Source organism: Hibiscus syriacus, unplaced genomic scaffold (assembly GCF_006381635.1).
Source record: "Hibiscus syriacus cultivar Baekdansim isolate YM2019G1 unplaced genomic scaffold, ASM638163v2 tig00110602_pilon, whole genome shotgun sequence".
NCBI lineage: Eukaryota > Viridiplantae > Streptophyta > Magnoliopsida > Malvales > Malvaceae > Hibiscus > Hibiscus syriacus.
In genome coordinates this window covers 1,225,821-1,297,909 of record NW_024062798.1, presented here as the reverse complement: position 1 = coordinate 1,297,909, position 72,089 = coordinate 1,225,821, and the positions used below count along the sequence as shown (strand labels likewise).

The window sequence follows — 72,089 nt, the reverse complement described above, 5'->3', positions numbered from 1 at the left end:
CATTACCAACACTTGTTTCCAATACTATTTGATTATTCAGAAAACAATTAACAATCATGCACCTTAAAACAACTGAATCAGCAACCAATTGCATTAGTATTATACGATTAAATATGTCATAATTAAAAGTCAATCTACAATCAATCGCGATTATTGCAATTTTAAGCAAAACATTCAAAAAAATTGCATCACTCGCGAGAATAAAAAAAATTGTTATCGTTCAATTACAATCAATTGAAAATAAATTAGAATTGCATGAAAACTAAACGAACCACAAATACTTTTCATACAAATACTAAAGTCATTAACTATAATTCACAAATAATATCACTATTTAAGGCTCAATCTCACATAGTATTGGGAACAAGTGTTGGTAATGCTCAATCCCACATAGTATTAGAAATACTATTGGGAATGGTATTTAAGGCTTGGCTTTCTCACTTCCTTGTTGAGTGATAGAGAACAAGGGGGACTCTCGCGCGCCGCCGCCGCCGCCGTCTCATCTCGTCTCGGGGTCATGGTCGTGGTCGTGGTCGTGGTAATACGTGTCTTCGACACGTCTGAAGCGAATACTATCTTTTTAGAGAAAATTCTTAAGAAACAAATGCAATACCACCAGTCGTTGCGATTTTGGACTACCGCAACGAATAAATCGTAACGCGAACTTCGACTATCGCAACAAACTTGGAATAAATCGCAACGAGAACTTCGACTATCGCAACGAACTTGGAATAAATCGCAACGCGAACTTCGACTATCGCAACGAACTTGAAATAAATCGCAACGCGAACTTCGACTATCGCAACGCAAATTTGGAATAAATCGCAACGCAAACTTCGACTATCGCAACGAACTTGGAATAAATCGCAACGCGAATTTGGAAAATCACATTGCGATAGTCGAAGTTCGCGTTGCGAATCTAGAAATTGATTTGCGATACCGGAGATCGCGTTGCGAATTATCGATCGCATTGCGATTTAGTTGGTCATTTTGGAAAATCCAAAAAAAATTGGTTAAAATCGTATATTATAAGGCATTTTTTGTCACTGAGGTCTTAATTTTACAGCTAAGAATTTTATTTATTTTTCAAAAACAATTTAAAATGTCTTTTTAGTAAAAATAATATTATAAAAATTTAGTTTTTTTATTAGTATGAAATGAATACAAAATATACATGTTTAAAAAAAATTAATTATTTGACAATGAACATTCATACGCCTTGCACACGTTATGTTCAAACTCGAGAAATTAAGGAATAACATCAATCCCATAACCACTAAAATTATTGCCATAAAAATTTACATTAAAATATGTTTAAATTTATGAATTTACATTATTGAAATTAAGTTTGAGATTTTGTTATATAAAAATGAGTATGATAATAATTTTATAACTTTTTTAATTAAGCATACAACACATATACTTTTAAATAATTATATTTAAATTTAATTATTTGATGATTTTTCTATTCCAAAAAAAGGTAAAAAGAATAATAAATATCAATTGTAAAGCAAAATACCAAATGAAATTATCTGTAATTTAATAAATTTTCACATAAAGCATTGGATAAGGTAATGGAAAAAAGTAAAATGGATATGATCAATTACAAACTCATAATGCAAGAAGTTTAGACTGAATTAGGTCTACTTAAAAAATATAATTTAAATTCAAACGAACCCGTTTCAAATTATTATTTATTTATTTAAAATTTTATTAAATAGTAAATTTGAATTCTATCACACTTATGGTGCGAGTAAAAATAATCATATATTTAAAAGAAATTATTTTTATTTTTAATTAATATTTTAAAAACTTTTTTTAATTAAAAAGATGCTAAAGATTATTTTAGTGAGCTTTAGATTAGTGCAATAATTAATGTTGACATGAAAAGGACTTTAAATTCTCCAATCATCCGTGGAATTCCGTAACACTAGTTTTGATAATATATTTTAATTATACCCTAAATAAAGATAAAAATAATTAAAAAGTTAGCTACACGAACAGCATTTTTTGTCATTCTATTATCAACAAATTAATACATGGAATCAAGATGTATAAAAATTTTATTCTTTAGATAATTTAAGAAATACACACAACTTATTATTTTTTTTGGGGTTATTCATAGAAAAAAGAAATCAGAGAAGATTATTGATGATATATTTGTAAAAAAAAATTATTCATTTTTTTTAAAATCTATTGAAGAATCTTTTAACTATTTGAACAAAATCTTCGATAATTAAATAATAGGGTAAATTACACGCTTATTTACTGAACTTTACTATTTCTCCTATTTCACTCACCGTACTTTCAAATTTTTTTAAAAATTTTCTCACTAAACTTTAGGCATTAAACTTTTTGGTCACTCAACCGTTAAATTTCTAACGGCGTTATGACGTTGTTAAATTAAAATTGAAAAAGTGACAAGTGCAGTGAGTGAAATAGTAGAGAGGGTAAAGTTCAGTGACTAAACGTGTGACATGTTTTATTATTAAAATGAGTCTCGTAAGCACCCCGTTACTGAGTAAACGGTCGAGTGACCAAAAAAGTTTAATGTCTAAAGTTAAGTGAGCAAATTGAAAGTACGGTGAGTAAAATATGAGAGAGAGTAAAGTTCAATGAGTAAACATGTAATTTACCCTAAATAGTATTGTATTTATAGGATGTTTTATGTTGTCGTTTTAGTCTTATGCATAGACTAAGTCGTTTCTTGGTTGAAAGGAATTACGATCCCCAAATTTTTGATAGAATAACACTCTAGGTTTTTGTTAGTTTAAATATTAGTCAAATAAGATATTTATTATTAATTTTTTAGATTTAAATATTTATTTAATCATCATCCATCATAATATTTTACCCTAATTATGTATGTTTGTGATCTTATAAATTTTATCTTTCAACTCTTGAGAGAGTATCAGTGGCACTCATGTTAAAGAGAGCGCGATTTTATAAATTGTGCAGTACTTATTTTTATAACTTGAGCTATTACGTTATACTTAATTGAAAGATTTAAAAATTTGAAGGGTCAATTGACATTTAATATTGCGATTGGTGACGGATGGCATTAAGGGAAATCCAACCTGCCCAAGCAAACTACATCGTTAATTGCGGTATTAAATGTCAATTTTATAATTTAAGATAATTTATAATATCATATAATTTATTATGGTTATTAGATTTTTCATAAACCATAAAGAAATTTGGAACTTTAAATAAATATTTTAGAATTTTGAAGTACCAAATTGTCACATTTCAAATTCGACAATAGCTTATTAGGCATTTACTATTTACACCTTAAAAAAGCATAAATCAATGACGAAATATTAAAATCTGTCCTGACTAGGGGTGCTTAATGAGTTGAGCGGCTCGAACTCGGTTAAAACTCGATAAAAATTCGACTCGGGTTGACTCGAGCTGAACTAGATAAATATTTAATATGTTTATTTCATAACTTGATGGGTGAAACTATTAAGCTTGTTGAAACTTTAAAAAGCACTTCCATCAAATACAAGGATTACATTTTGAGATATATCGTTCTATTTTCTAAAGTAGTAATATTCATAGAGAATTATTCTTAAAGTAAAATGTATTCAAAATTATTAAATTGTATAAAATAAACTTGAACAACAATCTTTCAAGTAAATATTGAACTTTTTTATAAAATAATCTCTTGAATACTAAAATAATAATATTTATTTTAAAACATTTTAAGGATCGTTGATAAAAAAAGAGTCAATTTTATATAACGATCTTCAATATGATATACTTTAATTCTTAAGTTTACGAAAGATAATTCATAGATTATTGAAAGAAAATATCTCGATTCTCGACCCTTCCCAGAAGAAAGGGTTTTAGAAGAGCACCTACTGTTTGCTGAGGAAGACGGCCATAATGATTTGGAGAAAGAAGACAATTCAAACAGCTTAGTTTTGATGCTGACGTTAACGGCTCATCGTACTGAAAAGTAGGCCATGCCCACCAACTTGTTATCTGTTTTCTTTTAGCGTACGAGATACCAGGTCCATTACGAGACTGCGTTTAAGGTTTTTCACGTCATCTTTTCATACCGCTGAATAATTTAAAGAGAAATGACATGAAAAGACAACACTTTCGTTGATATTTTTTAGGATTATAAAACTATCTTCATGCTTATATGTAAAAATAAACATATGTATCTTGGGAATCAATGTCACGTTTAAAGGTTTGAATTTAATGGCTGATAAAAACAAACATATGCATACAGGACATCAAAAAGAACAAGACGTGCTTGTTGCTTTGTTATTTTCGAGTAAAGCAAAACCATGATGGTCTCAAAGAGCGCAATGTTCATCAATTACAAGATAGATGGGGTTGTAGATGTTTGAACTCCAATACTGTACGATGAATTTGCTTCATGACAAGTAATGCTTTACCCTTTCAGTACCATAAAATCAACTATCCTGTATTTTCTGCCACGCAGAAACCCTAAAGAAATTCCATGGTTTTCAATACACTATAATATTCATGTACCATAAAATCAACTATCCTGTATTTTCAGTACCAAAACTAGTTTTTTTTTTCTATAATATTCATGTAATGGTTTGGATTTTATTAGACCAGCTCAAGAAAAAGGGCTTCTTGTTTGTTTGTTAAACTGCTCTCTCCGTCACCGAAAGCACGCCTCGGGTATGGCCTCACCTGTAGCAAACGATAAAATATAAACCATGCATCTATCTAGATTTGACATGAAGCCAACATCACTATGTAACTTGGCAAAAAGCTTGGGATGAAAATTTTACCAATCGGTAAGTGCCCTGCTTGACTCCTCTTCCGATATCTATGTAGCCAAATAGAGACTGCGAGGCATAACAAAATCAGGTCAAGTATTAAGCCTACTGCACAAGGAAAAGCGATTGAAGTGAACGTTTATTGACAAAATTTACATGCAGCCTGTCAGACTTGAGAAATAAACGGCCCCTACGACTGCCATCTGGCATTCGCACTGGAAGGTTTACTGCATTTTTCTCATTGGCTGATGGCTCCTGAGGTAGAGAAGCTTCTTTAACAGCTAACTGTCTCTCACATTCCTGCAAGACCAAGTAGAATGCAATTTGTATCATATTCAGTAAGAAATCCACGGGATGACTTGAAATAATGTTGACAACAATTTGTTCAAGATTTACAAGTTTGTCTTTGCTCCGTCAGTGCATGTGTCAAAGTTTGTTTTACATACAGTACATGTTCACTGGTAAAATCTTAATTTTCCCATGATATCATAGACTAAACAAGTAAAGAATAAACTTAATGTTAGAATCTCATCCAGGTCACGGATGATCGGAGCATAATTAATTACCTGTTTCCTTTGTTGTTCTTCATGAGCAGCTTTTCTAGCTGCTTCCTCCTCTAAATGGAAAACTTCAGCTTGTTGAATTGCCTTCAACTCTTTTTCTCTATCTGCTTGCAATGCTTCATTATACTCATCATCCTGAAAGTATCATGTACGCAAGAAACTATTAGACCATTATTTCTGGCCCAAAATTAGAAACATATAACTTTCTGCCAGGGAACAAATAAAAAGGAGAAAACTAAAAACTAACTTGCTGTTCCCGTATCAGGCGTTGAGCAGCCAAAGAGGGTGATGGAGGACGAGGGGGCACGCCAGGGATTTGAGCCCTCAGGTTGAATGAACTGATGAGGTGCATAGGCAAAACGATATCCACTTTCAGGGATTCCACCAAACATTGCAGCCTCAAGCATGACTGTCCATCATGTTCCGCTGAACAGATACCACCCCACTATGATATGGTACAGAGCACAAACCAAAATTTACTTTAGTAAAGCACACAGGTGAAAGGAATTAATTAGAAGAAAAAGTCTTGAGCAAATAAATAGAATAGAACGTAAGTTTGAATCTTTATTTGGCATTGCAAAAATTATGAAAGGTTTTGATAGGGAAGCGGTGACGGGTTAATGAACGTTGCTCTTGTTGAAGAATCAAACCTAGAAAAGATCTAGACTCGATGAAGAACAATAAGGGATGAATCGGGAAGGTGGCGGCAATAGATAGGGTTTTTTTTGGTGCTGGAAACAAGATAAAAATAAGATTAAAACAAGATAAAGAAAAGATAAATGAATTGCAAATAAAATAAGATAACCAAGAAATCAAAAGATCTCTCTTATGAAGGTGAACGATAAAGATGATTGATGACGTGGATGGATATGTAGAAAATCGATGGATAATGTCCTATCGAGCCCTCCTAGTCGCAATAAAAAGGCAAACACGATAATATGGCTCTAACCAACCCTCCTAGTCGCGATGAAAAGGCAAATTGGAGTGTGAAGATTAATCTCCCTCACAAGAACTTGAAAGAACTCAAGGAGAAGAAGCTTTGAAGGCACAAGGCAATCAGCAGTTGCAAAAACGAACTCTCGTTGTATTATTAATCAAAGAAATATGATTTACAAAGTTGAATGAAGCCTCCTTTATATAGGGGCTGAATTCTAAAGGTCCTAAATAACTAAAGAATAAAATATTAATAAACTAAACATGTTTTAACTCTAATTCCTAATAAAATAATAATAACTAAAAATATTGTTTTAACTTAACCTTAATTCTTAATAAAATAATAATTCTGATCCTAAAAGATAATTAATCATCCTATATTAAATTATATTACAAATAATCAATATCAATATTGAAAATTCGTAATATTTACAAAATAACGTATTAATCCCGTATAGGATTTCCTGCATGCACCGTCTTCAGTAAAATGGTCATATCTTGAGTTCCCGATATCGGATTGATGCTATTCAAGAACCGTTGGAAAGATAAGAGATAGACGGTTGTATCTCCAGAAGACATGTCGACCGTATAACAACTAGATCCCCTTCAAAAAGTTGTTGCAAATCTGCTGCTATTAGACCCTTACGGATGAATGCTTGAACTGCGATTTGAAGCTTGTCTTTAAGAAGTTTTATATGGCCTCGTGTGATAGGGCCAAGTGGTATAGTAAATTCATCATCCTTAGCTTTAGGGCATGTGGTGCATGTATCATCTCCCCCTTCCTTAAAAGGATTCGTCCACGAATCTAAAATATCAAAAGGAGATAAGTCAGAAACATTAAAGGATGCACTCACGTTATACTCACCGGGAAGATAAATGCGGTAGGTGTTGTCATTGATTCGTTCAAGGACTTGGAATGGGCCATCGCCTCATGGGTCTAGCTTGGATTTCCTTTGTGTCGGGAATCTTTCTTTTCTCATGTGAACCCATACCCAATCTCCTGGTTCAAAGGTGACATGTCGTCGGCCCTTGTTAACTCGGTTTGCGATTGCCTCGTAGGTTTTCTCCATCTTGAGTTTGGATTTGGCGTGAATGTCTTTGACAATGGCAACCTTCTTTTCACCATCTAAACTGACAACCTGATCTAAAGGTAAGGGAATAAGATCCAAAGTAGTTAATGGGTTAAAACCATAAACTATTTCGAATGGAGAATAACCTGTTGTGGAGTGAATGGATTGATTATAAGCAAACTCAACAAAAGGTAAACATTCTTCCCAATTAAGGGTATTCTTACCTACCACAGTTCTTAGCAAAGATCCTAGAATCCGATTTATTACTTCAGTTTGTCCATCGGTTTGAGGATGACAATAAGTGGAATAGAGAAGTTTTGTGTCAATCTTACCCCACAATACCTTCCAAAAGTGGCTTATAAACTTAGTGTCCCGATCGACACAATGGTGCGAGGAATGCCATGAAGGTGGACTATTTCTCGAAAGAATAAATCAGCAATATGTGTGGCATCGTCCGTTTTATGGCAAGGAATGAAGTGTGCCATCTTTGAGAATCTGTCCACAACCATAAAAATACTATCTCGTCCTTTCTTAGTGCGAGGTAAGCCAAGTATAAAATCCATCGATAAATCGATCCAAGGAGAAGAAGAAATTGGTAAAGGCGTGTACAAACCATTAGGATTTACCTTTGACTTTGCTTGTTTGCACGTGATGCATGATGCACAAATCTTTTCCACTGTTTTACGCATATGCGGCCAAAAGAAGTGTTCCATGACCATATCAAGTGTTTTGTGAATACCGAAGTGTCCCATAAGTCCTCCGGCATGTGACTCGTGAACCAAGAACTCTCGCAAAGAGCCTTGTGGTATACACAACCTATTCATGCGAAAAAGAAAGCCATCTACAAGATAAAACTTGTTAAAAGCACCTTTTACACATTGTTTATAAATCTCAGAAAAATCTGGATCGTTAGGATAAAGTTCTTTGATATGTGCAAAACCCAGAACAGTAGCATGCATTCGAGTGATACGTGTGTATCGTCGAGATAATGCATCAGCTACAATGTTATCTTTCCCTTGTTTGTATTTGATGATGTAAGGAAAAGATTCAATGAACTCAACCCATCGAGCATGTCGTTTGTTTAACTTACCTTGTCCATTTAACCATTTGAGTGATTCATGGTCCGTGTGAATGACAAACTCTTTAGGGAGAAGATAATGTTGCCACACTTCGAGTGCTCGGACGAGTGCAAGAAGTTCCTTGTCGTAGGTAGAGTAGTTCAATTGTGCACCTTTTAACTTTTCACTAAAGTAAGCGATAGGTTGTCTTTCTTGCATTAGGACGGCACCAATGCCTATGCCTGAAGCATCACATTCTAGCTCAAAGGTGTTATAAAAATTGGGAAGACGAAGAATAGGGGCAGAACATAAATTATCTTTAAGAAGTTCAAAAGCTTTTTGTTGTAGTGGTCCCCATTTGAATTCAACTGACTTTTTGATGATCTCGGTTAATGGTGCAGCAATGGTTGAGAAATCTTTGACAAAGTGATGGTAGAAACTTGCTAAACCATGAAAATATCTTACCTCGGTGATGGAAGTAGGAGTGGGCCATTCTTGAATTGCCTTGACCTTCTCTTTATCTACATGAATACCCTATACACTAACTATAAAGCCTAAAAACATAAGCTTATCACTGTAAAACACACACTTATCCATGTTAGCATATAAATGTTCTCGTCGAACAACTTCGAGAACCATTCGAACATGAATGACATGAGAATTAAGAGAAGATGAGTATATAAGAATGTCATCAAAGTAAACGACAACAAATTTACCTATAAACTCCTTAAGAATGTGATTCATTAATCTCATGAAGGTGCTTGGAGCGTTTGTGAGTCCAAAGGGCATAACAAGTCATTCATACAAGCCGAACTTTGTCTTGAATGTTGTTTTCCATTCGTCTCCTTCTTTCATTCGAATTTGATGGTAACCACTCTTCAAGTCTATTTTGGGGAAGATACTTGCACCATGTAGTTCATCCAACATATCATCTAGGCGTGGAATAGGATGTCTATACTTGATTGTTATCCGATTGATAGGTCGATAATCTACACAGATTCGGAATGTGCCATCTTTTTTTAGAACTAGAATGACGGGAACTGCACAAGGACTAAGACTCACGGATGTGTCCTTTTTGTAATAATGAATCTATTTGTCGTTCCAATTCCTTCGTTTCCTCAAGATTGCATCGGTAAGCGGGGCGGTTTGGTATGGTTGATCCAGGGATAAAGTTGATTTGATGTTCGATTCCTTTTGTAGATGGTAAACCATCCGGTGGGTTGCTTAAGACATCTTGAAACTCCTGTAATAGAGAAGAAAACACACTAGGCAATTCTGTGATGTTAGTGATAGTTGATAAAATGGAGTCCTTGAAACGGACTAGAATGCACGACCTATTTTGAAAAAGGGTCTCTCTCATATCTTTTGCATTCGTATAAATGTTTTGAGACACTCTTTTATTTTCACATTGAGGTTCACTCACCACCCGTGGGTCATTTGTTTGACTTTTATCAGTTGTGACCTCTTTTGCCTTTTGTTTCAAATTCCCTGTTTTCTTGAGAATTCGTTGTTGATCTATGAGAATCTCTTTGGGGGGTAGGGGGTTAAGTCGGAACGGTTTACCTTTTCTTGGAATTGTGTAAGTGTTCTTTCGACCATAATATGTGACGTCGTTGTCGTATTGCCAAGGCCGTCCTAGGAGAATGTGGGATGCTTGCATCGGAATTACATCACACCATACGTCGTCACAATACTTTCCCATCTTGATATTAATGAGGCATTATTTAACCACCTTCATCTCGGCACTCTCATTAAGCCATTGTAAGCAATAAGGTTTTGGATGTCGTTGGCAAGGAAGTTTGAGTGATTCAACAACGTTGGAGCTAATGACGTTGACACAACTACCATTGTCAATGATGATGGAGAATGGTTGTTCCTTGATTAGGCAGCGTGTGTGGAAGATGTTGGAACGTTGTATGTCAGACTCGTCGGATGCTTGGATGTTCAATGTATGACGGATCACCAAGATTGTGCCATTGTACTCATCGCTTCCATAGTCATCACTATCTTCTTTGGCTTCGACATGTACTGGTATGTCGGCGATGTCGTCATCGGAGTCAGAATTGTAAGATCCATCACCTAGTATGGTTAAGGTCCTCGTGTTTGGACAATTGCGGCTAATATGGCCTCTTTCTAAGCATTTAAAACACTTGATGTCTCTTGCTCGGGTGTCGTCTTTAGGGGCTGGAAGTGTCTCATTCTTTGCTGGTCGTTGTTTCTCTTTGTCGAGTTTGTCATCTCTCGATTTTTTTTGAGAAGATGGAGTAGAAGATGAGGAAGGATTTGAAGGATTACCTTGGTAAGAGAATGAAGTACCTTGGTAATGTTCTCTGAATCGGAATCTCCTTTGTATTTGTGCTTCGATTGTCATTGCTTTCTTCAGTGTATCTTCGAGGTTTTCATACCCATGGAGGTCAAGAAGATCAGTGATGTTTGAGTTCAAGCCGACGACGAATCTTGACATGGTGTCCTCTTCTTCTTCAGTTACGTTAGCCCTATTGAGTAAGGACTGCATCTCCTTGTAGTAATCTTCAACTGAACTTCTACCTTGTCGAAGTCGGTGTAGTCGTTGTTTAACTTCTCGTGTATAATGTGTCGGTAGAAATCGGTTCCTCATGGCATGTTTGAGTTCGGTCCAAGAAGTGATTGGTTGAATTTGGTAGCTGTCGATCTTTTTCCTTGTTTGCATCCACCAAGTGTGAGCATATCCTTCGAATTCCAAGGTGATGAGGGGAACTTGTTCAGCTTGGGGGCAGTCATGGTATGCGAACAAGAGATCAACTTTTCCTTCCCAATCGATGTACTTGTTTGGATCATAGTCTCCTTTAAAAGACGGGATCGTGAACTTTGGTTTTGCAAAGAGTTCGGGTGTTTGAAAACGTGGTTGTGCTCGCCTGGGGGCCAAAAGTTCAGCATTGTTTGGCCTTGGATTCTGGTTTGGTAGATCCAGTTGTAGTTCTTGTCGTTCTCTCAAGGCATTGTTATGTTGATCAAATTGAGTTGTGAGTCTTTCAAGTGCGGCTAAGATGGTCGTAAGTGTCTCATTGTTATTGTCGCCCATCCTGCAATTATAACACTCAAAAGAAGATTTTAAAGTAGAATAAAAATAAAAGAAAATAAATTTAACAAAGCAAGAAACCTCACAAGTCACTCAAAGAAAGTAACACAACGAGAGGCAAGTAAGACGATCTTTTACTCTTTAAAACTCACTTTACCAAGTAGTCTTTCACAGTTCGTATCGGAGTTTGATTACTAGCAAAGGCGATAAGAAAAACCTAAAAGCTCTAAGAGGCCAAACAAAAGTTAGACTCCAAGAGAACAAGAATGCAAAGAAGGAAGAAGTATGCAAACTCTTTAGTCCTACTAACAAAAGGAAGATAATGTGTTAGATAATGCAAAAGAACAATAACAGGGAAAAACAAAAGAACCTAAAACACTAAGAGTTAAAGAAAAAAAAGGACCAAACCAGAAAACCTAGAAAACGCTGGATCAACTTGAGAAAAGTTTTTGAGGGGGTTACTGGTATCCAAAAATTCTGTAAAAATTCTTGAATGTCTTTCGATGCATCAAGAAACCACCTGTAAAATTTCAGAATCAAATACCTTCAGTAGTATCCAGTAGACTCAGTTGAACGGTGAGTCCTCAAACAATCTATTTTTCTTGATCGCTTTGTTCGAAGTTGTTCTTGATCTCCAAAAATTCTTATTTTTTGTGTGAATGATCTAAAATATATGGAGTTTCAATCTGGAAATTTTCACCACAAAATTCCTTCTGTAGAATTTTCAAGAAATTCGACAATATTCTAGACCGAATCTGCCGATAAAACTTGAATGATGTATTTGAAAGATCTAATGAACTCTGACCGAAGTGAATTTTGGACTGGAGATTAAACTTAAGACGAATATGATATCTGGAGAAAATCAGCCCTAAATACCTTCGTTTGCAATTTTTTTTGAAATTTTGGCTTCTTTTTTTTGTTTTTGTTTTTTTTTGAAAAAAAAAATAACAAACTAACAAGAAGGATTTGAATCAAAATTAAAATTAAATAAAAATAACCTGAAACGATGAATCTTCTCTGAACTAGCTCTGTTGGGGTACCTTGACAGTGTTGTGTGCAAGAACAAACAAGATTGCTTGTTTCTTTCCAAGAATCGGCCCAACTCTGATACCAATTGATAGGGAAGCGGTGGCGGGTTAATGAACGTTGCTCTTGTTGAAGAATCAAACCTATAAAAGATCTAGACTCGATGAAGAACAATAAGGGATGAATCGGGAAGGTGGCGGCAATAGATAGGGTTTCTTTTTGGTGCTGGAAACAAGATAAAAATAAGATTAAAACAAGATAAAGAAAAGATAAATGAATTGCAAATAAAATAAGATAACCAAGAAATCAAAAGATCTTCCTTATGAAGGTGAACGATAAAGATGATTGATGACGTTGATGGATATGTAGAAAATCGATGGATAATGTCCTATCGAGCCCTCCTAGTCGCAATGAAAAGGCAAACACGATAATATGGCTCTAACCAACCCTCCTAGTCGCGATGAAAAGGCAAATTGGAGTGTGAAGATTAATCTCCCTCACAAGAACTTGAAAGAACTCATGGAGAAGAAGCTTCGAAGGCACAAGGCAATCAGCACTTGCAAAAACGAACTCTCGTTGTATTATTAATCAAAGAAATCTGATTTACAAAGTTGAATGAAGCCTCCTTTATATAGGGGCTGAATTCTAAAGGTCCTAAATAACTAAAGAATAAAATATTAATAAACTAAACATGTTTTAACTCTAATTCCTAATAAAATAATAATAACTAAAAATATTGTTTTAACCCAACCTTAATTCCTAATAAAATAATAATTCTGATCCTAAAAGATAATTAATCATCCTATATTAAATTATATTACAAATAATCAATATAAATATTGAAAATTCGTAATATTTACAAAATAACGTATTAATCCCGTATAGGATTTCCTGCATGCACTGTCTTCAGTAAAATGGTATATCTTGAGTTCCCGATATCGGATTGATTCTATTCAAGAACCGTTGGAAAGATAAGAGATAGACGGTTGTATCTCCAGAAGACATGTCGACCGTATAACAATTGGATCCCCTTCAAAAAGTTGTTGCAAATCTGCTACTATTAGACCCTTACGGATGAATGCTTGAACTGCGATTTGAAGCTTATCTTTAAGAAGTTTTGTCCGACCTCGTGTGATAGGGCCAAGTGGTATAGTAAATTCATCATCCTTAACTTTAGGGCATGTGGTTCATGTATCAGGTTTAAACCTCGTCAGAAGGGAATGCATTTCCATTGTTCAATGGGAGATTCCCTATGCCTTGCTGTCCGGGACTTGATGGTGAACTGGGCTCCACAACTCCAACTTCATTCGCAGATTCCCTAGACCCTGGCCTAACTAGACGCTGCTCATTCCCATCTTCAGCTTCACCTTGAATGGAAGAGCTTCCTTCCATTAACCTACATCAACTCAATTCAGCCAGCTATAAAATTAAGAGAAGGTATATAATAAACACTTAAGTTTGTACAATAACATAATGCCTATCGCTTGACAAGTGACAATGAGTGTACCTCCCACTTGAGGCTTGCATGTTTACAAGATGCTCCTCATCTGGTTTAGAAGCCTCCACTTCTGATGTTCCAGCACAGGAGCCCTGCTCACACAATGCCTTCTCTTGCTCCGCTGCCTGAATATTTTCATGTTAGTCAAAACGAATAGATTATTGGAGAATATGTGACCTGAACAAAGCACAGTACAACAAACCATCAAAGACATTGAAACTGCTTCTTCAACTGCAGCATTCTCTGAATGAGAAATATTATGCCAAGGCCCAGGATCACTCAACTCCTGCAAAATCTTGAAAACGCAATCCGTAAAACAAGCATTTACAGCGACTACAAGCATGAAGGGCACCACAGTAGCATCAAACTGGAAGCATCCCTTTTTTTTTCTACAAAAAATACTTGCCTCAACATCCCGTTTGGAGGCCTCAATGGCAGCTCGAATCATCTGTTCTTCAATGTCTTTCCCATAATCTGGCAAATCATCAAAAGCAGGAGCACTGGGTGTAACATGTCGGAAATTAGAGTTGTCATTCTGCCACATTGGCTGCACTGCTGAATCCTCATGCACTTCATCAATTATAACAGTCTCGTGGGAATTATGGCCACGAGCATTTTCAGTTTCAGAGACATCCTCATCAGCAGGAGCATTACCAGAATGACAGGATAACTCATTGCTATTCTTAACCTCTATCGGTGCCTCTCTCACATCCCTTGCATGTGTAATCAATGTCCCGTTTGGTACAACTTCAATTGCATCATCTGTATCCATTGCATCATCTACATGAACTGTGGTTGATGTTGGCCTTTTGCAGGAAACATGAATATATAAATAAATAAATAACGCTACAAACCAATAATTACTCATCCCCAAAAAAAGATTAGCGCAATTCACAAACATATACCTATCTCCTTCGCTGAAATGTGCATTTACAGCAGTATTGAGATCACCAGCATACTCCTGATCCCAATCGAAATAATTAACAGATAACCAAGAGATGTTATAGCTGACTCGACTTTATGATAAGATGCAAAGAACCCTAACTAACTGTAAGACTTTGCAACCCAACAAGACGTTAATTTGATAATAAGCAGCAATTTCCAACCACCATAAGCCATTGTCTTCAGAAACAAACAACGCTTCACAAACAGCAAAATGAAAACCTATGAATCTACTACTTAGAATTAAACCACAATTCAACCATCCTAGCCACATTCATTCAACAATGCCTATAGCTGCCAGTGTTTATAAGAGCATGACAAAATAATGGAGGTTAAAAAATCTTGACCATTTTCACCAATCAACATTGCATACATTTTTTTTTGTTGAATCCTTGAAGAAGAATACAACTCCAAATTAAAAACATTTACAACTTCAGCGCCTTTCCCCTTTCCTAGTGTCCAGTCAACCATCCATTTCCGTTGTTCCTTCTTTCCCTCTCAAATAAGCCAGTTCATTTGACTAGTATAAGTTACACCCAAGCAGAACAACTAATTGAAAGAAAAAAATAATGAACTTTTCAACTAATTCATTCGAACCTTAAAGTAACCCTTTGATAATCGCCAGTGGATAAAACCCTAATCCAATTACAAGCGATAAGAATCCAATTATCCTCAACAAACGAATGAAGCGATGATCAGATAAACAAATCAACAAATTAAAGCAATAAAAACTTTCTAAAAAAGGAAAGAATTCAGCTGATCATTTGTTAACTATAATCAGAAGCCCATTCGATAATCAAGGAAAAAAATGTAAACGAAGTGAAATTTCGATCTTTTAATTAAAAAGTTTCCAAAATTGAAATGGCAACAGCTTCGGGTGCCCCAGTGATGCTGATGAAAGTCTCGATTGCGGCTTGATTAGGTCTCGCCATTGCGAAATTAGGGTTCTTTTTCTTTTAATTTAGTTTGTTTTGCAGCTTATAATTTCAGTTTAAAATGGAGAGAGAAAAATGATAACTTAGTTTGGAGCAGTCATGAAGCAACAGGCCCTTTTATAGAACGGTTTGTTTGGAGAAGAAGACATTAATTTTGTTTTTATTTATTTATCTATTTTTATTTTAAGTGTTTTATCCATTTTTTATTAAATAGTTTCTTTAAAGATCTAACAGAAAAATCCGAATATGAGACTAAATAAAATTTTAAATATTTATTTTTGATAAAAAGTAATTTAAACATTTATGAAAAAATAACATAATTTAATTTAAATATTTACTTTTCAATTAAACTTACTTTTTTATGTTTTTTTTGAACTATAAGATATGAATTGTTTTTAAAAGAAGTTTTAGTTAAAGCTGATTACGGCATTTCTGTTTTGTTTGGTATAAACACGAAATTATAAATTTTAGGGTAAACTATGTATTCAGTCATTCGATTATATTTTTTTATTCTGTTTTGATCGTTGAATCATTTTTTTTTTACAAAATCATGTCTACCGTTGTATTGTAGTTCCTTTCTTATACTTGTTGCTAAAAATTAAATAGAACCGTTGAACGATAATACTGTCATTAAGGTGGTGTTTGTTTTTGTAGAGGTAAAAGGTCTGCAGTCTGCGGACCACATCTGCAAGCATCTGCAGTAAAAAAGGTGGGCCAAAAGTCTGCAGTCTGCAAGAAGAAGACTGTTTGTTTTTTAACGTCTGCAGACTGCTAAAATGAATTGAAATATAAATAAACTGATTTTTTAAACTTAAAAGAGTTTTGCAATATTGAAATTTAAATAATTTTAATTTTACAATACTGAAATTTAAATAATCCATACAACTACAATAATAAATTATTTAAAATAAATCAATCCATATTTTAAAATAAATTAATTCATATTAATAAATTATTTAAAATAAATCAATCCATACAACTACAATAATAAATCAATCCATATTTTAAAATAAATCAATCCATACAAATAAATTATTTAAAATAAATCAGTCCATACTAATAAATTATTTAAAATAAATCAATCCATATTTTAAAATAAATCAATTCATACTAATAAATTATTTAAAATAAATCAATTCATACAACTACAATAATAAATCAATCCATATTTTAAAATAAATCAACCCATACTAATAAATTATTTAAAATAAATCAATCCATACTAATAAATTATTTTAAATAAATTATTTTAAAATAAATCAATTCATATTTTATAATAAATTATTTTAAAATAAATTATTTTATAATAAATTATTTTAAAAAATTATTTTAAAATAAATAACCTTATTAAATTATTTAAAATTATTTTAATAAATAACTATATTTTATAATTGTTCTTGAAGAGGTTTGAAGACCTTTGAAGACATAAAACCAAGTCTGCACCAAGAAGAGCTCGCGCAGACGTTTGAAGAGCTTCTGTCTTCTAAAAAATAAACAGTATGCGAAGCCTAATGTCTGTGCGACACAGACATAAGTGGTTTGAAGAGATTACACAGTGAAAACAAACTCCACCTAAGTCTCTTGTGGAAGAAGGGGCCAATTTTGGTTTTTGCATCAGTATGCACATGCAACAACCACAACTATTTTCACCGTAAATTGGATGATCATGACAAAAGAAGGAAGAAAAACAATTATAAATATACGCAGAGCCATTTAAAAACCATGCAAGTAAACCTTGATGTTTTTCGAGTCAACAAACTCGAACACATCGATCTTTAGAGACCCTGTAGACGGAACTTCAGACCTGCACTTCCCTGACTACATTACAATGCAACATCAAAGACCATATCTCTGACAACAAGTCCTATGATCTTTCATATAAAAAATGGTTGCACCAAGTTTAGTCCCATTGATGTGGTCATTCATAAGTCCATTGTACGGTAAAATCCCAGCTTCAAGTAGTTCATTCTTAACCGCATATGATTCTCCATAGATAAGTAAGATGATGAAGAGAATGATGATGTAAATGAGAATGGAGATGAAGGGTTTAATCGAAAGGAAGAAGATGGTGAGATTTTATTGAAGGGAGATGATACGAGATCCAGTAGTGGGATACAAGTGTTGATAAATAAAAGGGGCGGATGAATAATAAGAAAAAGAAAGGGAGTAAAAGAATTGAGAGAACTTGGAAGTACGTATTACGAAACTTACGGTAACATCTATCGGTGAATGTCTAATTTATTATAAGTCTAACGTTAGTGATCAAATCGTTAGATTTTAAACATCGTTAGGAAAGAGAAAATTTTACCCAAACATGAGTGACTTTTTATGTAATTTACTCTAAAATTTGTTTAATAGTTTGTCGGAATTGTAAGATTAAGTGAGCATTTGAGTGTTTGACTGGGAAAGTTCGATTTGGAAAAATCAACATATACACCCTTTATTTATTCCATTGTTTTGGTATATAGTCGGAAAACTCATTATTTCGCAATTACTGGTAATATTATAATATTATTAATATGCACAAAATTTATGGGAGTCGTCTTCTCTGTGAGCTTCCCCTTCTTCTCGCTCTCTGTTTCAATCTCTCTGCAAATGCATCTGATGAATCCTTCCAAAACCATTATTTCTTTTACTTATTTTAACTTGTTTTGAGCTGTAGAAGACAAGAAACTATGGGCAAAGCTTCCAGATGGTTGCGCAGTATTTTCGGCCTCAAAAGAATGGACGCCCATCGACAACCTTCGTCCCCCAAACCACATCATAAAGACAAACGCCCTTGGAGCTTCGTCAAATCATACCGTGCAAAGAGCCCCTCCTTCTCCTCCTCCGCCCCTGCCGCCGTAGACACAAACAGCAGCAGCGGTAGCAGTTATGTGAAGTTGGCTTCGTCGTCGATAGACGTTGATCATCAACAAGACAACAACAGAAGGAATATGTTGAGGTAGTGGATCCAAACAAGCACGCCATCGCCGCGGCTGCCGTAGCAGGCACAACAGTGACGGGACTAACCAGTGGCAGTGACTTGTGCGTTCAAAAATCGGCGGATAACGTCAGCAGCAGCGAATCGCGCCGGGAAATTGCTGCGGTTATGATACAATCCGCATTTCGTGGATATCTGGTAAAAAAACATATTACGACCCCTTCTTCTTCCTTTTTTCTGTTTGTTTCTCGTCATTAATTTTGATGAGAATTTTCCGGGATTTACGAACCGAAATTCCGTGGCGTCGAACCTTCATCCTGTTTTCGTAAAAACGAAAGCGGAAACATTTACCCTTATTTTTTTCGATCCTATAAATTGGGGGAACTGTATTTGTAATGAATAGGAAGCAACGCTAAGAAACTGATTTGTTCCATTGCTGAATTTGGCTATCTAAAACCACGTCGTTTTCTTGTCTTGTCCTCTTCACCGGCAATGAAACCTACCGATCAAGCTTCTGTTTTTATTACATCTGAGTTGTCTCCCGTGAGCAGGGACAGGGCGAGCAAGTGTCCACGTTGAAATCAGATTTTTTTTATATTAATTATTTATTTTATTAAAAGTATCTATTCTGAAATTTTATTTATGTCAATTCAGTAGTAAAATTTTTTGTTATTAATATATTTGTGTCTACCTTAAAAACTTTTTCTAGATCCGCAACTACTCATGAGCCATGAGCAGTGCTGATCATTGGTAGAGTCAAGTCGGATTCTTGATATATTGGAATTCAACTCGGAAATTAAATTTTTTTTCACTCATTATATTCGAGTTTAAGATAATTCTATCCTACATGAAATTCGATTCAATTTTTCACTCCACCTTTTAGAAAAACTTGATTAATTAAGGTGAAATATTCGTATCTACTCATAGGTGCATGGCATTACGTAAAGATGTCGTTAGCATGCACTGCACTGGGTTGCACAATGAGCTCCCCTCCCAAAAAAAATGGCATGCCCCCCTTGTTATATCCGGCAAAGTCATCTTCAACCTTCTCCTACTTTAGAAAATTCGCATCCCATTTCTATGGTCATGACGTTTTCAAGCATTTGGTGTTGGTGGTGCACTGAATTTACTTCGTGGGGTTTTGGGTGGTTGAGCAATTTGATTATCTTTCTGGGTTTCTTCGAGTAGACCATTCATTGATTGTATGGTAGAGCATTATACAACCACAATTAGTTGGGTAAATCATCTAATTTGGGGTGTTAATCAAATCTTGGATTCGTTAATCCATTGATGAATGTTTGTACGTTGTTGCCGTCTTTATTGTTGAAAGCTCGAAAAGAATGCTCCAACAACCCCCTCTTTAGTAGCTTACCATATTTGAAGAATGAACCCAATTGTCTGCATTTTCTCAAAGACTTTGAATGTGATGGAGCTTTTTGTTGAAAATTCTGCACCGAAAGTGCATGAAATTTGTCAAAAAGGATGCACCAAATGAAGTAAAAAATGGGCACCGAAAAGGGTTGTAAATTGTTGAATTTTTGGCATGATAAAATCATAAATTTAGTCTTTATACTTTAAGATATTTACAAGATTAGTCTTTAAGCTTCATCCCAAATCATTATAGTTTTTCTCAATAGAGAGTTTTCTTGAGAGTTGTTTTCTCCTTTTTATCAAGAGAGAATTGTTATTGTTTTCTCCTTGTTAAATCGAGAGAAGTTGTAATTCCAATTTTCTCATAGTGAAATTCGTCTACTTTTGTCCATGTTTTTTACCATATATTATTTAGGGATTTTCGACGTAAAATTTATGTCTTCTTTATCTTCATTTTTATTTTTTCAAATTATCAGTTACCGTATTCCGTAACACTTTTTTAAGAAAATGGAGAACTGGGTTGAATCTTCAGGTTAATGGGTAGTTGGGTTTTCTGCTTGAAGGTGTGGGTCCAAAACTTTGGAAATATTATGGTGGTTGCAATATTAATGTGTGTTCCTTAGGGTTTTTTTTTTTACTTTTTTTTTTTGGAGGTGGTTTAAAAGATTGATGATAGTTGGATTTGTTGCTTTGAATTGTTATGTTGGTCCGACTCTTTCTCGGATATCAACATGTTCATTAATGGTTATATTGCTTTGAAAGCTTAGGTACTAAAACGTATCAAAACTGATGGTTTATGTATTAAATGCGTTAAGTTTTTAACATGAGGTTATTAAAATGAAACAAAAACTAAACATTACGTATGATTTTGAAAAAAAATTAAAAGTTTAAGTACTAAAATAGACAAAACTGATAGTTTAATTACTAAATGAATAATTTTTCCTAAAAAAGTGTTATACTTTGAGGAATTTTAAAAACTAAATAGACATACTACTAAGAAAATGTTTTTAGCATTCAATAAAATAATCATTTTGATTTTGATTTTTGTAATTACTTTCACTTTTAACGTTTTAGATAAAATGACCGTTGAATGAAATTCGTTAATTGACTATCTGTTAATATTTGTCGTTGATGTGTCATATAACATTCGTCTAAAGTAATGATATGAACATGTGCACATGTGATAGTGTGACACGTGGTACGAGTACATAAGTGGTGATTTAATATATGCCATATATTCAAAGTGGTGAGGTGATACATAAGTGATGATATAACATATGTCATGGTATCAAAATGATAATATGACACATTCTATACGTAAATAAGTTATGATATGACATATATTATTTATGCAAAGTGTTGACACGGCATATTCTTTTTTATTTATTAATTTATGATGTTTATAAGTGATGATGTGATGCATGATATCTATACATATATATATGAATTCATGAAATTTTAAGAGGATAAAAATATATATTAAATCAAAAATATAAAAAATAAATAAAATTTTAAAATTTTCAAGTACTGTCCTTCCGTAACCCCATTATTGTTTAATGTTTTCAAAGACTCGTGATGATTCTTTCAAAACGCTATGAAAAGCCTTTCGTAAATCAATTTTTGAAGTGGTTCCAACAGAGTATAATCCACAATGTGTCTTCCTCGGATAAAATCACTTTGATTAAAAGCTATCATTTGAGGGAAATACCCTGACAACCTCTAACTAATATTTCTGTAATACTCTTATGAAAGATAAGCATAAATTCCTTCACCATATCCATTAGGGTTTTCAACATTAAAATCCAACACAATAGATGTAGCATTGAAAGCAGACAAAAGATTCGGACTGGGGGAAGAAGAGCTTCAACCAAATCATCACCAATGAAAAATTCAATACTATCCAGTTCAATTGTCCTTAGTGGTCCAACTATGTCTCCTTCAATCCTTGGCATTGGTCTATACGTGTTAAAAAGAACATTTAATCCCATCGTCAACCTTATTATATAACACCGTTACATGCATGTGGATAACACACCTATCGTTATCATGCAACAGTCGGACTCGAACAATTGTTATTGGGTAATCGTACCCTATAAACAAATAAAAAATATATAACCTATATTGAACAAAAAATACTTATTTTTTTTATTAAGCATTTTTCAAACAAATGGAACTGAGAAAAAGCTACCCAAAATCCAACCTCTGCCAACCTAATGTTAATAAAGACTTTAAATACACAATTGTACAAATTAAGGTTTCGGTCTTAAATGGATCAAACCGAGAATTTGACTTTTACTTCATCCGGTTCCTTCGTTTTTGTTATCAGAAAATGGTTCTCGGGTCAACCCGATTTGATACTCGGTGTTCTCTCCCTTGTATGCCTAGACCCGGATCCAAATCCGAAGAATCTCACATTGCAGAACGCCACCGCCACGTTCCGGGTTCCGATCACGTGATTCCTCGAAAAACGCTCCTGTCGAGACCGTGCTCCTTTCACCCATTGACATGCAAGTATAAACGACAGATCTGTGAATTACTTCCCGAGCTCCAGCCACGTGGAATCCTGATCATCCGTCTTCCCATCCAATGGTTCATCTTTAACCTCAGAACCAGGCTCAACAACCAGCTGCTGTACTTGATTATTGTCCTGCTCCTCACCCTCTCGTCTCATTCGCTTTACCCCAATGGAAACTCCGAACAACTTCGGCGTCACATCCTCCCCAGCCTCCCCTTGCTCCCCATCCTCCGTCTCCATCGCCGCCTTCGAACCACCATCCTCCATCTCTCTTGCCGGATCCCCCGCCGGCAAAAGATCCAACGCCTTCCCTTCCCCCACGCTCTGGTGATTCTCCGACTGACCCGAAGCATAGTTCGACACCAAAGCGAATATGCTGTTACACAGTCCCTTCAACCGAGTCAACTCCTGGTTCAGCTGTATGTTTTCTTTCCTAAGCCTGTCGTTATCCTCTAAAAGCTCCGGCATCGTTGTGCAACTCGTGCTCCGCTGTAGAGCGGTGGCGACTGGAGGCGTGCTCGACAAAACAACCTGCTCCTCCCCCGAATTAGACGGTGATGCTGATACTTCGGTACAAGGAACCGCCGCAACGGTCACCGTCCCGGAAGCAGCAGCAACGGTAACAGTTATTTTCCGGCGCTGTATGTCTCGCAGAAGCCCTTTCTCGCCTCTTCGAAAACAATCGTTAGCGAACTCCCATCGATCCGGCACTACCTTCCTGAAACCCTAAAATAACAAGAAGAATATATATTCATTATACTTAGAAAAAAGAAAAAAGAACTTGATTAAGCTGATTATTATTAGCCTTAGCACTTACATATGTGTTTAGTTGGCGGACGAAGCTAGAGAAGTTATTATGTTTGAAGTATTTAGGGAGCAAATCACCAGCGAACTCAGCAGGGCGCCAAACGATGAAACTCGACCCGTCGTCATTCCATGATATCAACTCATCAATGGAAGGATCATCAACAAGTTGATAGGTTTTGGTAAGGAACGGAGTAGGTAAAGATCGTTGGGACTCGATAACAGTACCGCCAACGGCGGGGGACTCGCCGGGTTGGTCGGCCGGTAATGATGTCATGTGGCTCGGCTATAAGAACCGAACCCTATAAAACAGGATTTCTCCGGCTATATAGATTCGTTCGGCGTGCCTTAACTGGTCGGTAAATAAACTCAAATTAGATTAATGAATAAAAAATAAACAATGGAACCGTTTGGTATCCGAGAAAGTGCGAGAAAAAGAATTAATACTCCTCTACCTTCGATATTTCTAGCTAAAAATATCTAGCCTAGCATAACTTATTTCAGTTTCGTAAAAACATTAACACAATTTCCAGATACCATGATCAGTTTCTTGATCATGTAATCTTTTTGACCTAAGTAATAATTATAAACAAACATTTTAACATCAATTCATTTGTTTCTTAAATCATAAAGCATACATTAAAAATCAGAGTCTTCAAATCTAACTGAAAATAATTAATAAGATATTATAGGAGTATTGAAAGCTAATTATTCTTACCTGAAAGGAAGCGAGAATTTCAAAGCAACCAAACAAGAAGTAAGAAACGTAGCTCATTCGACCAGACAAAGTTGAACCGAAAGATTCCAACGCCGTGAGCGGAGTAGAAGACGGCGCGTCGACTGCGAGGGATCGGCCGTTAGGTTTTGTGGTTAGTTCTAGAATGTTCAGGGTGGAGTAAATGATAAGGGAGAAGGCAAAGAAAATAAGAGAAATAGTGGGTTCGAGAAGGAAACGGAAATAAAAAGATTTAATAAAAAAAACAATAATTTCTTTTTAGAAAAAGTGAAAAAGATAGACAAGAGGTGCGAAGTACGTGGGACCCACGCGCACACTGCGAAACAAAATGAAGGCGCCAGAAGCAGAAGAGTGCCCCTTCTTTTTTTTTAATGTTTTACTTATCGTCTTCGAGAAACTTCCCTCCCTTCTTTGATCCCGTAGTAGTCCGGTAAAACAGTAAACAGTAAAATTTTGTATTATTGCATCCTGACCATGTTGTCTGTCTCCGTGTCGGAATGGGAACGGTTGTCGGATTTTATATCAAAGATATATCACGTTAGACCTGTGCTATGGCACAAAAAAAAAAGATTGAAATTCGGTTTAATCTAATTTTCTTTTGAAATGTAAAATTTCATGATATATAGTCTAATGAGTAAAAAATATTAATAAGTGAGACAACAACGTCCAGATATGAATTATTTCGATGTTTTAAAACATCATACTAAAAGAAAAAAACTTGAATAATATCAAAATAAATAAATGAAAATTAAATTCTCCCTTAATTACATTCTTGTCTAACATATATATATTTGAGAATTAACAGAATATATATACAAACGAACAAATGAACCGCACATTGAAAAAGAAAACAATCATAAAACTTCGAAGAATCATGGACCAAGAAGAAAATTAAAAGAAGAAACTTGCACCGAAAATTTAGAAATACAGATAGTCATGGTACCCTTTACTTGAAGAATGACTAAAAAATATTATTTTAAATACGTTAAAATATAATTAAAAAGTAATAAAATATAATAACAAACAATTTAAGAAAATAAAAATGATAAGGAAGTGGTCAGAGGGGCCACCACCGGTGCCCTTGATGAAAAGCTTGTGGTAACTGTGAGGTAATTTTGTATATTCATAAATTATATAAAATCGATTAATATTTACAAATTATTTCTAATAATATTATAAATATTAGGATAAATTACACCGTATACCTCTAAACTTTAAGTGCTAACTCTTGTATGTCATCAAATTTTTAATTTTTTTAAATGTTAACACTGTCTCGTTAATGGCTTGATGGGATGATCATATAATAGCTCTGCGTCGTGACGTTGCTGACGTGATTATCTCACTAAAATGACGTCATTTTATTTGAATTTTTTTTAAAAAAAATTATACTTAGGGGGTTTGAACTCTACACTCATTGAATTATAAATTAAAGCTTAATCATTATTCCAACCTAAATTTTTGTTAAATTTTTATAAAATTTCTAAATTTCTGAAATTTCAGTTAAAATTAATTCTAAAATTTTAAACAACATAGAGACTAAATTCAAAATTTTCAATTATATTTTTATTTGTTCTTCTTCTTCATCATCATCTTCATCCACATACCATTTTTTTTATTCATTCACAAACCGATAGTACACATTTCAATTCTTCTTTACCATATGTCGTAACATTCCTTTGGGTGGGTCCGAAATTGGGCTTCGACTTAAATAAATATGTTAGAGTCGTCACCGATCATTTAAAATTAGGTTGATCGGATACCTTAATTTACTGTCTTGCCTAATCCACGTTTTACTAGAAATATTCCTGGTAGCTTTTGGAGAAGGCTTTGATTTTTTTGCTATATTCGAATGGTTTCTTTGTCTGGTTTGCTTGGTATTTTTTTGTTTGGTTTGCTCGATCTTCTCTCTGTGATTTGTTGTGTGGTTGCTGTGATTTTTCTTGTGTCTTGTTTTGATGATTCTCAGGGTTTATATAACCCCGCCGGTAGTGGTTGTTGCCGGGTTTTTCGGGATGGTGCAGTCCCGTTCGACATGATTCTTGTTTGTTTCATAATGTGCTCCGATTTTCCGCAATTTTCAGTTTCAGGTGCTGGAAATCTCGGTCGATGGGTGACTTGACTGGCGCGTGGCCTTTAAGCGCTGTTGAAATGGTGACTTAATGTATTTTTGGTTGTTGGATCGAAAAACATGATCCAGCGACCTTGGTTGATTGCGGTGTTGGACTTTGGTGGAAGTTAGGGTTTCTCAAATTTGTTTCGGGTTTTTTGCACTTTTGGGCTATTGCTTCTTGGGCCTCAAACGGGCTCACATACTGGGTCAGACTTGTGAGCCTGGTTGGGTCTGGCTGCCAATAGGGATGGCAACGGGGCAGTTTCGGGCCGAGGATTGGTCCCCCAGTCCCCGTCCCCATTTAAAAAACTCGTACCCGTACCCGCTTAAAAAACTGTGAAGATTTAAACGAGGATCCCCATCGGGTAATCGGGGAAAACCGCGAGGAAACGTGTATCTCCGTTTACCTTATATGGTTATTTTTCACCGCGGGGATCCCCGTTACCGTTTAAATTTCACACGATGACACGAGTTATTTAAAAAATAATGTCATTATCGGATCTTAAACGTACTTGAAACATCAAACACCACCAAATGCATCCAAAATATAAAAACAAAACAATTCAAATAGACAAATATAATGACAACGACTAATAATATAATGTTTCAACTTTCATAAACGAGTAGCAGCAATGAAAGTGACGAGTAGGTCAAGATGTGTTCTCCTAAATCCTAATCTCCTTTATATATTTTTTTAATTTAAATTAAATTTATTAATATTATATATATATATAATTATTTTTAATATTTATCGGGGCAGGTATTGGGGCGGGAATTACCAAACCCGTCCCCGTTTATCATCCCCGAACCCGACCCATTTAATTCGGTTTTCAATTTTTCCCGACGAGTTCGATTTTTTTACCATCCCTAGTTGCCAACCAGATTGTTGCCTTGGACTTGGACCACCCGAATTTGACCTTGGACTTGGACCTAGACCTAATTGGATCGAAAAATAAAAGAATAAATAAAAATAAAAACGGAAAATAAAGCATGTGGAACTCTAATAATAATAATATGTACATACTTCGAACGCTTTCAAAAACTATATTATATACATTTTCAAAAATATTTTAAAAACGGTATATTATATGTTTTCAAAATCGATTTTTAAAAAACTATATATTATATGCTTTCAAAAAATCATTTTCTAAAAACTATATATTATATGTTTTTCAAAAATATTTTCAAAAACTATATTATATTATTATATATATAAGCCTGAACGAAAATGATTGACTACACCATATAAAGAAAGTTTCTTATAAGGAAAAAATGCGTTTTCTTCTGATCTTACTCAGTGCTAGTAACAACTTCAACACTAACTTTTCGCCTAAAGTTCATTAGAAAAAAGAATTCTACCATTGAAACCCAAGAGCCTTCTTGGCCTAAAGTAACTTTCATGGGTCATGTTTCGGCCTAAAGCCATGGAACAAATGAAGAAATAGAGCAAGAAAATAGAGTATCTAAAGAAAATGAAGAGAGATGTGATTTAGAGAGAGAGTCCATTTGTAAAAACAGATTCCAAATGGTTTTGAAAATCAATGAAAATCCAATTTCGCAGTGCTTTTACCATAGCCTGTCGTCGTCGAAATTCTCCTTCTTACTTCCTATTTTTACCGTTGAAGAGAAGAGAACGAAACAGATAAATTTGTGATTTAGGAGTGTAAATGAAGTAAATAAAAAGGGTTAAAATTTCAACAAGTATCCTACATGGATTAAATGATTTTAATTAAACCGTCCACATTATTTCTGACACAGCGCAAAGCTATCATGTCATCATCCCATTAAGGCATTAACGATGGGTTGGCATAATTACAGCTAAAAATAAACGTTAGTGTTAAAATTGACAAAATTAAAAGTTCAGTAACATAAACGAGTCAATGCTTAAAGTTTGATTATATCTAATGTAGTTTACCCTAAATATTAACATTATTAAATACATATTTATATTATTATTTTATAATATTTTTTAAAAGTAAATATTTTTTTTACTTTTTCTGAATATAAATTAAAAAAACTATTTACGTATATTACTCTTTAAATTTTACAAATAATCTAAACTCGACTAGATATGGACTCGAACGTAACATATGATTGATGAGGCTCGTCAGGTTTAATGCAACGAGTCAATTATGTGTGGATATTAGTGAGCCCAAGAGCTTCAACACTATGGACTCGAACGTAACATATGGACTCGAGCGTATTATCAAATGGTTAAAAATATTTAAAACAAATACTAAACCCTAAACCCATTGTTTAATAGCTTCAACACTATCCAGTTTTTTATCCAATAATTAACCCTACGTTTGGATAAATATTAGTAAAAGTTGAAAAAGTTAAAGAAGAAATGGATACATTTATTTTCTGTTTGAATATTTAAAAATTACAAAAATTGGAAATTTTTAATATATCATGTTTGGATAAACTGTGGAAATATAATGAAATGATTTGGTTTTTACGAAAATTATAATATATTTTTTAAATGATTTTTATTAGATTAGGGTGATTATAATAAAGCAGTATAATTGATAATTTAAACTCACACATTTTGTAAATTCTTTTTTTAATAGTATATTGTGATAATTCATAGAGTAATAATATTATAATAAAGTAAATAAAGTGTAAAAATCATATTCATTTTTAGGTATTTGAAGAATTGAAAACTGTATAAAGATGACAAAGTGTAAATTAGGTAAGTTTTATTACATAATTAAATCAATATTAATTAATTAATTAATAATTAAAATGTATGTTCTTCAAATAAATTGATAGTAAAATTTATTTATATACATTGCTTGATGATTAAAAAATTTCAGGAGTTATCTGTTGCTTAAGAAGATTAAATCTATATTTCAGAATATTGAGTTTTGAAACTTATACTTTAATAAATTTAAGAGTTTCGAAATTTCACTTTTAATTTCAAAATTGAGAAGTAAAAATTTGAAATTTACACTTCAATAGGTTTAAAGTTTTTGATATAAGATTCGATATAAAATTATCCCCAACATTTATATAACTGGTCATTTTGCTCTCTATCCTTCTTTTCAGAACATTTTAATCCTCAACGTTTTATTTTTTAGCAAAATCACCATTGGTTGGATGAAAATTGTTAATTGACTAAATGTTAATGTTTCATACGAACGTGACAAGTGCATGTATAATGTCGCTTAAGTAAAAAAAATATTTTTTGAGTGAACTATAATTATAACTAATTACATATGCATTTATAAAAAAATTAATTTTTTTTGATGATATGACATCACAGTTAAATCTGCTACATCAATGGGAAACGTTGTTCGTTAGCTAATTAATGATTTTCATCCGCACATATGACATTTTGATTTAAAATAAAATATTAAAGACTAAAATGCTTTGAAAAAAATAGAGAGTAATCATTTGTGCAAACATTAGAAGTACTTTTATTATTATGTCTATTCTATATTTTGATAAAAAAAACTTATTTAAAATTTAAAATTATATACTAATTTGAATAATTTTTTTTCAATTAAGAATAAAAGAAATTATAACGCATCCTAGAATCTAGGTGTCACAGTGATACATGGAGTTCAACACGTGCGTGTTGTTCCAACTTCCAAACGCACCATTACTCTGCCTTTTTACATCTGTTGATCACCAGTCAGGTCTAGAGGCTAGAGTCTATGGCTTTTTGAAAACCACTGCGCTTCGGGAAAGCCTCAGAAAGAAAAACAAACCGTACTGGGCAGCTTGTTTAAACCAAATACCTGGGACCAACGCCCCCTGTTTCCCCTTAATCTCTCCTATATATAACCAACGCACTCCAACGTTCTCCACACGTTAAAACTCGCCGCATTTCACCGTAGTTTCTTTGTCCCCCTCAACCAACACATTTTCCGGGAATTAAACATCATTTAAAAATGGACGTGTTTATTCCCGAAGAGTATGTTATCCAACGGAGAATCGAGAAAAAATTAGCAGCCAAACGGAAAATGGAGAAGGAGATGACGGAGATGAAGAAGAAGAACACCCTGCAGCTGCCACCGCCATTGCGTCTAGACGGCTGCGAGTTCTTGGTCTCCGGTGGGATTAGTGAAACCGTAGTTTTCAGCTGCTTATCTGCCTAACTTGACGGCCGAAATATATACGCACACACGTGTATTATAGTTGTTTGTAATGAGTTTAATGGTGATTTACTTCCTTTTTAGACTTATAGGTTGAAGTTAGATGGTAAGGTACTGAATTTTATTGAGTTTAGGTATAGACAGAGATTGGAAATATCAGACTTTAAATTTATTAAATATTTGTAACTTATGTTTGAAAAGGTAAATTAAGTTTGGGTTATTGCAGTTGTTTTTTTATTTATTAATTAATTTACAATCATTATAAGGGTAATATTTATACGAAATTTTTTTAATCATTTTACAATAAATATTTAAATATTCTTATAAATATTATGTTCGAATTTGAGATCTCTAAGAATAACAATTATTCTTTTAATCATTAAAAATACTTATTTTATATTAATCTAATTAAACCAGAGAGATATTACCTCGGGTAATTGAATAGGGTGAATGTTATAATAATTAGTAAAATCATTAAATCATTGGCAACCGAGGATCGTTTTTTATTGGCTTAATGAACAAATATGTGCTGAAATTATACTTTTGTTTATTTTAGTTGTCTAAAATATTTTTCGTTTAAGGTCGATTCCTAATATTTTTTATTTTATTCTTTTAAAAAATCGTTATTTAATAGATGTTATATTTATATTTTAGGAAATTTTCATTAAGAAAAAGCATAAAATATTATTGTTTTTAAAATAAATTCAAAATTCTCTTAAATATTAGTAGTATTATTTATTAAACTTCTTTTCTATCTGCATTGGTCCTTAAATTTATGTTTTTTTTATTTTAATCCTCTTGATAATGTGGCACTTTAATATTATACCATTTGGTCTAATCTGAGAGTTTTACATCGTTAAGATGATGAAAACGTTTGGGGACTAAGTTAAAAAAAAGTAATAAAGTTGAAGAACTAAGAAGTTACTCTATCCCTTAAATGTATTCTTCTGATGTTTGCCTTATACATTTCGCCAAATTTATCAGTCTCATTAATAACATAAAAAACAAGGACATACATTACTGAAGGAATTTGGGACCACTGCCTGGAAAATAGAATGACCTGCGTTGTTACATGAAGCAACGCAATTCCTCTAAGGGACAAAAGTGGAAGTTTGTGATTCGGGCTGTTATCTGTCAGAATCCACAAAATAACACGAGTAAATATGGAGGATTATAAAATCTCTTTTAACAACAATCTTAAAGTAGTTTGGTGACCATAATAGAATTGAAGTGATAATTGAGTGACCAAAATAGAACTAACGTGATAGTTGAGTGAGTAAATATGTAATTTATTCAAAAAAAAATTATGAATAATTATAAAATTATTAAGAAATTTCTTTAAATAGAGGTGATTACAAAGTGGTATTTGTTCAACTTTTTTAATCTATTGAAAATGCATATATCCTACAAATAGTGGCAAATCCAGAAAAATTTTATAGATTAACCAATATAAACATAATAAAAATTTTATCTGAAAAAAATCATAGATATACTTTGATCACTTACTGTTTAAAAAATAACAATTATGTTAACATCAACATACTACTGATTTTTTAAAGACGAGAGACCAAAACATGACCAAAATGTAACATGAAGTGTGATTTAAAATAAATAATAGTTGAGTGATCATAACAGAAACTGAATAATAAATTAGTGACTTAATAAGCAATTTATCCTTTTTGTGCATAAGGGGTCATGGTCTAGGTAGGCCTACATACGTCATTGCCTACTTTATAATTACTCGAAATCATGACCTTTAAGAAAAACAACATCAGCTTTTGTGAAGTTAATGATTCAAGTTCTATCTTAATCTACCAATCAATCCATAATTTGTGGATGTAAATACAACAACGTTAATATTAAAATATAGTTCCTACCGTGACTATGTTGTAATTCCTATACATTGGTCAAATAGTTTATATATAATTAATTTAAGTGAAGTTTGAGTTCAAGGTTGTAATTAAATTTATCGAATATTGTTATTTTAGTCATTTAAAAGTTTAGTGCTGGCGATTGGGTTGGACCTATGGGTTGAATTTACAAACTCAAAGGGGCTTGGCTTTGAACAAGATGAGGTCTTAGACAATGACTCATCTTAAATTAAGGTTTTAGGAATATTTATTGGTTGAACTTGGATATCTATAATTCCAGTAAAATTTGCCCTTGAATATGTGAAATTATTTAAAAAATAAAATAAAATAAATTTATATTATATTATATTTAAACTTTAATATCTTAATTTATGTTCAAGTTAGTTATATATAATCTATCGAGTGACCCCGATAGTAAAATAGAATATTGTTTTTCTTATAAGATCTGGATTCGAGCAACTATACTTTACAAGGTGTTTATACATCATTAATGGTTAATAAAGATTTTGAGCATAGATTACCTAATAATCACCCCAAACAATATAATTAACTTTATTAATTTAAATTATAAAATAAATTAAATATGTATAATCTATTGTTAGTTGTTTTGTTTTATAAGGGAAAAATATTAGTATGTGTTAACAGAGCTTAAGATGACGAGAAATGTTTTGAATTTTGGAGGAGGAAAGTTCATTGGCTTAGTCACTGCAAAAGCATAAACGCGTTATGAATTGAATAAGTTTGTTATCTGTCAGTGTCCTCAAATTATTGAAGAAACAAACCCCAAATATATTAAGGTTTTGAGCAGTTTAGGGTATTCAAATTTGAATATCTGTCAGATGCGTCCCATATTATTATATTACTTCTAAAAGCTTATATATATAGGGAGGGAGAATCATTTTACAACATGTCTATTCCAATTCAAAAAAAAAAAACCCACCTCGTTTCATAAATTTTATACTTTAATATTTCAAAGTAGAGGTAAATATTTGATCGAGTTGAGTAGGGCGAGTTAAATTTTTTTTGAGTTATTCGAGTTGGGGAGTCGTATTTTACAACTCGGACTTAACTTAAAATTTTTTTCGAGTCAAGTCTAAGAAATTTGAGTTGAGTTATTCTAGTTTCTATGCTAAGTTTATTGTTTATAGTATTGTGATACGTACTGGTTCTAATTTTTTGACTTCCTCTAACCATATATATATATATTGTATTCTTTTTACATTATAATGTTCTTTAATATATCAAATACAATCTAAAATTATAAAATATATTCGCAATATTATATTTTTCTTTATTTTGAGGGTAAAATATTGATGAGAGTATAAAAGAGTAAAATCCATTTTTTTCTTTATATTTTTCTATGTTTGCAAACAATCGCAGTTAAAAGACCAAATTGAGTCAAATGCAATGTTAAAGGTCTAAATAAAAGAGAGTGTACATTTGTAGTAAAAAAAAATTGAAGTTGCACAGGTATTGTATGGTGGTATATGAGCATGTGGTTTAAATTTGGTAAAAAAAAGAACTTAAAATAAAGGATGAATTGAAGATGTAAATAAATTATGAAAAATTAAGGGATTATATTGAAAAAAATAAAAAAACTCGTTACCGAAAAGAGGAATTGAAAATACATATGTATTTTATGATGATTTAGGAGCATGTGGTTCAAATTTGGTTAAAAACTTAAAATGAATGAGAAATTGAAGGAATAATGAAATCAGAGATTAAATCATAAAATTATCAAAATACATATTCAAATTTTTTCGGTTTTTCGAGTAATTCGAAATTTCGAAATTTCAGCTATACTCGAAACCGAATCGATAATTCAAGTGACCCAATAACTCAAAATTGGAAAAAAATAATTTTTCGAGTCGACACGAGTTTTACTCACACCTACTTCAACAATTCAAAATTTTTATTTAACAAAAATGACTATAACTTTTATTTTAAAAAATAAAAACATTATCTATTGCCTTATTTGAATTATTGATATCTCTAAATAATTATTTTATGATTTAATTTGGATACGTTGGAGAAATTTTCACTTGTTAGTACCAAGTACGAGACCCACCAGAAAAAAGAAAGAGAGAAAAACAAAATCACGAGGAGTGTCTTTGAAATTTAAATCATTCTTTCATTTACTTTACCAATATTCAATTCTAAGTAAACTTAGTAAAGTAGCAGACCAAATATAGTGCTACATGCCCCATTGATATTTAAATTCAACATTAATTTGTTTGTATTAACTTTAGGTTTTATTTTTTTATTGTTACGAAGGTAAAAAGTAAAGGATCATAACATAATAAGAAAAAAAAATAACGAACATATATTTTGCATAATTTTTAAAAAAATATATATAAATAGAGAATAAAAATTCTATTGCATTTGATGGTAAACTACAAGGCGATTATATAAGAGTATATCTAGAGAGCAAAGATGGTAATTTAATTTGAATTTGTCGTGTTCTGACTCAATCTAATTCAACAAATATATATATATATATTTTAAAATTAGAGTTTATATCGATGTTACGATGAACAATTTCAGACTCGATTTGGGATAATAATACTACATAAATTTTTTTCTATATAAGAATGGGTTTAAAAACGACATAAAGGCTCCATTTTCTCTTCTTCTTTTTGTCTACCCTTCTTTTACATTATTAATAATTGAATTCATGGCCGGTTTTGTCTACCCTTCTCCATTCAATAAAAGCAAACACTCTATTCATGTGTTTTCTTGAGATCGATCGGTTCTTTAACCATGTATTTGCAAGGGAAATCCAAAAAACAGGTAGGATAAAGTACACAAATGGTTCCCAATTATATGATACTGTTTTATTAAGTGCCTAAAATATTAAAAGTTACAAAATGGTCTCTCAACTATAAGACATTGTTTTATTGAGTTCTCTAACTATTAAAAGTTATAAAATAGTCAACTGACTATTTATATATTCCAAATTCATCCTTTTATGTTAAAAAAATAACGGCAGTCTGAGCTAGATAACATCATAATCAACATGTTAACGTCTAGCTCAGACTACGGTCAATTTTCACGAAAAATGACAAGTTCGAAACATATAAATAGTTGAGGGATCATTTTGTAACTTTTAATAGTCAGGAGACTCACCTGAATATTTTTTTTATAATTGAGGGACTATTTTATAATTTTTAATAGTTATGAGACTCGATAAAGCAATGCCTTATAGTTGATGGACCATTTGTATACTTTACTCAAAAATGTAAATGAGTGTCAAAATTGATATTTTAGGGATATACTAAATTTTATATTCTAAATTAAATAAATATTCTTTTAAATAGTTTAGGTTATTAAAAGGGGTAGTATATATTTAGAATCTTTCTTAGTCATTGATAACGTATACATATCATGCAGACGTAATTGCTTGAATACGAATTCTCTAAAGATACCGATATTATATTTTACCACTAAAACCACTCAATTAAATAAATAAATAAATATAATCAAGTTTTGAATTATGTGTGTAACTTTTCTATCGTATGTCATAATTTAATTAGTTATTAAAACATCACATCATTATATGTATCAAATTAATAATAATAATAAATTCAAATGTTAATTTAAATAAAAATATCAAATCATATATAAGGATAAATTGAGGTCAATCCATCGTGCATGGAAAACAATTTTGCTTCCAAATTACTCAAGTTTCGAGAGGGTGTTGAATGGAAGCATTGTAATGAGAATTCTTCAAGCTTAAACAATCTCCCATGTCCTTGTGTCACCCCTTTTGGAATGCAAACTAATGATTCTAACCATAATACAAATGTTTTTATTAAAAAATAAAGAAAAAACCCTAAACTGAATCATTTCTAATTGGTCCACACTCCACAACTTGCAACTTTAATCATGTGCTTTATTTTTCTTTTATTTTCCTTTCCATTCTATTATCTTTATGCTACACATGAAACCATTCCATTGCATGCGGTTTTTTTTATATATTTATATATTATTTACTTTTAGTCATAGTCATCTCTTTTGTTCAAACAAAATTACGGTTTCAGTTTTAGGATGTGGTTCGACTAGATATAATAACATGTTATGTTTGGTCGAGTTTTTTTTATCAATTTGAAAAATATATATTATCTCCTCGAACTTAACTTAGCTTGAAAAATATATATCCTTTACTCGATCTGAAAAATATATTTATTTTACCCGAACCTCATCTAACACAAATTTTTAAGGTATAAATCCAATTCGACATGACCTGACATAGAAAAATGACTTAATAAAAAAATCTATTAAGAGAGGGAGTATTATAATAATTACCCATAAATTTATATGAAAAATTACACTATTATCCTAGGTCGATTGATTCGAAGGTTTTTACCCTTTATTTAAACTCGACCTAACCCGATCTCACCCTACAAGAAATCTGAGTCAAATCTAATATATTTTTTTTAAATGATTTTATTAAATTGAGTTGCATCGAAATTTGTCTATTTTAAATAAATTGTCATCCCTAGGTTTAGGGATGAGCACGAGTCGAGTTTGGGTTGTGTTGGGTTTCGACCAAACCCACCCGACTCAAAATTTTTACACCCTCTACCCGACTCAATTTTTTTTAGATAAAATCCAAATTCGAACCAACCTAAAATAATAAAAAATATTATTTTTATTCAATAAAAATAGAGATTTAATTGAAAAAATAATATATAGAGATGTCTTATTGTAATTATCCATAAATATATAAGCTAAATTATATTTTTTTCCCGGGTCAGATTGGGTCGGGTATTTTTACCCTAAACCTGAACCCGAATCGAACTTGAATTTTTTTTTTATAAAAAATCCGATCCAATCGGGTCAAGTTCGAGTTTGGGTCCCATACCCATCCCTACCTAATTTGACATATTCCTAAATACTTTTTTATGAACAAATATTTGATCCGTTTATATTATTTAACTTTACGTGTTAATGATTATATATTAGAAAAATATATTTAATTTTTAAACTTTATTATGACATATGTGCATCAATATATTAATTATATAAAAAACTATTATTTTATTATTAAATTTAAATATTAAATAATAATTTTGACTTAGAACTAGAAAAACTATTGTCCAAAATCTAATTTAAATTAATTAGGTTTTGAATGAGCTTACTCATGCTCTTCCCCAGAGTATAAATTAAAATGGAGAGGTTGTGTATTTGTCAATGGTTAAACAAGTAAATTTACATAATTATGTATATATATATATATATATACATACATCTTAAAAGTACTTTTAAAACTATATTAAATATGGTGAATATGACATGTTTTGGCAACTGTAAAATTGTGTGAAATTTGACTTTTTGAAGCTCTAACAAAAGAGAAGCATCAACGCACACTCATCCGGTGTAATATTTTAAAATTTAGATTGATTTTTTTATTAAATTAAGGTGATTTTAAAGTAGTATATATTTTAAATATTTTTAATTATTTGATAATGAACACGCAATCATAATGTTATAGGCATTGATTATCGAATCCGTGATTTTTATGAACAACAATAATTACTTTAACCACTAAAGTAAATTAGTTAGTGCAATTTAGACGGGCTTTTTACCTTATAAATTTGAGTCTTTATCATGTATGATACAAAAAATATCATTCTAAACCTTAATAAAAAATGTTAATTTAAATTAGCTGATCCTATTTTCATATGTAATTGGATAAGGGAGAGATAAGGTAGTAAGCTGCCCCTAACGTCAGGTTGTGAGCAGCTTTCGTAGAAGACCTCCGTTATGAATTGCTCTAAGTGGGATTCGATCTCATGATCAGAAGATTAAGAGCCTTGCACTCTACCAACTGAGTTAGATAGAAAAAAAATGTTAATTTAACATTAACTATAAAAAATGTGATATTACTGTAAATAGGCCCCATAGCATATGAATTATGATTAGATTAGAGAAAAAATCTATAAAAAGGTCGAAGGGTATTATAGTCTTTTAAAGGAAAATCCAAATCACGGTATTTTGAGTCTCGATAGTCTGTGCAATCACAGGCTGTCTTAAGATATCGTGGTATTTTCAATGACAAATAAATTAGCAATATATCGTGATATGATAATTAAAAATTACGGTGATTTTATTGTTGTCGTCGGAGAGAACACCGCCCTCAATCGCCGGAGGGGTCCCTAGCTTTTGCTTAATTGTCGTTAAAAGATCAATTGTTAACCCTAATTTTTGGGGGACATTTTTTCCCTTTAATTTCATATATCAATACTTTAAAAATATACCGTAAATGCAGAAATATATATAAAAAATAATTTTGTTTTATAATTCAAAATTTAATGATTAAATTAAAATAATTATATTAGTAGTTGACTATTCATTCTTTCAAAGTCGAATGAAAAATCACAATTGATAATAATACAACGATGGATGATGATGTAGTTGATGAAGAAAAGAAAAAGAAGAAGAAATCCCATAGAAAGTGAATAAATAAGGAGAGATATCTTTCTTCTACATATCATAAGGGTTTATATACAACTTCTTGGGCATATTTGTGCTCGATTTAAACTCATGATTGTTATTTATAAACTAATAAAATATATAGATACAATCGTCAGTCAGTAAATTTGATCTTAATAGATCTTGTGAATTTATAAAAAGTATTGTTCAAAGTTTATGTTCGGTCAAAGGATTTACTTTAAGAGAGAATTTAAGAACATAAATATTGTATGTGAAAAATATTTTTGAGAATCTTAGAGTTCGAAAATCTATTTGACAAAAAAAATACATAGATGATACAATAAATTTAACATATTTAATTATATCATATGTCCCCAAAGTATAATCCATATTTTAAATCGATCTTTAAACTTTTGAATATTCTAATTTCATCCTTAAACTGTGATTTGAATTTTAAATTAGTCCTTAACCTTTTGAACATTCTAATTTCACTCCTAAACTATGTTTCTCTTTCTAAAACAGTCAACAAACTTTTAAATCTTCCAATTTCATCCAAATATGCAATAGTTTTAACCATAGTTTAACCTAAATTTCAATTTTTTTAAAACATATAATAATATAACTTGATCTAATGATTTCATTAACAAAGGATGCAATTAGTATATGCATATAGTTTGGAATATAATTGGAATATTCAAAAATCTTGGGTCTAATTTAGAATAAAGGTCATAGTTTAGGGATGAAACTGAAATATTCGAAAGGTTGATAAGTAATTTGGAACAATAATCATAGTTTGAGGATGAAATTGAAACATATGTAAATTTATGGATATATTTAAAATGAGATTTATACTTTGGGGACATGTGACGAAATTAACTCAATTTAATATTTGAACTTTTAAAATCTATTTTTTAATTTACTGAATATCACTTTAATTTAAATATTAAGCACGAATCAAACGACCTCAATAGTAAAAAAATGTTATTATTCTTTAAGGTATTGAGTTCTAACACCATAATTCCATGAATGCATGGATGAAATCAGGAATTTACATCAGAGGATGCAAACATAAAAAATTATATTAAAATTTTAGTAATTTCAAGATTATAAAATATAAGGAGATGCGAAATTAAATAATTCAACTAAAATATAAAAGGATTTAATATTCCTTAGAGTGTGACAGCACCCCTTTTGGTCTATTCTTATATGAATAATAAGTGTACGAGCATTTAATATTAAATAATTAAATTATATTTAAATATATATTATATTGTATTTATCTAAATTAATAAAATAAATCTTTATTTCACACTGTATTAAAACGGTTCACCGAAATTCGAGTTCATTATATCACGAGATGAAAGCAGTCAAAATCTCAAATCAATATTGGCTGCACTGAAAGCAAATCATTAGCATAAATTCACCGAACAAAATTACCAAAACCTTGTTATTACGACTCTACCGCCAAAGTAAGAAGCAATTAACGAAATTGCCATTTCAACTTGTCAAATTATACACCATGAAATGAAAAAAAGGCGACAACATTCTTAAGTCCATTCCCTGATTTCAATCCAACTTGTCCTCCACAATCCACATAATTTCTCGTCTTTTTCATGTGATTTTGTTTAATGGGTTTTTTTTCTTCTCAAAAATCATGGATTTTAAGCTCTGTAGTCTTCTATTAGGGGCAACTTTATCTTTTCATTAATCCTTTTTTCTTGGTTTCTCTTTCATTTTAGTACCTTCTCTGTTAAACAAAGCAAACCCATTTCAGCAGATTAGTGCACCGAAGTTTTCAACTTGGCCTTAGTTTTAGTCTCTTGATAAAATCCCACATCTGCTACTCACTTGTGTTTTTTTTTTCCTTTACTATCTCTGCTTCATTTTTGTGTTGGTGAATTTGCTTGAAGAGTGATAAGAAAACAGAGGTTTCTGGGTTGATGAATGAGACTTACGGTTGTAAAAATGGGATCATACACTTCTTTTTTGCTTATTTTTTTGGCTTATGGAGTTTATTGTGCGACTTGTGCTACTTTCCCTACTAATGAAGGTAATGAGCATTTTTGTTTTGTCTTTGCTTTTACTGTTTTGATAGATCTTGTTTGGTTACTGGGAAAATGTTGGTGGAAATTAAGACTTTAAATGGTCAACCTTTGTGTTACATGGTTTTGTAGTTAATGTTTTCCCCTTTTGGATAGATTTATGCTCTTGATTTTAGGTATTTTTATTATAATTATCTTCACTGTGACTTTTGAATTGTGGTGTTTTTGTGAAGTTCGGGCTCTTACATCATTTAAGGAAGCTATTTATGAAGACCCAAATCTGGTTTTTTCAAACTGGAATGCTGTAGATGCTGATCCATGTGGATGGACTGGGATTACTTGTAATAAGGAGAAACAACATGTTATCAAGATGTAAGCTTTGAAACCGACAAATTTTCGATGTTCTTTAATGGTAGATGTGTTCACAATTTGTCCATTTTTTGTGTGTTGCAGAAACATATCTGATTCATCTTTGAAAGGTTTTCTTGCTCCGGAAATCGAACGAATTACCTACCTGCAAGAACTGTACGTTCTTCCTGTTATTTGCTCAAAATGATGCTCTAGGTTCCTACTTTTAATGGTTTGACTCATGACTTCATATGCTTGCTTAGGACTTTACGCAAGAACAATCTGATCGGCACGATACCTGAAGAACTCGGCTTGTTGAATTTCCTCGAATTGTTGGATTTGGGGATGAATCAACTGACTGGTATCATTCCTCCGGAACTTGGGAATTTAACCAGTGTGGTGAAAATGTAAACCCCTATCTTTGTGTTTTGAGGAAGTTGATATTTGTGGTAATTTTATGCCTTTTTGCTTATTTTGGTTGCTGTTGTTTTTCACAGAAACCTTCAGTCAAATGGATTGACAGGAAGACTGCCTGGCGAGCTCGGCAAATTAAAGTTTCTACAGGAACTTATTCTTGATCGAAATAAACTTCAAGGAACCGTTCCTGCTGAAAGCAATTCATCATCCGTGGCTAAGATACATGGAATGTAAGTAGAACATATGTGTGCATTGAAATTCAACTGCTCATTAGTAATTATGGCCCTTTATTTGTATTTCCTTAGTGAATTGTTGTTTCTATATATTCAATTCCTATAGCAAATTTGGTTTCTATGTTGTCTCAGATATGCTGATAATGATTGAAAGTGTAGTGAATGAAAAAAGCTGTAGATTATGCATTTCTTTTTTTTCTTTTTTTAAATGAAATTCAGAAGATCATTACAGGATGTATGTTCCATCTAGAGTTTTAATGTCGAGAACGGGAAACTGTTAACGACACAGGGCACGAACTACCTTTTTTAATCCATGAAGCTGGTATTTTAGTTGGGAGTAAGGGATTATAGAAGTTGATCTGTAATAATTCTTTTCACTTCAGGATTGGTTCGGGTACAAATTTAACTGGGCTTTGTAGAGCAACTCTGCTAAAAGTGGTAGATTTGTCATTCAATTTTTTTGTTGGAAGCATACCGAACTGTTTGGAAAATCTTCCAAGGTAAACTTTTTTCCCGTGTCGTAGGTCCGTGCTAGCATCTTTTTATCTGATCGGCTTATATTTGCACATATTAATGCAGTACGAGCTTTCAAGGGAACTGTCTCCAGGGAAAAGAAGCTAAACAGCGCCCTCTCACACAATGCGGTAAGTATTAAATTATCTTCCCATAGTCCGTGGCTCGGATGAGGATATTTGAAGAACATATGTTCTTGGATAAGATGACATCTTGAAACTTGAATTTTCCTTGATTTATTTCCTTATTTCAATGGCCAATGTTAGCTGACGGTCTTGTGAGTATGACCGTTACAAGAATGCAAGATTGATTATTTACCCGGTTTGACGGTGCCGTTATCCGGTTTTAGGACCTCAACCAACGAGAAGTCACAAATCACAGAGTCCTAAGCATAGTCTTCCAAAAGCTGCTGCTGAGCATCTAAAGCAGAAAGCATCGAAACCTGCCTGGCTTTTGGCACTTGAAATTGCTACAGGAATTATGGTGGGGTTTCTCTTTCTTATTGCCGTCCTTACCGCTTTCCTAAGATGCTACAGAAAGCCTGCAATTATAATCCCTTGGAAGAAATCAGGGAGTGAAAAGGAACATTTGGTGGTATATGTAGGTTAGTTTGCAAATTTTGGCGTTAATTACTGCTCTCATTTCACATTTTTTGATGTACTATTTAGTTTGACATTGTGATTTTCTGCAGATTCAGAGATGTTGAAAGATGTTACAAAATTTGGCAGACAAGACCTTGAAGTAGCTTGTGAAGACTTCAGCAACATTATTGGCTCCTCTCCGGACAGTGTTGTCTACAAAGGGACCATGAAGGGTGGTCCCGAAATTGCCGTGATATCCTTCTGCATTAAAGAGCAGCACTGGACAGGCTATCTTGAGCTCTATTTCCAGAGAGAGGTACTTTTTATTTCTGGTAACAGTTTGACGAAAAGATTCATTCATCGAAAGATGCTATGCAACATTTCAATGTGAGAAGGAATTTATGAACTTCGAGTAATTTGGTTCTAAGTTTTTTGCTTATTTGCTTTTCAGGTCTCTGATTTGGCGAGATTGAATCATGAAAATGTCGGGAAATTATTAGGTTATTGTAAAGACAGTACTCCATTTACAAGGATGCTTGTCTTTGAATACGCATCAAATGGAACACTCTATGAGCATTTGCATTGTAAGCATACTTCCTCTCTTTCACATGACGATAAAATTGCGTATATCCAGTGTTACCTGAGTATTTGATGTTGGTGTAGATGGAGAAGGATCCCAGTTATCATGGACCCGGCGAATGAGAATTATTCTTGGCATTGCTCGAGGACTGATGTATCTTCATACTGAGCTTGATCCACCATTCACTATATCAGAGTTAAACTCTAGTGCTGTGTATCTTACAGAGGATTTTTCTCCCAAGGTATATCTCCTCCAATCGCTTGCCATTTCATGTATGCTATCTAATGGTTTCTTCATGATCCCGGTATACTTGAATTGTGTCGTTTCTTCCTTATCGAAATAAGAAATATGTATATTTATGTTTATGTCGTTGTGCCGGAAATACTTTTGATTATGATTAATACTAGTTGTGCCGGTAATCGTGACAGTTGGTTGATTTCGAAAGTTGGAAGACAATTCTTGCTAGATCAGAGAAAAACTCCGGTTCTATTGGTAGTAGTGGCTCTATCTGTCTACTTCCAAATTCATTGGAGAATCGTCATCTCGATATCCAAGGAAATATTCATGATTTTGGTATACTTCTACTGGAGATAATTAGTGGGAAGCCTCCATTCTGCAAGGAGAAAGGCTGCTTGATAGATTGGGTAAATAGCCTTTCTGAACTTGCCGTTTTCTTAAAGAAATTCGATGTTGTCATCCTCGTTATCGAAAGCTATGCTAAGCTTTTGGAATACTTAAGTCGAACTCTGAATTACAGGCCAGGGAGTATCTTGAATTACCGGAAGTGATGTCTTACATTGTGGATCCAGAGCTGAAACATTTCAGCTATGATGACCTCAAAGTCGTATGTGAAGTCATAAGCCTTTGCATTCATCCAGACTTCTCGAAACGGCCATCGATGAAGGAAATAAGCCTAATGTTGGAGAGCAGAATCGACACATCTTTATCGGTTGAGCTCAAGACATCGTTAGCTTGGGCTGAACTCGCTCTTTCATCATGATTGTATTCATCCGGAGTTCGTCCAGAACGGTTATCAACGGAAGCATTAAGCCTGGGAGAGTGGAATCGAAACGCATCCTACCAGTTGAGTTGAAGGGATCTTTAGCATGTGCTGAACTTGCTCACTGAATTGAGAGCCAACACACATTGTAACATCAAAATACATAATAGTTTTAGGGTTTTTTTAAGTTTTTTTTCGGTCATTTTGATCTTTGTAAATGTTGATTGCGAAAAAGGAACATTTGGCTTTATCATTAGGATTTGGATGGTCACAGTTTTCTGAAATCACTATATTTTCCCTCCTGGTCGTGTATTAATCAGTTGTTTTATATATTATAAATTATTCCAATTTGACTGAACCAACACAAACAATTTATATAAATCTTAATCTTCACCCTTCATCAGCAAACTTCATTTTTCTGCATACATGCAGACAGATATGACTTGTTTAAAACTACATAGCGGTTCCTATAACACCCTAGATCGGTATGACACACAGTCGACCGATGTGGGATGCCACATGAAAGCACCGAAGTGACTAATCAACTTTAAACTTATTTTCTTATACTTTAAACTGACCATAAAATAAATTAAAATATAATAATAAAAAAAATCTTTTACTGATAAGCTCCAAAATAAAATATTTACATTTCAAAGATATTACAGACCAACTTGACTGAATCTACGACTCAACTGGACAATAATGTTTACATATATACATGCCCAAATAAAAAAAATGATGAGACGTACATATGATCTGCACTGGACTGGTCTGAATCTTGGTTTATCTACTGCTTTCCTAGTAACCTGCCCACGGAAACATCAGCTCAGCACCACACTAACGGCTAAAACATACTAACTACATCACTGAAAAGCTCAAGCTATCAAGTCTAATGGTATAAGGTTTACTGCTATTTGTTCTATTCTACTAGCCTACTCCTTAGTGTTGGACCTTGAGCCCAAGCTAGTATGCTTTAAAATTGTTTTAGTGTGTTTTCTCGAATACTCACTCTCTACACTATGGTAGACATTATGGTGCGACCGAGGGTTCTGTATCTCGGAACTCACATACCCCTCTAGTTTACCCTTGACTAACCCACCCTTTCTTCTAAAGAGTGTTAAGGTCTCAGCAAACATATTTAGTCAGAAGGGTCTCGACCCTACCTAAGGATATCCAGACTGAATCTATAATGTCAACTCTGCTATCTTTTCTAAAGGAACTCGGGTGTCCTGGTCATTTTCCCGAACGTTCAAACAAATTTAGTCTTATTTCACCCTACTTTATTCTTGTTTGTACGCTTGAAATTAACATAAATAAATGTTATCACTTGTAGTTTTATTTGAGATGAACTATAACCTTTTAGAAACCTCACTTACCTCTATAATTTCTTTAGACTTAAAGCCCATTTCTCAACCTTGGTATCGATACTGGCCTTACAATATTAATACTCTCGCTTGCCTCTACACTTACTCGTGCTTTAAATATCAAACCATACCCTTGGTATTGATATTGGCCTTATAGTGTCAATACACTCTCTGCAGTATCGATACCCCTACAACTATTTCATCCATTTTAACCCAGCTTTCAACACATTCTATAGCATTTATTCTAGTGTTTTACACCTATTCGATCCCATTTATGGTCATACTATAGGTCTAGGGCCTCTCGGCAACGTTTTGACCAAAACAGACTAAAATATTGATACTAGCCCAAGAGTATCGATACTTCTACAAAAGTTTCGATACTTTATATAAGTATCGATACTTTTAAACATTTTGTTCTGCCCAGTTTCGGAACTTTATGGGAGTTTCGAAACTATGACCAAAAGTTTTGATTCTCTTGAAAGAGTATCGATACTCTTGCCCAGAAACTCATGAATCTAACCAAAACGAAGAACGAGTATTGATACTATCCATATAGTAACGATACTCTACCTGCAGTAGCCATAAAAAAGATACTAAAAACTCTATTTTTCAATCTCAAAGACCTTAGTGAGATCCCGAAACATTTTTTAAAGTTTTATGTGATTACAAGGAGCATAAATAAGGCTTTATACCATGCTTATAACATCAAAAGAACAATCTACCAAGGAAATTGCTAAACATGCTTTAAACTTAACTTTCTAACACATCTTAATTTTCCATCATCTACACTTGGTATGAGAAAGTTATAAGTGTGTTACCTTACTGCATTGACTGCTAAAACACTTCTTGAATCAACTAGGATTCACCGTACGTCAAAAATAAACCCATTTTGAAACCAAATTCTAAAACTTATAAAAGGGAGCTTAAAACAAAGCTTGAAGGATGGAAAAAAACATTATGTTAATGAATCGGGTAAAGAAAACGAAAGAATACAAGAATTTTAACGAGATTCGACAATGTGTTTACGTCATCGGTGCCTAGGCGGTGCTAGAAGTTTTATTCAATGTCTCATAGGTTTAGGTTACATCTCTATTTATAATAAATAAACCCTGGTACATATTTACAAATATAACCCCGTACCATATATTTATGAGCCATACCTAACACATTCTTACCTTGGCTACAACAAACTAAACTTGAATACTTAAAACTTTGCACTTAAGAAAGAAAGAAGAAAAAAATGATAAAGAAGAAGAGATGAGTGTTTGGTGAAAAAATGACGGGGTGATTCATATATAAGATATAAAAAGGAGAGGGTTTTCAACTTTTAGTTTTACCTATGGATAAACTATATTATTAGTCCTCGAACTTCTAAATTATAAAATTCTTATCACTTAACCATAATTCCCTTAGGCCTCAACTCAAGCCCACTAACACTAAACTTGGTCCAAAGAATTTATAAATCTTTTGAGCTCAACTTTAGGTCTCGGGTTGCCCTAACTACTAAACTGAGATTTGAGATGTTACATTTCCCTTTTTGCACAATTGCTTTTGCAACTAATAAATCTCTCCTATATTGAGTTCGTTCCAATGGAATACGAAAATTACAAATAAAAGAACTCATATCCATTCTCATTCTCAAGTCGAAATATAGATTAAAAAAAGTAGAGTTACTAGTGCTTCGATCGAGAGAAATGATTGTCGTTTGGATTCCTCTTTCCGCTAAAGACCGCTAATGCTTTTCTAACAGGAAGCTGAAGAGGCGCTCTCTTGTCGGTATGGTGAGTGGTGTCCCCAGCCATGAGGAGGTCATCATCCCCCTATATGAAACATAACACATCTCTCAGCTGTATAGTAACATATGATCCAAAAAGACGGGTATAAATTAGGAAAACGAGACAAACTTGTTTACTTTCTTCTTAGTTTTAGGGTAAATGAGCTTTTGGGGAAGTTGATCTTCACGCAAAATGAGGTTTTTGGTTATGGCACTTCCACCTTGGTAAAGGCAGTGAAAACTGCACACAGCATGTATTTTATCAGAATGCATCGAATACTTCACAAATCAATGGAACTGCATTCAGAAAGTGACAGCTATCTTATGTAATGTAATTGAACTTACCTTGGTACCGCGCAATGTAATTCTTGGGCGATGAGACGCCAAGACAATTCCATTCTCAACAACAGTAACAGCTACCTTCCGCAAAGTTCCTCCATTCCCACACTTGGGGCAGAAAATTCTGCCAATTTCAGCAGTCACGGTATAACAAGCATGTCACTTCAATACCCATCTACAAACATAAATATATCAAGAGTAAGCACAGACGCACAAAATACTTGATTTCGACATGCCTTAATTGAAAAGGTGGTTCACATTTGAATGGGTAATTCTCAACTGACAATCACCAGTAATGACATATGCCTTGCTGATATACCTGTGCAGCTGCCTAATCTGCATTCCACCAGGTGCTAGTAATCTTAAACCCATCTACAAAAGAACATTTTGCATGGCAAAGTCGCCTGTTACACAAGCCACAGTGGACTCAGATAAGGTTATCATCATCCAGCTTTGTTCGCTGCTAACGTCATCTGATGCATCAACTGTTTCATTGATCTGACTTGACATCTCCAACTAGTCTAATTCTTCACCATCTCCTTCAACAGCAAGATTTACATTGTCGTCTGACACAGCTTCCTCCATGGCAGTCTCCGCTTCATTTTCTTCTTGAAGAGTCCTCGCTGAACCTTCTTCCAGCCTCATTTGTTTTAGGATCGAAGAAAGATCTTCACCACCCTTTTCAATTTCTGTTTTCTCAGCCTCCTTAGAAACCCCATTTCCACGACAAGCATCTTCAGCACTTTGTTGCAAAAGCTGATGCGGACCACTCGCATCTTCAACATTGTTCTTCTGTGTGATTTTCTCCATATCTACTTGACAATCCTTCTCAATGCCTCATAGTATTCCCGCCTAGCTTTCCTCCTAAGGAATCTCCTACGAGTACTTCGACTCACAGCAGGTAGCCAATCATCACCTTCATTATCAAACTGCCCCTGAGATGCATCAATCCCATCAGCCACCATCTTTTTCCCTTCGATTTTTACCTCTTTCTTCTGGGGTAAATATCGGCTGGGCCTCCTAAAACCTTGGTCAGCATCCTCTTTATTCTCGGAATGCGATTCACCCTTTGTTTCCACCAAGCCATCTTCGGAATGGTTATCTGAAGAGACAATGTTCATATTCAAGTCTTTCATGGGAAGGATCCTCGAGTTAGAATTCGATCCATCTCCGGTTTCGCGTTCAAGCGCTTCCCACTCTTTCGGATTAGGGACATTAGAGCCCCATCCAGGAACGTCCTTTCGGGAAGCCTCTTTACATTAACAACATGAACAGAGGGAGGGGCATCCCTAATATGATTTGTTCCATGAATTTGCGACTCCAACATATAAGTCAAGGTAATCAGTTTAAGATCAACATCCGAAAGAGTCTGCAACAGCTCAGTTGATAGAGTACAAGGTTCTTAACAGGTCGTGGGATCGAGTCCCACGGAGGGCATTTCATAATTCGGAGGTCTCTTACGGAAGCTGCTCTCAATTTAGTGTTGGGAGTAGCCTACTATCTTACCTCCCCTTACCCCATACATATGAAAAAAGGGAAAGCCATTTTTTATCCGAAAGAGTCTGCAAGTCACCAGTTGCCCTCGCAAATTTGATAACTACAAATCTCAAATAAAACATCCAACAAACAAATGAAGTAACAATCAACATGTCATCAATTATGATTCTACATTGAGCAGCTAAAAGCAGATAATAACGAACACGACAACAACAAAAAAACATACAAAAAATTTAGAAATGGGATTTGAAGCTAAGATTGAATACCTTCATTTACCGGTGTTCTTGAGCTTTTCTCCGCCTTCGATGATGGCGTTGGCGTCCACCTCGGCCACCGCTATTCCCTTGGTGGACTTGCAGCTTTCGACGAAGAGTTGGGTTGGCTGCGTCGATTGGTTATGACTTATGTGATTGAGGTTTTGGTGGTTGGCTCTTTAGAACGTTGCTCCAACTTGGCGCCGGATTCGTGTTAGGCGCTACTGAATCTTCCATTCTTTCGGCTTTCGGGAGGAATAGAGAGAGAGTGTGAAGCTCAGATACTCATATTTTTAGGCAACGAAGCTGAATCTAAAACCCTAGAAGACTTATTTTTTTAAAAATATTACTAAATCTTAACTTATTACTAAAAATATTTAAGAGAACAATGGATAAAGAACACAAATGGTCTCCGACTATAGGATAATGTTTTATTAAATCTATCAACTATTTAAATTTATAAAATGGTTCTTAGATTATAGAATATTACTTTATTAAGTCTCTCGACTATTAAAAGTTATAAAATGGTCATTGTCTACAATTGTGTTCCAAAATCGTCATTTTTCGTTAAAAAAATTAGTTGTTATTTAAGTTAGACATTAACATAATGACTGGGATATGATATTCGTTTGAGATTTCAACATTAGATTTTATCATATTATAGTTAACATGTTAACGTTCAGCTCAGAATATTGTCTATTTTTAACGGAAAATGATGAGTTTGGAACATAATAAATAGTCAAGTGACCGTTTTGTAACTTTTAATATTCGAGAGATTCAACAAAACAATATTTTACAGTCGGAGGATCATTTTGTTACTTTGAATAGACGAATGATTTAATAAAACAATACCTTTGAAAAATATATAAACATCAAGGCTTTTTTACATTATGTCAAGATTTTAAACATTAAATTTAAATTACAAAACCTAGTGTTTTACTTAAATCAAGCATAATTATATTTTTTAATAAATATAAATCTTAAAAGAGGGACTCCAATAAAAGAATTCAACATGTCAAAAGGGTTGAGACAGGGTATCCCCTTTCCTGTTTATTTTGGTTCGGAAGCCCTTCACAAGCCGCTGAAGAAGGCAACAATGGTGGGGAAGATCGAAGGTATTAGTAACATTGTCCCTAGGCTCTCAATCCCCCATTTACAATTTGCGGTTAAAAGAAGAAAGAAATGAAGAAAGAAACGGGACGTAAAATTAGCGATCCACGTTCATAATATAGAATGTTCAACAAATTTGGACTCGTCAGGGCAAAGAATTTGGGATGAACAAAAGAGGGTTCAGTGTGATGTAGCTCGCTCCTTGACGATGCCGTAGCTCATTTCACTCGGATCAGTGGCCTGCAACTCAACTTGAACACCGTCCAACTCCTTTCTGAATCTGTCTTTTGAGCTCGCGTACACCATTTTGTTCCTCACTCGAGATGAATCCGGAGACCTACACCCGAAATTATTGGCCGGTAAATCCATCGTCGAATTCGGTCAGACCAAAAATAAACTCAATAGACATGATTCATACAGATTAAATATCGAATAAGATTTGTTTAATTCGAGTAGAGCCATCCCACCATCAACATAATTTTGTTCCTATTTATACACTTTTAACACAAGTTAGATCGATATTCAGATTTCAAATGAATCTATTTTTCGTTAATTTTTTTTTTAAATCCTCTAAAATATGGAACGGAGCTTGGTGTATAAATGGGCAGAATCGGTCTTACCTTAGATATCCAAATAGGCTAAGTTTGAGAAAGCATGCATGCATATTAGGGGGGGAATGTGGAGTACCATGCAATGAATACGATTTTGCTCTTCTGGCAATTTTCATCGGTGGTGAAATCGAGATCGAAGACGGCGTAACGGCACTCATTGGCGGGCAGGCTGGCGATTAAATCTTCGTATTTGTGGTCGGGTTCGCCCAGCTTCTCCACCACGACCTGCTGGGTCGCGTCTTCTATCTTGAAAACGATGTACCTGTAATTCCTCTTCGCTTTTAGCTCTAAAAACTTCTGGTTACAATTATCATTCACTGCGATTCCCGACGCTGCATTCGCCTGTCCCATCAAACCCAATATTTTTCACTATAACATCACTATAGAAGGGTTTAGGGATGTTCATTTCACACATGTTTACGGGTTTTTTTCATCTGTTCTTATCGAGTCAATTTTTTTATTTCAAAATTAGGTTCATCTTTGGGTCAGATTGTCGAGGGTGTAATCAGGTTGAGGTTGAGTCTGGACCGAGTTCGAATTTAGGATAAAAATCTAATTTGATATGAAATTATAATTATTCTTTATGGATTCAATACTCATTAGGATTAAAATTTCTCTTCTACTCCTTTGAGTCGGGTGCATGTTTTAACCTCAAGTATCGGATTAGTTTTGCGCCGACTTCGAATCAAGTGGGATCCTTCTAAACCCGGATTAGATCAGGTGCAAGTGGAGGATTTCAATTTTCAGATTAGATTTGGATGTGCCAAAAATCTAATCCTATTTGACATGTGTTAACCTTACTAGAGATTTGCATCAAATGAGGGTCAAAATTACGAAGAAATTTTAAATTTTTTAAATTGATCGGGCCTAATAATTATGTAAACAAAATATTGGGATTTGGATATAGCTGTTTAATTTTAGAACTAACAATGATTAGAAAAGTAATTAAATAAAAAATTAAGAGTTAATATTAAATTTTAATAATATAAAGAGTATTGAACCAGAATATGTGGTAGCTTGAATTCGGGGTATAATCGATCAAAATTCAATCATAAAACATTAATTTTTTTTTAAAAAAATCGATATTTAAAATTTGTTTTCGGTTCAACGAAAAAAAGTAGAAAGAGAATTACATGACCATGTTTATTTCATTGTGATGAGATGCCATGAAAGAAAATACATGCCATGAAGGAGAGGGAAGTAGCAAGAGGGTGAACGATGGTTGTGGGGGTACAAAAAGAATGAGATCCTTGGTTTTAGGGGTTAATGAGATGTTTGTTAACATTTTGTGTAGAAACAATTTGTGTTTTTTAATCTATTTTTGGATATAATTATCTTCAAATTATTTTATGTTATTATAATTAATTTTCTAATTTTGTGTTTAATATTTTTAAAAGATTTTAAAATATACCATTTTTAATTGATAATTATTTTAGTCAATTTAAATATAGAAAGCGATTGAGAAGAAATCGGTTTGAGCACTAATTATCCTTGAGATCAAACTCGACTAGATAATTATTGAATCAAACTCAAATAACTTGCTAACATATAAATATGTTAAGTACACTTATAAGATAATCACACTCGTAATATACATCATTATTAGCAGATTTAAATTATTTAATCAACAAATTGCAACAATGAACCAAATCCTACTTTTTAAAGAAAATCATCCCATTGCCATACAAAATATGAACAAGAAAATTAGTCTAGAAAATAGAAATTGGAAAAAAATAATACAACAAAATTTCAAAGAAAATTAGTCTAGAAACCGTTTTACCATGAAAGAGAACAAAGAAGACCTGAGGGGAGATATTAGTTTCTTGCAGCTCGGTTCTTGTGAAGAACAGAGAAGTTGAACCTTGAGTTGTTGGTGTCCCAGTACAGTCCGATCTCGTCGTTCAGCTCTAGATCTCTCCTGCTCACGAAGTTCTGAATCCACTTCTTGATGAAGACGTAGGCTCCGTTCCTCCATCGCTTGAAAACCATTGCTTGTTGACTGTTTGTATCACAGTCGTAAACCGAAACCTGCAACCCATTGTGAATCTGTGCTCTTCGATCGGCGTCCCAGTGTGGCAAGATGTGAGACTCCACCAATTCCGAAGCCAAAAGCAGCCTTGAATTGTCGCCCAGATCACTCTTGAAAAGCCTCTTCCTTATGACCCATGGATCATTACCGGGACCAAGCCTCAACTGATCAGCCATCCGCCTCCTGGGTACTGCTTCTGGTTCAACCCTTCTTCTCTTGTTTACGGTGGAAGAATGTTTCGGATTCTCCCTTGGCTTTCTCTTCTTGTGGGTTGTAAAACCTTCACTCAGAACCCAAGTTAGGCCTCTGTTGAGATTACGGTGATTCAGATTGCTACCTTCATTCAGAGCTAATAAAGCAAGGGCTCCGTCAAAATCTTTACTCATGCTACAACTTTTGTTGAGATTGCTACCTTCACCGACTTCAAACCCCCAATTTTTGTTCTCAGCAAAAGACAATTCCGACGACGCATCAGTCGGTTCCTGCGACAAACAACCGCTGCTCTTCTCATCGCTTTCTTTGTACTCGATCACTTGTTTCCCCTTATCTGTTTTAGAAGTTCCAGTGGACGTATTGTCACCGGAAACAGATATCTCAATTGCCCTAATGTCGCCGCCCAATCCCATGAAATCATAAAACACGAGCTGCCCGTCCTCCATTGTCGAAACATTAGACAGAGATCCACTGTTCTTCTCCATGCAATGAATTCCTTGGCGCAGTGATTGAGACGAATCCAACAAAACATTGCTCTCTTCACGATCGGGATTTGTCTCTCTTGCCCTAGTGTCGCCGCCGTCCACTCCCATGAACTCAAAAAACACGAACCGTCCGTCCTCCATCGTCGATGCTACTAGATAGAGCTCCTCCTCAAACGTTACTTTGCCAGAAATATATTGCTACGAACAATGCTAGAAATATATTAGGGCTTATATAGAGAGGTGATTTCTTGATTCTAGTTGGAAAAGGATTTCAAATTTTGAATCTTTTTCTGCAAGTAACATGTTCTATTACCGTTCACTTAGTCCACCGCCGTTGCTTCTTTTTCATTCTCTTCATGATAAATAGAAAAGGAAGGGTTTAACCGCCATGGAAGATAGATTCTTCCCGTTAAAAAAGATCCTTTTAATTATAATGAAACATTCTAGTTTTCAAGTACTACTCTGACACACTTACATGTACATGTGAAACAGTTACTTAACAAACTAAAAAACATTAAAAGTGATTATAGATAGTTAAATTCTAACAGAAGATGCTATACAATAATAATATATTAAATATAAATCTTTTTAATTAATCTTAAAATATAACCAACCACTATTTTTATAAAATTAAAATTAATTCAATTCCTAAATAAATAAATTTAGGACCAAAATTCCAATTGCTATATATATATATATATATATATCTTAAAATAAACGTTCTATTGCTTCCCATGTTCATTTTATTTATTTAGGTAAAATTAAAAAACATCGCTAAGTTATCTCAAAATATTGTTTTGATATTAAACTTTCAAAAGTTATAAAATGATTATAAAATTTTAATTTTTTACAAATGTCATTTTACAAATATAACTAAAGAGAAAAAGAAAATTTTCAAATGTAAAATTATTAAAACTGAATTAACCATTGGATTTGTATCTAAATGTTTTTGAATGTGTAGTTTCCACTTGTGATATTTTTCTAACAATTTTACTTTTTTATATTTAATATTTTCGATCTTATTTGTCACACGTAATGAACATTTTCTCTTGTTTTCCCTTAACACAATTATTCACATCTTAAATTTTTGTAAAATAAAACTACAAATAATAAGGGTATTCAATCGATCGGTTCGGTTAACTGACTAAATCGAATCATCCAAAAAAAAGTAACCGATTATTTTTAAAAATTTATTAATTTGATTAATTCACATCTTAATATATTCATTCACGTCTTAAAAAAAAATTAGCTGACGCTATTTCCATATGTAATGGGGTGAGGGGGAGATAAAGTAGTAGGCTGACCCCCAACGCCAAGTTGAGAGCAGCTTCCGTGGAAGACCGTGAGACTCGATCCCACAACCACAAGATTAAGAACCTTGCACTCTACCAACTGAGTTGGACGGGCAATTCACGTCTTAAAACATTTTTCCAAAATGTATTTTTAATTAGCTATCCCTAAGCAGGCCAAACATTGCTCTCTTCGCAATATGGGTTTATCTCTATTGCCCTATGATATCAAAAAACACGAATTGCTCATCCTTCATTGTTTTCTTTATTAAGCTAAATTGATTACAAAGTAATATCTGTTTTAAATACTGTCAATAATTTAATAATGAACGCTCAATTATCTCTGTTAATTTAGTCACTGATACTCAAATCCGAAGCCAATAAAAATAACAATTGTTTCTTTAACCATTAAGATAATTTGATTTGTGTTTGTCCTCTGTTATTGGTACTGCTAGATAAAGCTTCATTTCAAACATGGCTAGAAATATATTAGGGTTTATATAGAGAGATGATTTCTTGATTCTAGTTGGAAAAGGATTTAATTTTTTTTTTTATCTTTTTCTTCAAGTAAAATGTATATTAGGGTTGACTTAGTCAACTACCGTTGTTTTTTTCTCATTCTCTTCTTTATAATTAGAAGGGCGGGCAAACGGCTAATAAGCCTTACCGCCATAAAACATAAATACTAAGATTTTTTTTTCTGTTAAAAAGGATTCTTGTAATAAAATGAAGGGCAAATTATAAATTTGGTAACTGAAATTTCATATGATTTTTATTTTACTCATCGTACTTTCAAAAATTTTAATTTACTCACTCAACTTTTTGGATTGAATTTTTTTAATCACTCAACCGTTATATCACAAATAGTTTGTTGACATGGAACATTTTAAGCAGCGGCTGATGATGTGGCAGATGGGTTAAGTTGGTTTTTTTCAAGTTTGAGGGCCAAATTGATTTTTTTAAAGTTTAAGGGCTTATTTGATTTTTTTAAAATAAAAATATTTTAAATTAAAATATAAAATATTCAAAAACTTAAATATAATAATACCAAAAATAAAAATTAAATTATTCAAAAAATTAAAAATATATATGATTACTTTTTTACCTCGAATATAACTTGATTTTTATTTATATAAATATAAATTTGTTCTTCCTTCACAAATTTTAATTTTTATATTTACATCTAATTATCTTAAATTATAAATATCTTTTTAAATTCTATTTTATTAAATGTTTATAAAAATGAATTAAATAAATATTATAAATTCTTATAAAAAATTATAAAATTAAAATTTATTTATAAACTATCGTGAAACTATATAATTAAAAAATAAACAATAGTTATTCGATTAAGAGGAACATTTTTGTGAATATAACATGGTATAGGGAAGTAAATTTCACATAAACTTGATCTTATGAAAAGTAGGAATATTGACTTATGCCACCAATTTCTATTAGATACAACACTATAAAGTCAAGGTAGATATTAACTTCACGTGTTCGAGTTTTATTTTGTCATTCCAATATTTACTTTTTAAAAAAAATCAAGAAATAGTAAATATGTGTCAACAAAATAAAATAAAATAAAATAAAATTCACATTAGAATTCAGAGGGAAATTATGATATGAGTTTTATTTTTTTTAAAACAAAATAATATAATTTTTTATTTTTTATTTTTTGTATTATTATATTTAAGTTTGTAAATATTTTTATATTTTGAATTTAAAATATTTTTAAAAATATCAAATAAGCCCTTAAACTTTTTTAAAAAATCAATTTGACCCTTGAACTTGAAAAAAAAAATTTAGCCCATCAGCCACGTCACCATCCACTGTGGATTGTCATGTCAGCACTATGGATCGCCACAACAACACTGTGAAGTGCTACGTCAGCATCGTAATGGTTAACGCCTGAAATCGTTGGTCAAAAGGTCATATTGGGTTCTTGTTATAAGTTTGAGGACCACATTGGTTTTTTTGGACAAATACAAGGGCCTCGTGTACCCTTTTGCCAATAATTTTAATACTGTAGGACAATTAAACCAACAACACGAAAGGAGCGTGACCTTATATATTTTAAGGTAAAGTACACAAATGGTTCATTGATTATACAATACTATTTTATTAAGTCCCTTAATTATTAAAAATTATAAAATGTTCTCTGATTATAGAATGTTACTTTGTTAGGTTCCTTGACTATTAAAAGTTACAAAATAGTCACCCGACAATTCACTATATTCCAAACTTATCTTTTTTTTCCGTTAAAAAATTAGAGATTATCTAAGTTGGGTGTTAACATGATGATTGAGATATGATATTCACTTGAGATTATGAGATCGGATTTTATCATCTCACAGTTAGTAGGTTAACATTCAACTCAGAATACCATTAATTTTTAACGAAAAAAAGACAAGTTTGGAACATATTGAATAGTCAGGTGACCATTTTGTAACTTTTAATAGTCGATGGACTTAATAAAGCAACACTATATAATTAGAGGACTACTTTGTAAATTTTAATAGTTGAAGGACTTAATAAAATAATACCTTATAGTTGACGGGCCTTTTGTGTGCTTTACCCCATATTTTAAAATGATACCAACAATTGTAGTAAAAACAGGGTAAACTATATAAATAGTCACTAAAACTTTAAGGTATTTATATTTTAGTCACTTAGTGCCAAATCAAATCATAATGATTTTATGTTAGGCCAAACGAGTAAAATTTTATAATAAGAGACAAACTTATAAAATTTTAATATAGAAACTTAAAAACTTTTAGCAATAATTTTTTTTAATAAAAAATATAAAGAAACCATCTAAAACATATAGGATATTAAAAATTTTACGGAGACAAACCGCCACTACCTCGGTCCGTGCCGGACGCCTGCAATCACCAAGCCTTTATTACTACCTGTAGGCATCAATTCTACTCAGTGTAGTTCTAGTATAAATGACAGATACTCAGATAATAACAAATCAATGATCTAAATAACATCTAGGGATCATTTAGAAGATTCAAGGTCTTCATAGTTCACTGGAATTCTGGGTGGAATTTCACCACATCAGAAGCTCATTAGCAGGGTACCTGAATATCAGTTTCTCAGGGTATATAACGATAGATGCTCTCCTTCCTTATGATGTTATTAATGATTCAGCTGACAGTAATGCTTGATGTTACGAATGATTCCCACGATGAATAGCAAACTGTTTCGCCTGCCGATATACTTGATGCTTATTAAACCCTAAACATTAATTTCTATTAATAATCTATTTTTGATTTTTTTATCCCTTAAAATTTAAAAAATTGATTCCTAACATAAAATTTTATGTTTGTCCCTAAATCAGTCTCTCTCTTGGTCCCTCCTATTATTTTTCTTCGCTTTTTCATTCTTCCCGCTAAGGTTCTTTCAAAAGGATCAGGGTCGTATCTGGGCTTGGTCAGGAGGGACACCTACCCATAACCTAGAATTTTATAATATATTATACTTATAAAAAATTGTTTTTATCAGTTACAAGGTCTAATTATTTTTATTATTTGTTATCAATGCCCATGGGTTTAATTCTTTCCTAATATTTATTATTATTGGCTCAATTTTTTTAATATTTATTATTAAGTGTTAATTTATTTTTTTAACATTTGTATAAAAAGGCTCAAATTTTGTCAATACTTATTATCAAACCCAATTTTTCAATGTTTGATATTAGGGGTAAACTTTAAAATTCAGTTTCTTTTCTAATATTTATTTATTGTTACGAGTCTACTTTTTTAGTATTTTTTATTAGAGGTTCATTTTTTCAATATTTGTTATTATAAGTATACTCTTAAAAAATTAATATTTGTTATCAGGGAACTATTTTTTTTCAATACTTGTTATTATGGAGTTCCCCTTGGAATTTATTTTTTTCAACACTTGTTAATAGAAACAATTACTTAAATAACGGTTTGTAACCGAAACAATGACTATTATGCAGTGGTAATGACATCGTCCGAAACCGCAATATCCACAATCATTATGTTTACGATAGCAAATGTTACTAAAAATTCAAAACCATGATACTTACCGTGACTGTAATATCATCTATTATGTCCTCAATAACGATAAACACAATGCAGCTGAAGACATGAATACAAACTATAATTTAAACCTTTGGTTCGTCCAAACTCCAAAATCACTAAAATCTCAAAAACGGGTCAGACTCCTGCCTATCATCCAGCCACTCTAATTATGTGAAACAGCCGATTCCTTCATGCTACAGTCTACAGTTCATCCTCTTACAAGTGCACAATATTGGAAATCAATTTTTCTTTCACCCGACGTCTGTGCCTTACTTTCCACGTTCCTTCCCTTTCCAACAGCTGATTAGCTTTTGTTTTAAAAATATGCTGAAGTCTTCCTTGCTGAACCATCTTTTATGATTCTTAATCGCTTATGCATGTGCCATGCAATAAGAAAAATGGGGTCCCAAGCTTACGTCGACTAGCCTTTTTTGGACAGCCGACACCAAGGAGATTGTGTTATTTTGGGATGTAAACGAGTTGAGTTGAAATTGAGTATTACCAAGCTTGACTCAATTCGAAAAATCTAAAGTTAAAATCGATTTGATTTAAAAGTTCACGAGCTTAAAATTATCAAGTTCAACACGAACTCTAAATTTAAAATTAAAATTCAACTCGAAAGCTTGCGAGTTTAAAATCATCAAGCTCGGAACTCGAAATAAAAAATTAATGCTCGACTCGAACTTGAAAAAACTTAAATTTGAGACATTCTCGGACTTAGCTCAATTAAAGCTCGAACTCAAACCCAAGCCTTAAGTACATAAAATTATTGTACTTTTTTAAAAGCCGAAATATAAATTTTGATATTATTAATAATTTAATTTAAAAATAAAATTTAAATATATTATTTTTATGTTGCTCACAATTTTTTTATTCAAATATCAAATAGCTCTAATGGATTCGTTAAGAACTCAAGTCAAGTACATTCGATTCAAATATTGATCAAACTTTATCTAAGTTGAAATCAAGTGAATCACGATATATCTCATCTCTTATATAGTTTTATTATCAATACAATGGTATTCAAAATTTATTTTTACTCTAATAATAAAATATTGGAATAATCAATAATTAGAAATTTCATTATAAAAATCGGATGTCAAAATTTAAAAATGTTACATAAATTAAGTTATCAATATCAACAGCTTAGGAAAAAATTAAAATACAATCAAATCCTTCTTAGTAAAATTCTATCCATCATGTCCAATAATATCATTTGATTTGATGACATCAATTCAATTAATAAAATTCTAAAAGAAAATTGATTGTGTATGTACACACGTAAATAATATAATTATGTTATTTTTATATCTTAAGTTTTTATTCAATATATTTTTTTTAAAAAATATTTTGAACAAATACCTCTATCGACAATTACCATTTTCAATAAAAATCTATTTATTATGAAAATACCATATTACGTTACACGTGTAAGTAAAAAAATTAAAAAAAAATATTTATATAAGTTATTTTATTAAAACACGAACCAAGTGATCTCCGTGGTGTTGAGGATCTGGGTTCGAGGACCATAAATGTCAGGGATGTGAGTCTTCAATGTCAAAAAGTTGAGAGTTGTCTTTGAACATGTGTTACCTTATATTTACCCCAGATTAATAAAAAAAGTTATTTTATTAAAATATATTTATATATAAAACCTTCAATTAAAATGTACATGCTATTTGTATACTACATGTAATAGTTTTTCATATTTTTAATTCTTTTTTGAAATATACATATTTTATTTTTAAATTTATAAAATTTTATTAACAACATGCTTTTATAAGACAAATAATTATTTCAACATGAAAGTGCACTATTTAATTTTGTGATTTGTTATAATTTTTTTGAACAATGGCAACTGAATTTCATTAATAAACATGGATGAATTAAAATTACAACGCATCTAAAGAAAAAAATTGGAGAAAATAGTCACAAAAAACTCATACAAAATTAAAATATTAAACCCAAATATACGAAGAGAATGAAACATTTCAAACATCAAAACAATCCAGTAACCTTCATAAAACTCCTTGTTTTTGTCGAACGATACGTGTTGAGTTAATCGATCGATGGAGTTGGCCAAGAGGAGGTGAATTGGCAAATAAAAATTTCGGTGGAAGCTTTGCAGAAAATTGAAAAGATTTGCACAACGATTTAGAGTGGTTCGACTTTCTCAACCAAAGTCTACGTCCACTACCTTAGCTATCCACACTAAGGATTTTCCACAAATTCACTAATTTGTCTTTCTTTTGAGGACAAAGAGTAACCTTACAAATCCCTCAAGAATTATTCCCCAAATTCTTGAGAACACTCTCTCCCAAAGAGAATAATACAAATTTTACAAACTTACAAGAAAATCCTCACAAGGCAAGATGTTTGCACAATTCTAGAACAAAGAAAGAACACTGAAGAATAATACAATTGAGCACAATAAGTGTTCTTGAAAGAAAAAATAAATATTGAATGAAATAGGCTTGAAAATGCTCAAACTTGAGGTTTGATGCTTTCTCTTTGGTTATCTCTTGATTCTTGTTGATTGTTGTTTCTTGTTGTTGATCAATGGCTTCTAAGCTTGTTTAAATACACCTTCAAATGATTATGAACGTTGGGGATGCTTAGTGGAGTCAATAGAGCCTTTTAAGTGTGAAAACAATTAATTAAATTCAGTTGGGAGCGTCAGTGCATCGATGCATACCCACGGTGCATCGGTGCATCAGTGTAAAATTCAAATATTTTGACCGTTGGACCCTTAGTACATCGGTGCACTAAGAGTGCACTGATACATCAAGTGCATTCGATGTTTCAAAATAGCTAGAGTGCAACGATGCATCAAATGAATTCGATGTTTTCATAAAATCCCAGTACATCGATGCATGAAATGCATTCGATGTTCAATTTATTCCATGGTGCATCGGTGCATGGATTGGTGCATCGGTGCATCACTTTGAAAAATTGATTTTAGGCTTGATTTTGGTTCAAAATACTTTGTGAAAATTGTTTCAAAAATATATTAAGTATAAAACACAATTTTACACTTTTAGTAAGGTTTGAAATTGATCTTGAAAGACTTGGAGTAATAATTTGATATTCGATTAATTAAATCGAATATACTTAGAAAATCACTTGTAAAATCTTAAAATTCATTTAAACTTAATTTGTTATATCGAAACATCAAAAATGTTTTCAACAATCTCCCCCTTTTTTATATAACAAAACATTTGTGTTATTTTAAGATTTTCTAAAAATTTGAAATCAATTTGGAAAAATTACTCCCCATTACTATAACACTTCTCCCTTTTAACATTTAATATTTCTCCCCCCTTTTTGTTAAATCAAAAAGATTTTAAAATGTTTTTTTAAACAAGGTTTTTGAAAAACATAGCCAATTGATTATAAGTAAATATAGCTTAAGCTGCTAAGATCATAATCAAATGAGAGATTAGCCATTAGTTTCATAATCAATATTCATAAACAAATGTGAAATGACATAATTGGTCATAATGTAACTAGTATGTAAATGATGCAAAAATAAAATTAATAAACATTAAGCTTATAATGAAAATCCAAACCAAATATATATATAACTATTAAGTTCAAAAATCCATAAAACAACAAATAAGTTCAAAACATCCAACAACCATCAAGTTTAAACATCCAGAAACATCAAAATCAATCCAAGTTTGAAAATCCAAGAAAACATAACAAGGAAACAAATTCATTCCATCTGAGGATCGGGAGGAGGAGGATAATGAGCTCGAACTTCAAGAGTGAGCGCTGTAATACCCTAATTTTGTCCGGGCCATTTGAATCCATTTGAAGATGGCCGATAATTAATTGGAAGGCGTTTGTGCTCGATGAGGTATTAATTCAAATGATATGGGGGGCGTTAATAAAGGATGAATATAATTTGCATTTGGGATAATTTAGAAACTTTAGGTGCTTAATTGGGATTGTAACCGTATACGTTCATTTTGGAGATCGAGAGACAAATTAAAATTCAACCCCAAATTAAGTGTTTAAAGTCCACTTACAAGTCCAAAATAGATTACAAATAATGGACCCAATTACTACCCAAATTAATTACAAGCATCGACCCGGTCCAGCACCCAATTAGAAACACTTCCCACGTGAACCCCACAATCGAGCATCCACGTGAGCCACGCCCAAGCAGACCGACCAAAGCAGCAACCGAGCACCCCCCACGTGAAGCAACTGCTCGGTTCACCATCACCCACGCCCAACAGCACTCTGACCGAGCACCTCGGGGTTGTACCCACGTCCTGCCAGCACCACGACCGAGTGGAACCATGTTTTACTGTCTATGGCCATGCTCCACACTGATCGAGTAGTAGCCTTTACCTTGCTGCTCCAACTCGTGCATGCCTCACAGCTCCCCAGCAGCTGCACCACACCCGAGCAGACAAGGCTCAGCTCCCCACATCAAACACCCAGTCGCCCATGCCCTGTGAACAAGACCCAATCAGCAAACACACACAATCCAAGGCAGTGAGGGAAAATGCGGTAATGGAGTATAACATATACGGGGATTCCATCAGGGGGGAGAAAAAACAAAAAAACACAGAACAGGGGGTCACGGGCAGCAGTGAACAACGAGAAATCATCCACGAGAGAACCACATCAAAAAACGACCATTAACAGTGACAAAGGGGAGAGCAAAAAAATGGAAAGAGCGATTCCAACAGAGGATAGAGGCAACAATGAAAAATAGAATTTGGGACTCCTAATTTGATTTTTGAGTGAAAGCAATGTAATAGGGATTTTCATTCCCTATTTTCGTAATGAAGCAATAGAACAGAATCAAAGTCAAGCAATATTAATACAAACATTTTTGAGGTTTTGCTTCTGTTCTCCAGTAATCATTTTATTTTTTTTCTTTTGATTCGAAATAAAAAATAAAAGGGAGAAATGAGAGTTTATTTACCTGGTTCGACTCCTCGGCCGCTGGGGGTCGACGCTCAGAGTGAGAAGAGGCCACCATGGAGGTGGTCTATGATGGTTTGGTGGTGGTTTAGGGTCCTCATCGGTTGGCTAGGAGCACGATTAGAGTTCGTTTTAGTCTCGGCCATTGTGGCCATTGTGAATGGTGACCGGATGGCAGTCGGAGGAAGAAGAAACGTTGGCTAATAACGATGGAGCGACGAATGATTTCCTTCTCCGGTGTCTGCAGCTTGCGAAGAAGAGACAGAGGGGAAGGGTTGATAACGGCGTAAGGAGAACAAATGGGGTAAGGACAGATTTTTAACCTAAAAATTATATATATATGTTTACTAAAATGACGTCGTATAGATGTTTAGGGATCCTATTTTGCGCATGGTTATGTACCACTTGAGCCATTCAACTTTTCAATTTCATGCATTTTGGTCCATAAATCGTGCTTCCACGTTTCTAATTTTGCATCTCTGTTTTGCGCGTATTTAATTTCAGTCCCAAATATTATGTTATTTAATTTTTGCTATTTTAGATATTAGACTTTTAAGTTTCGCATGCTTCATTTTAGTCCTTAATTCGAATGTTTATGTTTTTTTAATTTAGTTTCTTTATTTTAAGTGCGTTTAATTTTAGTCCTAAGTAGTGTTGTAGTTGAATCTTTGCTGTTTTATACATTTGACCCTCGTGTTCTGCATGTTGCATTTTAGTCCGGAGTGGTAATATACTTAGTTTCTATTTTCTTAGACTTTTGACTTTGAATGTTTTGCATGTTCTACTTTAGTTCATTTAGTGTGTTTAATCTAATTTTGCATTGATTGTGTTTCTAGCTCATTACTTTTAAAATCTTATTTTGAGCCTCTTGTTTAGTATTTTATGCATGTTTGCAAATTTAGTATATATTTACTTTAAGTGTATGCTTGTACATATTATTTCAAGCATGTTGTTAGTACGTACTTGTTTAGGTGTAGTGTTTTGAAGCATGTTAGCCTTATTTGTGTGACTTAACCTTGATCACATAATCGGATTAAGGGTAATACCCTTTTAATTTAAAACTGTCGGAATGACTTTTCTTAACTTACAGGAAAGTTATTCTTGATGATTTTAAATTACAAGTGTATCCCAACAGTGTCACCAAAAGAATTTATTAATCACTTTAAAATTTGGGAATGAAAGAAAAAGAAATATTCGGCTATTTAAATTATTTGAGAAAAGATCGTTAGAACTCACCTAAAGATTTGGTCTCGATATTTTTAAATAATCGAATATCCTTTATCTTTCTAATGACTTGGTAATTTTAAATTAACATATTTTGTTGCTTTTCAATGTTACAAACTTGCACTTTTATTGTTTAAAAGGATCATTAATTAAATTAAACTCGAACTTGTGAAATTCGTTGCAAAGACATTAATTAATCGACTAAGTATCGATTTAGGGCTTTGTGGGGGTGCTAATCCTTCCCCACACGTAACCGACTCCTGAACTTGGATTTTGGTAACGTAGACCGTAAATTTTTCGTTTTAATTAAAATTAATTTTTATTTAAAATGACAACGTTTTTGGGTACCCAATCACACCCTAATCAAAGATTGGTGGCGACTACTCGAACCATATGTTTTTATCGTAAAAGGATTTCCAAATTTTTGAAACGAGAGGTTTTCTAAAAATCACATTGTTTTTAATTAAAAATTCAATTGAAAAGAGAATAATTAAAAAATGACGTGGTTTTCAAAATCTCGCCCCCACCGGTTAAAAATCGTTTCGACAAGTGCATCCATACGTTCACGCATCTCCCGCTGAAACTCAATAATCTGAGACTCCATGGAGGCAAACCGCATATCAAACGACTTCAAGAAGGATAAAAAATATGGTGGCATTTGATCTTCTTGCCATGCCGGTTCTTGTGTAGGCTCATCGTCTGGAACGTGATCATCGATATCTTGCATAAGTTGTTGAATCTCAGGATCATCGTCAACAGCCGGTGCCGGAGGAGGAGGAGGAGCACGAGAAGTGCTAGGAGCAGCTCGTGAAGAACTCGCTCTCGGAGTTTGCTTACCCGGTCGAAAGACCCAAAGACCAGTTTCCTCATCTTGTTTCCGATCCGCTTTCTTCAAGGAAGTAAGATTGATTTGATTTTGGAGTGGGATATGATTGTCGAGAGAGACGTCTAGATCGAGTTTGATAAAGAGGTTACTCAGAAGACATCCATAAATCAATGTTTCAACATGTTTTGAAGGAACAATGTTTATGATATCCACTAGTTGACTAAATATAATGTGGGGTAGATTTATTTTGATTTTATTCTTAATACAGTACATCCACCATAAATCCCTAGCACGTAGAGTGGAGTACCTATCTCCAGATGGTCTAAACCACCAAGAAATCATCAAATGAAGAAAATGATCGTGATGAGATCGTAGAGTACTAACACTAGAATTTGGAACATAGTGATATTCCACATTTTCATTCTCATTAAATAACCCATCATCATCTAACCCAAAATGGAAAGTTATAGTCTCGGGATCAATATTAATATATTGGCCTAAAAGATAGGATCTAATGGCTATAGTCCCACATTGAGTTTCGTTTTGAATACATACCGCATTGAATAGAAAATGTGGACTAACTGTTGATAAACGATAGGTTTGAGCTGAAACATTTTATCAAACTCCAAGCTTTAAGAATCGGAAGGTATTCAAAGTCAATATCTATCATAGCTTGAAGAGAAGGAATACGCTCTTCCCAGATTCTATAAGATTGAAAAGAATTTCTGTACCTAGAGTACAATTCGTCTCTACGACGCTCAGGCATATTAAAACAAGATCCTAATAGAGATGTAGGTGAAGGAGGAACGGGATTAGGAGGTTGGTTTGAACGAGAACGACTCGATGAAGTTCTAGGGCATTTGGGATTAGACATGGTTTAGGAATCGGAAAAAGGAATATAACCTGCAAATTGAAACACATGTATGCAATTTAATCAATCCCAAAACTCAATTGAGTCCTCAATAATTCAAGGTTCTCTAAATCAAATCCTAATGGGCAAGGTTTTGAAAACTATTTGAAAATAATTTTTGAAAAATCATAATATGTTTATGAAAACAACATAATTAAATAAAAAACCTCAAATTTAAAAATCAAATTCAAATTTTCGAAATGCAAAAAAAAATTTTAATTTCGAAAATTTTAAATTTTTTTTGAAAATTTGTAAGTTTTTTATGAAATTGGTTGTAAAATCTAGTTTGAAATCATCAAATACTCAATGTCCGATATAATGTTCATCCTAGAACTAATCTAAACCAATCCTAAGATCAAAAATCAATAAAATAGAGGTTTTTGAAATATTACCTTGAAAATTTTGGATTGATGAGAATGAGATGTTGTTTTGCACGAATTGATAATAAAAGCAGGATAAGGAGTTGAAAAGCTTGAAGATTCCGATAAAAAAAACCAAGGATTTGGAGCAATTTTTGATAGTAAGGAGAGAGAGATGAGCGGCGACCAAGAGAGAGTTTTAAGAGAGTTTTGAGAAAATGAGGAAGAAATAGGGTTTTTATCCAAAAACCCGATGGATGCATCGATGCACATTCAAGGCGTGCATCGGTGCACCTTCATGGTGTATCAATGCACATTCAAGGATGCATCAATGCACTGTTAGGTGTATCGATGCATTAAGCACAAAAATGTCAAAAATCCGTTTTAAACACTCAAAATGCTAAATTAATTGGCTCTAGTGGTATTGGTAACTCATATATTGAAAAATTAATCATGTTCAACCAATCAAATTAATCCTTAAACTATTTTTGAACATAAAATTAATTTTCATCAAGCAACATAAACTCCCCCTAACTAATAGCAAAGAATGCAATAAAAAATTATTATTATAAGCATTTTTCATTTATACTTAAAAGTGATAAAATTATTTTAAACATTAAGTGAAGATAGGTCAGTTAAACCTAATTCTCTCCTAAGCGTCCAAAATCTTTCCTTGTCTAAAGGTTTTGTAAAGATATCTGTTAATTGGTGCAAAGTATCAACAAATTCTAGAACTACATCTTCCTTAGCGACATGGTCTCTAATGAAGTGATGTCTAATTTCAATATGCTTAGTTTTATAGTGTTGGATGGGATTTTTAGTGAGACAAAAAGCACTAGTATTGTCACACTTGATAGGAATGGTACCTACTTCAATTCCATAATCAAAAAGTTGTTGTTTCATCCATAAAACTTGTACACAACAACTACCGGTTGAAATGTATTCCGCTTCAGTGGTTGATAATGCAACACAATTTTGTTTCTTTGAAAACCAAGAAATCAGAATATTTCCAAGGAATTGGCAAGTATCGGAGGTGCTTTTCCTATATAATTTGCATCCTCCATAATCTGCATCAAAGAAGGCATGCAAACTAAAGCTAGAGTCTCTAGGATACCAAAGTCCTAAACTAGGAGTGTCCTTAAGGTATCTAAAGATCCTCTTAACAGCTAGTAAATGTGATTCCTTAGGGCATGATTGAAATCTAGCACATAAGCAAACACTAAACATAATATCCGGTCTACTTACAGTTAGATAAAGCAAAGAACCAATCATTGACCTATATAATTTAACATCCACACATTTACCTCCTTCATCTATGTCAAGCTTTGTTGATGAGCTTATTGGAGTGTCATGTAGTTTCCCATTTTTCAGTCCAAAATTCTTGAGCATGTCTTTGACGTACTTAGCTTGATTGATGAAGATGCCATCTTTTCTTTGCTTGATTTGGAGTCCCAAGAAAAATGAGAGTTCCCCCATGCTCATCTCGAATTCACTTTGCATTAGCTTAGAAAATTATAGGAGCTTGTTTTAAACTATAAAGCGCTTTTGTCAATTTAAGAACATGATTTGGAAATTTTAAATCTTCAAAACCTGGAGGTTGTTCCACATACACTTCTTCCTTTATAAAACCATTTAAAAATGCACTTTTAACATCCATTTGATATAATTTAAATTCATGAAAACATGAAAATGCTAATAACATTCTAATTGCTTCCATCCTAGCTACGGGAGCGTATGTTTCATCATAATCTATACCCTCTTCTTGAGTATACCCTTGAGAAACAAGTCTAGCCTTGTTTCTCACTATATTACTACTTTCATCAAGCTTATTCCTAAACACCCATCTAGTACCTACAGTAGATTTATTACTAGGCCTTTCAATTAATGGACATACTTTACTTCTCTTAAATTGATTTAACTCTTCTTGCATAGCCATAATCCAATGTTCATCTTTTAATGCTTCTTTAATATTCTTAGGCTCTATGCATGAGATAAATGCAACATAATTACAAATATTTCTAAGAGAAGATCGAGTTGTTACCCCTTTGGATGGATCACCTATAATCTCACCATCCTTGACATAGTTGTACTCTCTTGGGTAAGATATTTCCCTTTCTTCAATGGTTGGATTCTCGAGAGGATCTTGAGTTTCCTCATTTTTCATTTCTTCCTTTGATGATGGTTCTCCAACGTCATGTTCAGTATCATTTATATTTATAATACCTACATCATCATTCAAACAAGAATCCTTCCTCGGAAGGGGATTATCATCGAAAACAACATGTATAGATTCTTCTACAACTAAAGTTCTTTTATTAAATACTCGATAAGCTTTAGAATTTAAGAAATAACCCAGAAAAATTCCTTCATCACTTTTAGCATCAAATTTGTCAAGATTGTCTTTGTCGTTGTTTAAAACAAAACATTTACATCCAAAAGGATGAAAATAGCTAATGTTAGGCTTTTTGTTTTTGAAAATTTCATATGGAGTTTTATTTAAGATTGGCCTAATCATTACTCGATTTACAGCATAATAAGCGGTATTTGTGGCTTCTACCCAAAAATATTTTGGCAAATTATTTTCACAAAGCATGGTTCTAGCCATTTCTTCTAAAGTTCATTTTTCCTCTCAACAACTCCATTTTGTTGAGGGGTTCTAGGTGCTGAAAAATTATGGCTAATACTATTAGAATTACAAAAATCAGTAAATCCAAGATTTTCAAATTCAGTTCCATGATCACTCCTAACACTAGTTATAGAGTAACCTTTTTCGTTTTGGATTACTTTTGAAAACGTGATGAATTTTTCTAATGCTTCATCTTTAGTACTTAAGAATAGAACCCAAGTATATCTAGAATAGTCATCTACTAAGACAAATGCATATTGTTTTCCACCCAAGCTAGTAGTCCTAGTTGGCCCAAAAAGATCTATATGGATCAATTGTAATACTCTACTAGTTGATACATCATTAATGGATTTAAAAGAAATTCGCTTTTGTTTTCCTTTAGCACAAGCATCACAGATTTTATCATTATCAAATTTAAGCTTAGTCAACCCTCGAACTAAATTTCCTTGAATTAGCCGTTGCAAAACACTCATACTAGCATGTCCTAGTCTCATATGCCATAACCAACTATCATGCTCATCCTTAGCAACTAGGCATAAATTAGTCATATCAATAGAGTCTAAATGCACCATGTATATGTTTCATATTCTATGACCAACAAGCATAATCCGATTAGATGCAATGTCAATAACTTTACAACCATTAGTTTCGAACATGAAATTGAATCCTTTATCATATAATTGACTAATACTTAAGAGATTATGCTTTAATCCATTCACATATAAACATTTTTAATTTGTATGGAAGAGGTATTACCTATGGTACCTATACCTTCGATGTGACCTTTTGAATTATCACCAAAAGTCATTTCTCCTCTATTTTTGGCGTTAAGCTCTATGAACCGGCCTTTGTCTCCGGTCATGTGTCTTGAGCATCCACTATCAAGGTACCATGAATTTGAATTTGTTTCCCGTGCCTTGTAGCAATACTCCTTTTCCTACAAACATAGATTAATTTCTAATTTTTGGTACCCAAATTCTTTTGGGTCCATATTCATTAGTTTCCAAAATCCTATTCCCCTTAGATATCCATTTGTGTAGGATATCTTTATCTTTAGTAGTAATGAGTCCTTTAGGAATCCATATACTTCTAACAATTTTTCCATTAGAGGTTCTTCGGGGACCTCTGTGATTGTAGTTTTTAAAAAAAAAATTCTAACAAAGTTGGATTTTGAATTTTCTCCATTTTCAAAACGTTTTGTTCCAACTTTATCAAAAGAAGCTTTAAGATCATCAATTTTCTTTTGATGATCACCATTGACCTTTGAAAGTAAATTTTGCAAATCCGAATTTTTCTTTTCAAACTCTTCTAGTTTGATTTGCAAATCTTTGATTTTACTTTCAAAATCATTGTTGGTCTTGGATATGAGCTTATTTTCATTTTTCAATTTTGAGACATCATTTTTATATTTTAAAAATAATTTCTCATAATCCGAAGCTAACCCATTATATTCCTCTAATAACTCATCATAAGATAAATCATCTAATTCAGATGAGTTAGAGGTTAACTTAGAATCTTCCCTAAATGTCATCAAGCACAAGTTTGCTACTTTTTGTTCCTCTTCATCGGAACCCTCTTCATTGCTCCATGTAGCCACATGAGCCTTGTGCTTATTCTTTGATTGACCCTTTCTTTTCAATTATGGACAATCATATTTGACATGTCCTTGTTTTTTGCATTCATAGCAAATGGTAGAGTCCTTCTCTTTTTGTTCAATTTTTAGGCCTTCATTTCGTTTGAATTTTCTTCCTCGAT

The 72,089-nt window shown here is 33.0% G+C and overlaps 5 protein-coding genes and 1 pseudogene across 6 annotated transcripts in view; 1 reads left to right on the top strand and 5 right to left on the bottom strand.

Moving 5' to 3' along the window:
* The window catches only part of LOC120135203 (F-box protein PP2-A12-like), a 12,040-nt gene extending 5,638 nt beyond the window's left edge, over nt 1-6,402 (bottom strand). Inside the window, exon 1 of the mRNA XM_039151517.1 lies at nt 6,393-6,402. The gene's annotated coding sequence lies outside the window, so the exon portion shown is untranslated. The remainder of the gene's footprint in view (nt 1-6,392) is intronic.
* Nucleotides 4,588-15,821, bottom strand: LOC120135164 (plant UBX domain-containing protein 8-like). Its single transcript, XM_039151490.1, has 11 exons — nt 15,768-15,821; nt 14,875-14,943; nt 14,376-14,775; nt 14,172-14,255; nt 13,979-14,094; nt 13,678-13,867; nt 5,574-5,771; nt 5,330-5,461; nt 4,920-5,063; nt 4,776-4,832; nt 4,588-4,674 (listed from the first exon to the last, which is right to left on the bottom strand). The coding sequence occupies exons 3-11, from the start codon at nt 14,739-14,741 to the stop codon at nt 4,588-4,590; spliced, it is 1,374 nt and encodes a 457-aa protein (XP_039007421.1). The 5' UTR covers nt 14,742-14,775; nt 14,875-14,943; nt 15,768-15,821.
* A 6,513-nt stretch (nt 15,822-22,334) lies between these two features.
* Nucleotides 22,335-24,459, bottom strand: LOC120135068 (heat stress transcription factor B-2b-like). Its single transcript, XM_039151429.1, has 3 exons — nt 24,178-24,459; nt 23,473-23,811; nt 22,335-23,381 (listed from the first exon to the last, which is right to left on the bottom strand). The coding sequence occupies exons 2-3, from the start codon at nt 23,734-23,736 to the stop codon at nt 22,674-22,676; spliced, it is 972 nt and encodes a 323-aa protein (XP_039007360.1). The 5' UTR covers nt 23,737-23,811; nt 24,178-24,459; the 3' UTR covers nt 22,335-22,673.
* Nucleotides 24,460-40,298: 15,839 nt separating this feature from the next.
* On the top strand, nt 40,299-44,698 carry LOC120135014 (probable LRR receptor-like serine/threonine-protein kinase At1g63430). Of its 2 annotated transcripts, XM_039151379.1 has the most exons (14): nt 40,299-40,613; nt 40,661-40,761; nt 40,987-41,125; nt 41,207-41,278; nt 41,365-41,508; nt 41,599-41,748; nt 42,135-42,251; nt 42,331-42,395; nt 42,614-42,868; nt 42,956-43,161; nt 43,297-43,429; nt 43,509-43,666; nt 43,854-44,069; nt 44,183-44,698. In XM_039151379.1, exons 2-14 carry the CDS (start codon nt 40,677-40,679, stop codon nt 44,423-44,425), a joined length of 1,983 nt encoding a protein of 660 aa, XP_039007310.1. In that variant the 5' UTR covers nt 40,299-40,613; nt 40,661-40,676; the 3' UTR covers nt 44,426-44,698. The 2 variants fall into 2 exon arrangements, with proteins under 2 accessions (XP_039007310.1, XP_039007309.1); XM_039151378.1 differs by having other exon boundaries at nt 40,299-40,761.
* A 2,764-nt stretch (nt 44,699-47,462) lies between these two features.
* On the bottom strand, nt 47,463-49,304 carry LOC120135163 (annotated as a pseudogene).
* Nucleotides 49,305-50,913: 1,609 nt separating this feature from the next.
* On the bottom strand, nt 50,914-51,725 carry LOC120135037 (actin-depolymerizing factor 7-like). The gene is made up of 2 exons (XM_039151408.1): nt 51,451-51,725; nt 50,914-51,100 (listed from the first exon to the last, which is right to left on the bottom strand). Exons 1-2 carry the CDS (start codon nt 51,723-51,725, stop codon nt 50,944-50,946), a joined length of 432 nt encoding a protein of 143 aa, XP_039007339.1. The 3' UTR covers nt 50,914-50,943.
* Between the last annotated feature and the right edge of the window lie 20,364 nt (nt 51,726-72,089).

Bases quoted from the DNA above. Each gene is read 5' to 3' on its own strand.
- LOC120135037 (XM_039151408.1), bottom strand. From the start codon at position 51,725: ATGGGACAGGCGAATGCAGCGTCGGGAATCGCAGTGAATGATAATTGT. The intron at 51,101-51,450 runs GTACTCCACATT...TTTCGGGTGTAG, and splicing joins AAAATCGTATTCATTGCATG to GTCTCCGGATTCATCTCGAG.
- LOC120135068 (XM_039151429.1), bottom strand. From the start codon at position 23,736: ATGACATCATTACCGGCCGACCAACCCGGCGAGTCCCCCGCCGTTGGC. The intron at 23,382-23,472 runs GTAAGTGCTAAG...TTGTTATTTTAG, and splicing joins TCCGCCAACTAAACACATAT to GGTTTCAGGAAGGTAGTGCC.
- LOC120135164 (XM_039151490.1), bottom strand. From the start codon at position 14,741: ATGGATACAGATGATGCAATTGAAGTTGTACCAAACGGGACATTGATT. The intron at 14,095-14,171 runs GTTTGTTGTACT...GAAAATATTCAG, and splicing joins CAGTTTCAATGTCTTTGATG to GCAGCGGAGCAAGAGAAGGC. The intron at 4,833-4,919 runs GTAAATTTTGTC...TATGCCTCGCAG, and splicing joins TCAAGTCTGACAGGCTGCAT to TCTCTATTTGGCTACATAGA.
- LOC120135014 (XM_039151378.1), top strand. From the start codon at position 40,656: ATGAGACTTACGGTTGTAAAAATGGGATCATACACTTCTTTTTTGCTT. The intron at 42,252-42,330 runs GTAAACTTTTTT...ATATTAATGCAG, and splicing joins TGTTTGGAAAATCTTCCAAG to TACGAGCTTTCAAGGGAACT. The intron at 43,667-43,853 runs GTATATCTCCTC...TAATCGTGACAG, and splicing joins CAGAGGATTTTTCTCCCAAG to TTGGTTGATTTCGAAAGTTG.